Raw genomic sequence first — 66,127 nt, forward strand, 5'->3', positions numbered from 1 at the left:
ACGTGCTTATGGCCACCGCGTGCACCTGAAAACACATGTGCAGTTCAATGTAACAAAGCACGAACTTAATACGAGCTGATGACAACAATTTTAAAACCAACCACTTCGTAAGCCATTTCAACCAAATGTGTATCTTTTCTTGGCCCTCAACAGGCCAAGAAAATCGCGAAAATTCCTGCTGGCTGCCTAAGCTCCTGACTTGGCTTTATTTCAGTTACCTCGGTGTATTTTATGCCTGTCTCAAAATATGCTTCTCTCGACGTTTTTAGTATAATAAAAACCTTTTTTTATCATTAACGCAATAAAATCTATATATGCGCCATGTATGTGCTATCGGAGAGGCCTCTATAGCACGGTAGTGTGCGCTGTCTCAGCCTTTTCGCCATCTGAAAGCCTTTCAGGTTCCTCCTGCGTTAGCGCGTTTTCCATAAATCGTTCAGCGTGCAATTTTGTATAACTTCTGTAGGCTGCTCTCCAGTAATATCAGTCAACACATTAAATAGGTAACAATATGCAGCGTCCAAATACTACCGGTTGTTCTCTCGAACATACGAGGACGCAATAACCGAATGAAATGCAGACAAATAAAAGGGAAAAAAAAGGCAACGCGTGTATGCACCGCTGACACCTAATCCTGTGCCAATTTTATTCGACAGATCTTCCTTGCGGTCACTTGTAGCATATTTGTTCCTTGTCACTGAGGATCTATCGGTTAATATTTCAGTCTCGACGGGCATCTCTGATAGGGAAACCAGCGAGACGGCGCCATTTGCAACTTGGAAACGTATCCGACTTGGGCAACATGTGACGTCAGCAAGCGCCACTTCCTTCGTGCATTTTGATTTATTTGCCGCAATAAGCGGAATACTTCATCCAAAAAAAGAAGAAACCTCTTCCGTACCGGTTATGCTCTCCGCTAGATTTTCCGGCGGCTTCTGACTCCCAGTTTCGAAATTCGCGCGATCTTGCTGCGAATCCGCAGGTCTGTACATAGCATTACACACGTTTATAACCACTCTATACTAATTTTGTATAAATACATGGAGGCGAAATGTTTTTTTTTTTGCATTTCTCAGTCGCGCGATTATGCAGATCTTTGTACCACTTAAATGTCACGATAGCTTGTAAACAGAAAAGAAGCACACCTGAAGGCTGTGTGCATGCACTGGCCTCTTTATACACTGTGACCCCCTTCTATAGAAGCTGTTGCTGAGTGTTCTAAATGCCTTTACTTGCGAAAAAAAATGCTCACGGAGACGAGGTAGCTGCGCCCCGCCGGATGACTAACGCGCACGCATTCAGTGGTAAAGTATTGGATGTCCTGGTTTTTTTTTTATACGAGAGGAACCGAGAGTTCATGACTTTTTTTGTTGGAAACATCTTGGCTGAGTGGAGGGCTGATGATGATACAACGTGACTTAATTTAACTTACTAATTTTTGCCTTGGTTACACTGCCTTGATATTCGCATTTCAAGCTGTCTTTGCACATACGTAGTCGCTTGATCATGTTTAACGTGAGCCGGCAATCGAGTATAAAATGACATAGATCGGCGAAAAAAAAACGCCTTGGTTACACTGCTTTAATATTCATGTATACAGAAGGAATCTTTCCTAGCATATCATTGCTGAGCTAAACGTAACGTCAGTCGACAGTCGCGGAAACATTTACATATTCAGCCGGAAGACTACTTAGAAGAGCGCAAGACAGGTGTTAATAGAGGCGAAGCTTCACTTCACTTTACCTGAGCACGTGAGCTATCATTTGCATTGTCTCACACGCATGAAAACAGAGAAGAGTAGACGAACTAGTCAACGTCTATTGACGTTACGGTGAAGTTTAATGGGGATTTGTGAGTAAAATTTTCACGGTGGCCACAGTGCGTTCACTGCGCGACAATGTTAGCGCAAACTGGTCATTTCACATTGTCGTATTCTACTTCGAAAGGTTATTGCTGACCACAAAAGTTTATTACTTACGTTAGCTTACCAAGCGACAACTCCCATTGCATTTGTAAGATTTATAACAACCTATCATTAAAAACTGATAAAAAAAGATGTTTGTTTCCATGACAAGTGTCGCGCGGTGTACATTTTGCACTAGCACAGTTGCTTTTTTTTAGCGCCTAGAAAAGTGTTAGTAAAACGTTGGTATTAATTTTTGGCTGGCTTTAAGAATCTTAGGTTTGAAGAAAGTCAACAACAGAATAAGTCCGGATGCAGCCGACACTGAAATTTTAGGGGAACAATCATGCCGCGTGTTTTATCATCGCTGAACCAATAATGTACCGGAAAGTTACAGCGAAAACAAGAACAAGAATTACAACAGCAACAAGAACAACAACAACAACGTATTATAGCGTATCAGAGCATCACGAAAATGTCGGCTCTATCATCCTTTTTTTTTATTTAAAGATGGATGTAGTCATTTCATTTCCAAAGAAAGCTATAGTTTTCTGCCAAGCCAGACAACTAGAAGCACAAACCTGGAAGAGCATTGGCCACGGCTTCAGCGGCTGCCAAATCGATGTCAGCGACGACCAGTTGCACACCTTTCTCGGCTAAGACATCGCATATCGCCTTGCCGATGCCTCCTCCGCCTCCGGTGACCACAGCCAAGCGTCCGCACATGGAACGTTCCTGGGACATCGTCGACATTTCCTTTAGGTAGGCGATTTGATGGGTTCCGTGATGTGTGTCCTCCGAACCACTGAAGAGCTCTGTCAACCTGCCGGTTCTATCGCTAGCAACTTGAGCGCTAAGCGACCGATAAGAGGGCCGATAGAAAGGGAGATTATTGGAAGAGGGAGAGGATTGCCTGGACCGGTTTTCCGTGCAGGCTGAGATTACGGCTATAAGGGAAGTAATAGTATTCAAGCAACGGCTACCAGTTGTCAGACAAGCCGATCGCATGTAATGAGGTTGTTTATTTTACCCCTCTATGAAAGATGGGCTTTAGGGATTTGCTTTTAGTCCTTGTTCTTTAGGATGTTTGCTCTAGGGCTTTTTTTTTAGAAAAATAGTTGTGTGATATGTGCTTTAGAGGACATTGTGACCCGCTGCTTTCCGCGCGTGATATTTGGGGTCCTGTGCCCTTTGCTGTTCTCACGCCTCTACGTTCCTCTTTCCACTCTGCTCAGCACGGCACGCTCGTCATTCGTTTAGACTCTAGGTGTTAGGTATGTTTGTCTGTGTGTGGGGGGGGGGGGGGGGGATGTTCGACGGAGAACTCAGCGAGCGCCGTGTAGTCGCGCCGGAGAACTTTAGAATAACCCCGAAGCGGCGGTGGCGTGGAGGGGGGAGGGCACGAGCAAAAGGAAGCAACAGCCCAATAGCCCGACTCCACATATTCACATAGATGACGAGGCGGTGCGAAAGGCGACGGTGATGGGTAGAATCTGATAGGCGCCATCGCTCTTTCATCGGACTATAATTAGTTTTTGCGCAAGGACCCGCCGTATTTCGCCTGAAAGAGGCACTAACCGCTGTCGCTGTAAAACAAAAATAAAGATACAACTCGAGATCGTGGGTTTTGCGACGTTTGCCTGGCATTCATGCGATGCACCAAGTTCAATCTGCGTGAAGCCAACTGTGTTGTAACTAGCGGTAAGGTTGTTTCATGCGCTATTTTTTTTAATGCGTAAGCAATTATTGACCTGGTGCATGCAGTCGTCTTTCGTTTGGACTGTCGTGGTTCGGACTGGGCTGGACTGGTTTCCTGAGGCCGTGGCGCGGCTCCCGCCGTGCTCCTTGGCTCCGTTCGTTCGCTCGTTACGTCCACTTTACGTTTTTTCAAGAGGGACGCTTCCAATGACGCGACGCAGGAAGCGGGAAAGAAGTTGATCGCGCTGCCGTGGCGGTGGCACGACGTGCGTGACATCCTAAAACCAAGGCGCAGCGACAACGGAGTTTGCACGAAATCGCCCACACCTGGGAGGAAAGATTGGCTCTTCGAAGACAAACGTATGCAGACTGTAGGCTGTGGTGGCGGCATCCGAAACAGCCGATACCCAGGAGAGCAGACTGGCTCTCAGAAGACAACAGTATGCGGACCGTTTCGAGGCTGGAATTTGTATCCTTCTCTGAGTTGGAATTCCTGCGCTAAGTGCTAACGCATTGCTTCGGATATCAGCGTAGCGACAGCAGCGATTTCGGCACCATTTTTTATTTCTATTTTCCTTCCTGATATATTATTGTTTTTTTATATGCTTGACCATCACTTAACTTAACTTTGAAGTTGGCTTATACTGGTCTGTTTCTTCTGATTGCAACTAGCAACTCGTCTATAACTTGCGTTTTTCATGTTTGACTACATGCTTACGTGTGACTATGGGAATCTGCCCCAACCAAAACAATAAACTTCTTTTTACTATAGGCGGATGGACATATCTGTATAAAGATCTCATATGCGCGTCTGAACTATCGAAGTGAATTGGCGTATCATGGGGTTTACCACCGTGAAATAGCAGCCATACCAAGCCACAGCACAGATGTCTTTCCATTACTCTGTTTTGTTTTTTTCAGTTACTCTCTTTCGCGATGCACCCAAGCCGAGAGCGGTGCACTCTCGTCATGTGCTCAAAAACAGGCAGCGCTCGTAAATCGAGTCAGGTGGTGTACACCGAATGTATATACACTGTCTCATCTTACGATGGATCATGAAGCCCGTTACACGTTACGTGAAGCAACTAAATGCCCTCTGAGCATCACATGACATAAGCGAACGGGGCAGTCACATGCTGCGTCCAAAGCGTTGGATTGGCTCAACTGACCCGTAGCTTCCGCTGCGCTTCATCGTTAAGTGAAACGGAGAATATACTGGCGCAGCTGGTATAGATGTATACTCGAAGCACGGCATTTTCGCTCGGCTCGTTGAAAGCTGTCGCGGTTTTTTGCACACAGCACCACTTTAAGCAACAACGTTGACGCCCATTGTCGGTTGTTAAACCTATCATTGTTTGATATAGAAGCTTTGCTGGGTGGCAAAACCTTCCAGCGGTTTTTAACGGAGGATATCAGAGCAGAGTTTGAATTTGAAAACATCTCAAAGAATGACTACGAAGTCCCATGGCGGTCCGCTGCGCGGACGCTTGGCCGTTGTGACCGGAGGCGGAGGAGTGATCGGCAAGGCAATTTGGAATGCCTTAGCTGAGAAGGATGCTCAAATGATCGTCGCTGATATCAACTTGGATACGGCTGAGGAAGTCTGTAATGCTCTTCCAGGTTTGTGCCTCTATTCGTCTTGTTTGTGGTATGCTTGGAAACGGTGGAAATGAAGTTACAGACGTTTTGCTTAAAGAAAGAAAGGAACCTAAACGAAGAGCGAAGGTCTGACAAACTATCGAACATTTTGTTTATATTATTTCTAGTATTGCGAATAATATATATTTTTAATACTTAGAATCTCTTCAAATAATGCCTAGAACGATGCACAGTGGCAGTTAATTTGGAGAGTGATCCGAGTTTCAGAAATTTTCAATGAAAGGGGTTTGAAAGGCAGGAGTTGCATAATAATATCATGAAAGCTATAGTGTCGTCTTTAGTTTTGTATTGATATTTTTTTTTAATTTTTCAGTATTATAGTTTAGGAGCAACAGATGATGCCACGGGTATGTCGCAAACAGAACGAGGTGAAAAATTCTAGCCAGAAACAATTCAGGCAGCAGTAATTATGATGGTTTACCTATAATGGTAAGGGTACTTAGTAACATAACGGTTTATAAAATAAGTTGTGTTGAAGTTGATTGAATCATGCTTTGTTTCGAAAATTAATTAACGTCTATTTCCAGTTGCGAGCGATAGTGGGAAGCACGTTGCGATGCAAGTTGATATCTCTGAATCATCATCAGTGCAGACGCTCTTTGCGTCAATTAAGGAGGTCTACAGTAGTCCTGCCAGCATTCTTGTGAACTGTGCCGGCACATTTGCCCTCAGCGCCTCGATTGTCGATACGAGCGAAGATACCTTTGATCGAGTCATCAGCGTCAACCTCAAAGTAAGCTTAAACGTTTGAATACCTAGGAAATTGTAATGAATATTAAAAACGTGAGGTCATAACTCTAAAAGGGCAACGTTTGTTTTCCCCCAACTGCATTAAGAGAGCTTGCTCGTGTGCGAGTGATGCTAACGCGCAACGTGCTGAATTTCTTTTAGAATGGCAAGAGAAACTGCGTCGACATGTATATAATTCAGAGTTGGAGTGGGCTATTTGAGGATTCTTCGTTCGTCTGGCTGTTGGGACGTTCCATTTTTTTCAGGACCTGTTGTTGTTTTCGCAAATTGTGAAGTAGACAATTTTATCATGAAAAACATGGGTTGGAAAAAAAACGAAACGCTAAAATTATCTTGTTTTTAAGCATATATGCCTTCCCTCAGATGTTACAGTATAGCCTTATTTTTCTTTCGACCGCTGATGTCATTGAATCTTCCGGAATCGTATATTAGTATTTAAAACGATACAAAGAGAAAAACAGAACAAAATGTAATTTGTTGGAAAAAAGGGAAAAAAAAGTTTTGCCACAGAATGCATACTCGATACTTTTGGGTGGAACGGTACCCATTGCTAACATGCTTTCTACATTCTGAGTCAGATTTATCTCGAAATCTGAATAGTTAAACCTTTCCTTAGATGCTCGCTTTAGTGAGCAGTCAAGGTCCCCACAAGAAATTAAAGATAAGACATGTTTTAAAGCAATACGTGCCTTTTTTCAGTTCCTGGAACGGTTCATATTAAACGTTTTGCAAAAGTACTGAAATTATTTTTGGGCCGGAACGAAATTTAGAGTTCTAAACAAAATCAAATGAGGAGTTACTTTGGGTTTATCCTAGACGCGTTTTTGAATGCACTAAATATGTCCGAGGTTATTGATGCGCGTTCTTAATATCCACGTGTGAACTTAAGCTCCTCGAGCGTATGGTAAACTACCAGATCCAGGGAGGTATCGAATATTGAAATACGGTAAGGGCAGCGATGTCGCTGCTATGCGCTGAAGTCGGCATGGAGTACACTGTTCTCTAAGTGGTTCTCATATCTACCAGGGAACCTTCCTGATGACCAAAGCTGCTGTTCAAGACATGCTGGCGGGAGGGGTAACTGAAGGAGTCGTGGTCAACGTCTCCAGTCTTGTCGCGAAAACGGGCTGGAAAGGACTTTGCAGCTATGCAGCCTCCAAGGCCGCTATTATTGGCCTTACCAAAACAGCAGCATTGGATCTTGCAGACAAAGGAATTCGGTGCAACGCTGTGCTTCCGGGATTGACCAAGACTTCAGATCAAAGGTTCTTGACAGAAGACCAGAAGCAAGGAATTTCGTCCCGGGTTCCACTTGGTCGCCTCGCCCAGCCGTCTGAGGTCGCTGACGTGGTCGTCTTTCTCTGCTCGCCCGAGAGCTCGTACATGACTGGCACTGCGGTTGAAGTGGCTGGTGGCAGTGCTCTGTGATTAGGGCTCCAAAAGTTGTACCGCTATTGAGGAAGAAATAATTACAAAGAACAATTAATTTCTTAGCTACTTCCATTAAGTTCTATTTTAAAAACTTATTATTTTCCATTTTCTTATTACTTTGATGGAAGCAACCTTCTGAGAGTACCAGTGTGGCAGCGGATGTTTCTTTGAAAGGATTTTGCTAACAAAGTATTAAAAATGAAGCCATGTACGTAACGCGTTACTAGTAACGAGTTACTTCTACGGAATTACTTTTCTCGATAACGAGTAACTAATTTGGCTACTTTTTTATAAAAGGAACGAGTAACGTACTTAGTTCCTTTTAAGGCCAAGTAACAAGTAACGGTTTTTTGTTACTTTCGAGGGGTCACTGTACAACAACGTTTAAACAGCCTGGTTTTAATTTAAACCTGAGTAAGCGTCTATTGCGACAAAGGAAGATGGATAACCCGAAAAACAACTAAACTTCAAGAGGGTATAGCATCGTCCCTCGCTGAATACGTCAGTCGAACTTTACAGCTCGAAATGTCCTTAACCCAACGAACACGATAAGGTTCGTTGGTTGAGTCTTCTAGAATCGTGTACAGACCGAATGTAAACCCGGAGGTTGCCAACCCGAGAAAGCACAGAACTTATTGTCAACTTCGAACTCTAGAAGCAGAAAGAACAAAAGAGAGAAGGGTATCCTATATTTATCAGATCTTCCTACAACACAACACTGGCGTTCCTTCGAGCGCGTTGATAAAAATACTCTTCAGCGGAGCCGGGGATGTATTTTCAAGAAAGCGGGAGAACATAACTGATGAAAACGCCGGAGCGGTAGCTATTGCTTAAATGCAACGACTACTGAAAGGAATCCAAAAACCATGAAACAAAAAGAGCTGTGCATTTGGTCGTCAAAATAACGAGAAAAGCAAATAGTTACTTCCGAGGTTACGTTACGCGTTCCTTTTGAGAATCAATAACGAGTAACGTAATTAGTTACTTTTTGAGTAAGTAACGAGTAACGGTATTTAGCTACTTTTTTGTGTAACGTGTAAATGTATGAAAAAATGTCAGGCATTGCAATCAAACTTCTAGGAGGTTCCTGAGAACTTCTCCATGACAGGTTCACTAGTTTTGAGGTGAAAGCCTTACTTGCACCACTGCGTGAAAAGGCAACGTCGCTGTACCCGAAAGATGGCCATGGAAATACGTCAAGCACGCGCCGCTCAATCGTATGCTCAAGGACGACGCCGTCCTTGGCGTCGTCCTTGAGGCCGTCCTAGAGGTCGTCCTAGGGGTCGTCCTAGACGTCGTCCTCTAGGCGTTGTTCTCGATGTCGTCCTTAAGGTCGTCTTTGATGTCGTCCTAGACGTCGTTCTTAAGGTCGCCCGAAAGGTCTTCCTCGGCGTCGTTCTTGACGTTTTCCTAGAAATCGTCCTGGAGGTCGTCCTGGACGCCGTATTTGGCGTCGATCTCGAGGACTTCGTCCTCAATGTCGTCCTATCCGTCCTCCTAAATTATAATACCTGTAGAAACATTACTCGAAACAAAATTGAAGAGGTTTACAATTCTTTGTAATGACGAACTAGAGCGCAGCACTTGAGGAGGAGGGGGGGAGGGTGCAGGGGGGAGGGTATGCACCTGTATTATACTCCGACGTCGAGCGTAGCAAACGCGCCGTGGAGCAGCATACACCGATATTGATTGGTCGCAGGTATCGAGTTCCTGCTCGCCGGCCAATGAAACGCGCGCGTTCAGCGCTAGGCTGCTTCGCTGCGCTCAACGCCGCAGTATAACAAAGCCTTAAGTGTCCTCCGGCATTTATTTTTTGTGTCTAGATATTTTTAGGGAATTGGTAAACTCATGTTTAGCAGGATATATATGCAAGTCAACAAATTATCATTTTGGTATTGCACTACATTATTTCAAAAACGTTTTCCTACACGTTTGTTGCAATTTTATCTTAAATAAACGTGCGGGTGGAGACAACGTGTGCTTGATTTGCATTTTCATTTTCACTCCAATATGATTGCCCTTCACTAGCACTGGGATGCAAATGCGAGATAGTCTATACTGCTATTGCGGATATTAGAAAAAACGTAAGTAGGCCGTAACGTTTTTTGTTTTTTGTTTTTGGCATAGATGCCGATTTTAGTAAATCTGTTCTAGAGTACAGTTCGAACAAAAGGCAGGTGCACCAGCATGTGGTCGTTTAGAAAATGTAAAATTAGCGGTGCCGGGCCAGAACGCAGGTGCAAGAAAATGCCCGATCGATTGTTGCGGCGGATATTGTAAAAGAAAAAGTATTTGAAAAGCCGGGCAGAAAGGGTGTGATACCAACCAAGTCTTATATGCAACTATGCCTTCTGAATTTCATCTTTATAATATTCCTAAAGTAGCAAATATGGCGTTGGGAAGACAACTACAAAGATATAGCGTATAATGCGCCAATCTATCGTTTGCAGTTTAACCATAATAGTAGCGGTATCTTTAAGAAAGAATTGGCAAAGTTCAATTCAATACCTTCAACAGAAAAACGATTGTCTCCCAATTTGAAGGGTTTTCCGCAACGAACATGGAAATCGTCTCTGAAAATGTTACGTTAACGTATTGGCTTGCTGTGATAGGTGATGATCAATTTGTGAATTGTGCTAGTAAGGAGCGAACGTTAACCTAGAACCTTAGCAATAAAGAGAGTTCTCTGATAGCTTAATGTGACTTGGGGTGCTTTGTGTGGCAGCAGAATTCCGTACAAGATCATGTAGGCAACTTCTTGGGCTGTGGCAGCTGAAGTACCAGCGGTCTCGGCATACACGGTGAGGCGTACGTTTAAATTTCGGAGTCAGCGCCCTCTACAAATGAATCGAAGATTGGGACAGAAATAAGGGCGCGTTTAACGGATTAGAATTGTAGCATGTAAGGATCCCCACTTAGAAGCAGCTCGTTAAGTTCTTCGGCGAGAGCCGAGAAACTAGGAATACATTTTCAAAAGTTGGTACAGAGTATAAGAAAAGCCCGGATGTTTCTCGGGGATTTGGGAAAAGGGAACTCAGAGATAGCTTGAACTTTGCTTGGGTCTGGGCGGATGCCGCCAGAGATGACTAGGTGCCCCAGCAGTAGTTCCCTAATTTCTGGAGCTCCAATTGTGCACTTCTTTAGTTTAGTTGAAAATTTGCGAAGTGAAAACGGTTCGGAACGTGTTGAAGCTAATATGGATGGGCTTGATATGTTGCTGAGAAAATAATGACGTCGCCAAGATAACGAGAAGAAATTAAGGTCCATGTTCGCTCAAAAGTCACGGGAGCGTTACAGAGGCCAAAGGGCATTGCATTGAACTGAAAGACTCCATCCTATTTAAACTAAGAGCACCGACTTGACGCAACAGAAAAAACAATTTCATTAGACGTTTCGCCTCCCATGTGGGAGGCATCTTCAGTAGCTACAAAGCAAATGCAAGGTTCAACCTCAAGTCAACGCTATTTATCAAGAATGTCCGTATAAGCTTCGTGGAAGGGGCCGCGGTTTTTGTTACACACGGATGTGTCCCTGCGAACAAACCACGATTCTAGGAGCTTTCGGGGCCCTTATCTGTCCTCCCTCGCCAAGGTCGTCGCGGCCGGAAAGTAAAAAAAAATGTCCCATTGTCCACGCATGGTCCACCAGTTCAGTCTTCAGTCGCGTCGCGTGGGATGCGTACGTGACGTCACGCTTGTGGTCTTTGAGTCTGGTCTCTCTCCTCCATCAGGTTGCAGGAATGTAGGACGCTGGGCAGTCACTGCAGGGGATCTTGTAGATAACCCCTCTCTGGACGTTCGCCGGGGTTGGGTCCTTTGGTTTGGAAACGGAATTTCCAATAGTTTTGTACGGCTTGAAAACAGTTCGGATGCCAAGGGGCCTCAAAGCACGACTGAGAGGTTCGGAGACTCCTTTGACATGGGGGATGCACACTACATTCTTATCTCTTTCCCTTTCGGACGGTTGCACATTTTGTTTCATTTGTTTGTTTGTTTCATGTTCATCGTGTTTCATCGTTTTACCGCCGATATGTGCATTTTTAGTCATTTTAGATAAAAGTCATGCTAACGATTTTCACCGGGAGTTAAACAGTGTTCACCCCGCGATACAGTTTTCTTGTGAGGCAGAACAGCAGGGCAAGTTGCCCTTAGTAGATGTATCTGTAATGAGGACAGGCGAACCGAACCGTAGGATTGAAACGGGTGTGCACCGCAAACCATGTGAAGCTGCTAATTTTTTGGATATTTTGTCCCATCACCCAGTGCAACACAAGAAATCAGTACTGCGTTCATTTGTACACAGATCAAATACCGTGCCATCTAACGACCTCCATGATGCAAATGAGATGATTCATTTACAGGAAGCTTTAATGAAACGTCACTACCCAAAGCGTTTTGTTGACGAGGTCAAAAACCAAATGAAACAAAATGTGCAACCGTCCGAAAGGGAAAGAGATAAGAATGTAGTGTGCATCTCCTATGTCAAAGGAGTCTCCGAAACTCTCAGTCGCGCTTCGAGGCCCCTTGGCATCCGAACTGTTTTCAAGCCGTACAGAACTATTGGAAATTCCGTTTCCAAACCAAAGGACCCAACCCCGGCGAACATCCAGAGAGGGGTTATCTACAAGATCCCCTGCAGTGACTGCCCAGCGTCCTACATTGGTGCAACCGGAAGGAGGAGAGAGACCAGATTTAAAGAACACAAGCGTGACGTCACGTACGTATCCCACGCGACGCGACTGAAGACTGAACTGGTGGTCCATGCGTGGACAATGGGGCATTCTTTTGACTTTCCGGCCGCGACGACCTTGGCGAGGTAGGACAGATAAGGGCCCCGAAAGCTCCTAGAATCGGGGTTTGTTCGCAGGGACACATCCGTGTGTAACAAAAACCGCGGCCCTTTCCACGAAGCTTATACGGACACTCTTGATAAATCGCGTTGACTTGAGGTTGAACCTTGCATTTGCTTTGTAACTACTGAAGATGCCTCCCGCATGGGAGGCGAAACGTGTAATGAAATTGTTTTTTCTGTTGCGTCAAGTCGGTGCTCTTACTTAATTATGACGTCTCCCAGCTTTTGGAGTATTTTTGCAAGACACCATCCGTCGTTACGAACGCCGTTTTCGGCTTATTACCGTCGCCAGCCGGGATTTGGCAATGTGACTGCTACAGAGAGCTACAGACGTAAAAAAGGAGGAGCTTGACAGTGCGTCCTTCACCTCAGCGATGCGAGGAAGCAGATAAACGTATCTTTAGTTAGCTTGTTAAGACGCTGGAAGTCGACACAAACTTGCCATGAGCCGTCTTTTTTGTTCATATGTACAGTCGGGGACAAAAGTCTCCAGGACACGCGAGCTGCGGCTGAAACGCATTGCTCTGCCATCTGCCGGCGGGTCGTCTGGTTTCGAGATCACACAAAAGCGCATGCGCGTCCTACTCTGTCTGCAAACATGTGTGTTTTCCCGCTCTTCTGTGGCACAGCGCCTAACTCGGAATCGGGCGCGTGGTACCGCCTCGGAGATAGCGCTGGCGGCTTACGAGCGACTGCTACACATTCCGAAACACGAGATATCACCTGGGGCATTGCGCCGCATTTCGCCGTGTCAGCGCACCTTGCTTTATAACCAGTTGATTTTATCGCTCAGTTGAGCTGCCGTGACTTCTTGCTTTATAGGTGCCATGTCAGTAAGCGCTATCTCCGAGGCGGTACCCCGCGCCCGATTCCGAGTTAGGCGCCGCGCCGCAGAAGAGCGGGAAAGCGCACATGTTGGCAGGCACAGTAGGACGCGCATGCGCTTTTCTGTGATCTCGAAACCAGGCGACCCGCCGGCAGATGGCAGAACAATGCGTTTCAGTCGCAGCTCGCGTGTCCTGGAGACTTTTGTCCCCGACTGTACCTCGGGAACCACAAAGGGCTGGATGACGGCTAAGTAACATTCTTCAACACGCCGATGACGTGCTTTTAGATCACTTTACGTTCCGCAGGTGAAATACGGCATGACCGGCCCTTTAATCAACATGCGTGTTTGTGATTGCATATCTTTATGTTCGTACAGTTAGTCTGCCTTAACTGGCGACTTGTCTCTCAGCTGTAAAGGAGCATTTCAGCTATACATGACCGCACGCCGATACGACGTTCGTCCAGATCAAAATGGGCAGGTGTGGGGATGGAACCCAAGATCCCTGGGCTCTGCAGTGCGAGCTTTCGCTCCACGTGCGCCGCGTTTTTTGTTTCTTTCTGATGGGTCATCGTCTATATCTGTGGAAGTATGGACTGGTCACAGTCAATGAAATCGCTAGGAGACTGGAAAGACCTTTCCGTTGGTTTATTATTAAATTACGGTCGATCATCTTCATTTTAGGGTTGGTGAAGTACCCAGTTTGTGAAAGTGGCCATGACTGGGCGTGGCGGGTGTACTTTGACAAAAAGGGAAGGGTAGTATGGTCGTACGTTTGGGATGGTTGCAATACCAGCTTCTCAAGGTAATTTGAGTGACTCCGCAGAGTTGTTGGTGTAGTATAAATTAACTTGACTTTCTATTACGGCGACGGTAGAGTGTGTCATAAGCAAACTCTTTCACATAAAGTTTTGCAATGGTTCAACAAAATCCTGAACCCCTAGATGTGAAAATCTGGCTGGAGCGTTAATAGGGCAACAGTCATTAAAGGGGTAAATATATCGGCAGCGTGCGAAGACCAACATGATCAACTTAGGGGATTTATACGGATGAGAAATGTATAAATGTAGCTCACATTCTGACAAGTCAATAACGGCATCGGGTTTCAATAGGATGTCTCACCCCAGTATCGCAACGGCTACAAAAAAATAACTGTGAAGAAGACAACGAAGCGATGGTAACAAGAGTTACCGATAGCCCCGAGCAGCGGAGAGGTGAATGAACTCTCATTTCCTGTACGTAAATACCGCCGAGGGGCTGTCGTCGTAGGTGCGTTCCAAACCTGCGTCGAATATTAAAGGAGTAAAGAAGACGCACTTTTGTTCATTTAAATGCTTATATACCATATTTGGTCATTATATTAATTCGTGACTATAAGTGTCGGCCAGGACACGCATATGAACCTCATTTACCTATTGGTAGGCGACTTGTATTGTCTCGTTTAGACATAAATACACTATATTTGCGGAGGACGAGCTTGAAAACCTTAAAACGATGGCCATAAAAAGCAACAAGAAATATGTTTGCCATTATTCGGGTCGCTCTATTTACTAGCCCTCGCGCAAAATCTCTTTTGCAATGTAAAAAAATGAAGGACTGTGGGCACTCTCGACATATGCTTAAAGAAAAAAAGGCTGCTATAGTAAATCTAGTCTGGTGGTGCATACCGAGCGTAGGCTGATGTAGTCGGAGTGGGTAAATCAAATGAGCCCTAATATACACGCTTGGCTCGCATGAGGCCTGGCGGCAGTTTTTATACTGCACCGCTCTGAGCGACGATCTTAGACACTTTTGTCGGTCGTGTAACGGCGGAATTGCTTGAGATAGCTCCGCGACCGGGTGGCAGGATCTAGCAGATGTTGCAAGGAAGGACATTAGAGTACAGAGTTAAATTGAAAGCACCCACAAATGACGACGAGGCCCGAGGGATGTTCGTTCTGCGGACGCTTGACCGTAATTACCGGAGGTGGTGGAAATATTGGCAAGGCTATCTGCGACGCATTAGCCGAAAGAGATGTTCACCTCATCGTCCTTGTCATTAACTTGGCAAAGGCTGAAGCCGTAGTCCGTTCTCTTCTAGGTTTGTGGTTCTAATCGTTTTTCTGGTTTTTGAAGCTTGAGTACCGTGACTCTGAAAGCAAACTTCATGCGTAAAGAAAGAAAAGGTATCCAAACTTACACGCAAAGAAGCCTAAAGGGTATACCTTCCCGGAAAGCACACGGGTGATAAAAATGTATGTGCAGTCTACGGAGGGAGGTTGGTGAATGAGGAGGCTGAAAATATCTCGAGGGTTAAAAGACATCAGCGCGGTGACATGTCCTAGCTGATTGCGTCGTACTCAGGTGTCGCAGCGCAGTCGTCTTTTCAAATATATACATATTTAAGCCTTGGCATTCGCCGAGTGGCCTCTGTAAATTGGAGCGATTGGTTCTTCTAAGTACTTTGCGGGAAAATAGATGTTCCAGATGTCTTAAGAGTGTGAAGGGTGGTTTTCACAACGTTTATAACATTGCCTAGCGCAATCCCAAGTGTTAATAAAGTTTAGATTTTGTACTAACGTTTCGTGAAGCGACTATCAAATGGGTTTTAGAGGCTGGAGGTGACCTTAATGATAATAAAGCTAACGTTTTTTATTCCGTGTTTATGCGCTTTTATAATTTCATATTAAAATAATGACGGGCCACAAAAAGTGCAACACGCATCAAGCACACCAAAAATACTCAGAAAGAGACCTAGTCAAGAGTAAGACATTCAGCATGTAGTTTGCACAGCTACTTATTTTCTTAAAGGTGGTAAGAAACTAATCATATTATGAAAATGCATGCTCTAAATTTCGATTGTTGTGAAGTAATTCCTATGAGCTTCTTCTAGATATAAGCTTGGCGTGACGCACAAAATTGCTTTCGTGTTTTCAGCTGGGTAAGATAATGTATGGTCCGTCCGGGATGGCGAGATGAAGGCTCGGGAGACTGCGACAAAGGCATAAATAAAGACGTATTTAAGTCAGGAAGTAAATTTAAAAAAAAAAAAAGCAACGTTAAAAAAAAACTAAAAAAAAAAACGAAACCCATTGGATTGTTTAGAGCACGTTCGGTAGGCAGTATAGTCACCACTGGGGTCGTAGCTCGGGTCGCTGGTGCCCTTCCATGTTGGCCCTTCGATCGTTGATGAGGGAGTAATTAGTGCCGCGATGTCGGAAAGGAGTTGGTGATGTCGGATCCTGGTGCCTCGATCTCGGGACGGAGCCGTTATGTTGATGGTCCCCTTTTTGAAGCAGGAACAAAGCCGGTTACGTTGATGTTTAGCGGCGTTGACGCCGGGACGGAGCCGGTTAGTGCACCACTCGAGCAGCCGACCGTTCAGATTCGAATACCGCCGCTCCCGCGATACCGATCTTCTTGTGCTTCACTTTTCTTTCTTCCTTTTCTTTTCTCGATTCATAATAACGATGCTTTCTCAATGTCCTCGCGAAAATACGTACACTATGAAATCCAAAATACAGCGAGAAAAGTGGAGAATTTATCCGCCAGCAGTGTTTGAAACTGCGGCTACGCAGGCTGCGCCCATCGAAATCACAGTCCACTCGGTCAGGATAACCAGGGACGGCGGTGAGAATCTAGCCTCAAACTTAGTGACTAAGTTCGAAAACGGTTTGTTGCCCCTGGGGTCGAGTATTTGTTAGGAAGGTCTGTATATAAGGTGGGGGAGTAGTACTCAACAGGTCCGTTCTTCTGATCTCGTACGTGATTCGTTGCGTCTGTGTTTGCGTTTTCTTTGCATATTAGATATGCGTCCGGAAACATCCAGACGCACACGCGGGAAACAAAAAGTGCTCATGTTGCGACGATGAAATGAATACCCAGAAGAGTGGATCTGGCGTTGGGGTGGTGGATTTAATATACACAGAAAGAGATCTTCAGTAGTTACCTACGCGTATGCAATATGCGAGCAGGTGCTCCAAAACTGGTATTTGGCACGTCGTAACGCACGCAGGGGCACGTGAATCTAAGGGCAACATATGGAACACGCAGGAAGCGAGAATTGACGAGGCAGCGAAGCGCGCGCCTTCATTTGTTGAGGTCGGGGGGAAACAAAAGCACGTATACTCATTTGGTAGGTAGACAAACGCACGATATTGCGAAAGGAACAGACGAACTTGGACGGCATAGAGACACCAAAGTTTTAGCTTTGTCGTACGCAAGAAACACCATCCTGGTGAGGGTGGTTTTCGCATCCTACACCGAGTTCAATAAAAATGAGTACTTGGACTTATGCTTAGCCGCCGAAGTATTTAACCGCTCACAAATATTAACATGAGATAATGACATAACTCTTTCATAATCCCATCAATTATTAGAGAAAACAAATGTAAATCGACATTTTTCCGAACATGTGCTCCCACCTAGACACAAGACTGGGTTCGAGGCTGTTCAACACCCGAAACGTCAGCTACATTCTGTTTGCCAATTATTTCCCTGTGACCTAGATACTGCTCCTTCTGACTTCGCCTTTGTCCCCATTGTGGGACATCTTCGGCCCGAAGTTTCTACAATGAAAACATCTTCCCTTCCTTCTCGGTCAGAAGGAAGAGAAAGAGAGGGTACCAAATCAACTTACTCTCGTATTGATCAGTTGTATTACGACTTCTTTAGTTTCGCGGTTCCAACAGTATCAGGCACCGGCTGGAACAACAAGGCCTACTGTTTGGAGGGAACAGCGCAAAAAGGACGTAGGACGAGGTCGAAGAAACACACAGACAGGGCGCTGACTTACAAATGAAAGTTTATTGCTCTGAAGAAAGAGAAATAAACACAGGAAGGAGGGGGAGAGAACAAACAAATCAAACCAATAACATGCGGCATCACCCACGCCCACGCTCCGTCACACGAACCTGCCACACTTTCTTACAAAATCCACCTCGTCATTTGCAAGGGCAACCGAAGGAGCGCTCACACACGTCTCAGCTCCGATGGACGCGATAAAAAATGCTTCGTCTATCTCCCTCGCAGTTTTGTTTTTGTGACGAGACAAAATCTTTATGTCACGCAATGACGGCGTGCAGCCACACCTGTCACAATGAACCGCTAGGTTTCCTGATGGCGAGGAACGCAAAGAAAGTGAATGTTCTCTTGCCCTTACGTTAACACAACGCCCGGTTTGACCAATATACACCCTGCCGCAGACAGGGGGATCTGGTACACGACCCCGCTTACACAGGCGACGTGCCGGGTGCGATGTTTGACGTCGCACACAACGGAAGGGCGTCCCTCTCTACTAACAGCAGCACAAAGGTGTAAAAGCTTAGATGGCGCCGAGAAGACGACAGGCACCTGAAACCTACCGGCAACACGCTTAATTCGGTGGGACAAAGCATGGATATACGGAAGTACGACAGGTCTAGTGGATGGCCTTTGTTTTTTCCCAGGACTAGCGTGCCCCCTAAACATCCGAACAAGGGACTCAGCAACACCCCCCACAACCGCGGAAGGGAAGCCCGCAGTGGCAAGCCTATCAACCTGAGTCATAAAACTTGACCCACACCTATGGTGACATGATTTTAACAAAGACGCCCTGAGGCACGACCCAGCAATAGCCCTTTTCACCAATTTTTAGTGTGCCGAGTCATAAGGAAGTAATCCCTTCTTTGATCTAGGATCATAGGCCCAGCACACGTGTGACGTCCCAAGGCGGAGACTAATGTCCAAAAATTGCAAAGCCCCTTCTGTCGGGACCTCGAGCTTAAAACTTAGGCCCTGGGAACATTCACTAAAAATGTCCACAATCTCCTTAACCGTATCAACACAGTCGTTGTCAAGGCTGGGTTTAAGGACAATGAGATAATCATCTACATATCTTAGCCCTTTCAAAGCGCGTCCATCCAGCCTGCCAGCTATGCCTCTATCACACCTCGCCAAATAGATATCACTAAGCACCGGTGCTACACTCGACCCTATACAAATGCCACTCTTTTGCAAAAAGGTATCACCCTCGTAGGTAACGTAGGTTGACTGGATGTAGAAATGCAGCAACTCTAGAAACGAATCACACGACACCTTCGAGGAGCTACTGAACGCCACGACCCCATTGGTATGGATACATTCCTCCACAGCCGTCATGAGCTCTCCGTGGGGAATGGAATAGAGCATATCCTCAACATCGAGTGACACTATGTCACAGGACCCTGGGTTACCCCCCCTCAAATATTCAACCAGGGCCTCTGAATTACGTATCAAAAAAGGGTCATTTAGGGTGAGCGAGGACAGGTGGCGCTGAAGGAACGAAGACACATGCAGCTGCCACGAATCCTTTTGAGTGACAATAGCCCTAAACCGCTTTACCCTGACGAAAGGGCCTTGCCCTTTCGTCAGGGTAAAGAGCACTTCCGTCGCTTCGCTGGAGAAGCACAATGCACAACGTGTCAACCATTCGTGATGCACAATATGACATTCCCATTCAGTGCCTCAGTTGAAGCTATGTTCAGTCGACATCTTCGCAAAGAAACGAGGCAAGATGTCCGAAGAGACATTTTGAGAGAAAGCTGTAGCTCAAAATATTAAAGGTCAATAATTGGGACGGACGGCAACAGTAAACACTCGAATAACCCCCTTCCTTGTGTGTCTGACTTGAGAGCAGTAATTTTGGATGTAACGCCACAAAAGTTAACGGATTACTTTTCGTGGTAACGGCCGCTTAAATTTATAGAAATGCAAGTGTAATTGTAATTAACTAGAATTTAGTCTCGAGTAATTGTAGATATAATTACTTCCTTTATTTTGTAATCAGTTCAAGTTTGATATTATACATATATATATTTAGGTCACGTGCTGGAAAACATATTGTAAAAAAATAGGTGACGAGGCGAAGTCAAACTAAACACAATAAACGTTCAATGGGGTGAACTTGTAGCCAAATTAAAGGGAAATATTAACAGCACGTCGGAGGCGTCGAGTGTTGGCGATACAACAGGGTCGGGCGCAAGCGGTAACTGACTGTATAAGGCCACGCGGCGCTCCCTTTTATAGCACTCTCCTCTCTATAACATTTTGTGCTCGAACATTCCGTACTAGAACATTCTGTTCTACAACTAACCACGACCTTCTCAAATTTTCTGGAAACATCGTCTTAGGAGTAAATAAAAACATCTGACGGTCCCAGGATTCAAACCAGGGACCTCTACGTGACAGTCGGGCGCGGTACCCACTGGGCTATCACGAATTATTTTTTTTATTGCCAGGTATACATGGGATTATACACTGTTCACAAACACGTCAACGAAATTTCGGTGAGCGTGGAGTGCTTATATACATCTTATTGTAGCCAGGTTGTCTAGGACGGGCAACCAATCTGGGCCTTCTCCTGAACCACCTGTACACTTCCCTAATTTTCCGGATACTCTCAGTAAAATATAGACACACAGGTCGTGCGTCAACGTCTGCATGCCGCACTGCCATGCGGCTCCTCCAGATGCCATGGAGTCCTACAACAATATTTAAATTATATGGCACAGAGTCTGTGATATCAACTGGAAGAAACCGTATCCCATGCCCATCAACGGGAGATCTTTTTTCAACGTTCGCTGAAGAACGTCCCAGTAAAACACTACATCCCAGCAGTTGAAGAACACATGCTTGATTGTTTCGGGTTGCTTACACAAAAAACAATTCACAGACCAGGGAACGTACACACCTTTCTCGTGTAACCATGTTTTAACCGGCAGTGTCCCAGTATGTAATCTAAAGAAAAACGTTTTCATATTAGCGGGCACCAGCATTTTTTTAACCCGACAGAGTACATCCTGCCCAGGGAGAGTGCTATACAACATTCGATAAATGGGAGATGAAAAAGACATTTCTATTAAATCTTTCGTTAGACGTTTTCGTGACACATTGCATAAATATTTTAACGAAAAGCGAGCAGCTAAAAATCTGTAAGCACCAACAACTTCTCTTAGATAGGCCCTTAACGGCCCAGACTCTCCGTCACAGGACGAAACAATAAAATTAGGTAAGGCGTCACACAAATGAATCTGGAAAACAGTACGCGAAAAGGGACTGGTTTGATCACGCTGGAAGATAAAACGGTTAACAACTTGTCGAATAAAGAGATGAGCCAAAGAGAGGCCACCAGATCAGACACGTCGAAATAGGTTCGCCCGGCTGGTACGTTCCCAAGAGGAGGCCCAAATGAAAACCGCGAAAACACGATGACACCTTTGAATGGAAATACGAGAACAGTGCAGTACTTGAAGTAGGTACCATACCTTTGGAACAAAAAATAGGTTACACACCGTGGCGCGTGCGAACATTGACATATGACGGCAACCACTCTGCGTTGCTTTATCATGTAACTTATCAGTTTGTTCACGCAACAAATGGGCATTATCACGGTAACCCTCTAGTGGGACGCCTAGATAACGGGTTGGCAAGGCTTTCCATTTGATATTTCCGTACACTCTCGGCTTGGATGGCCACTCGCCATGCCAGAAACCCTAACACCTTGGCCAATTCACTCAACACCCAGTTTGCAGACAGAAGGCCTTTGTGAATTCGATTAAGGCTGATCGGTGGGCGAGCGGGCTAAAGCGCACACCCAGCTCGACGCGCGTGAAGCGAAAGCTCGCGCTGCAGAACCCAGGGATCCTGGGTTCGAGCCCCGCCCCTGCCCGTTTCGATCTGGATGAGCATCGTACCGGCGTGCGGTCGTGTATCACTACTGCGTGGTGCACGTTAAAGACCCCAGGCTAGCGGTTGTACTGCACTGGCTAAATTGCCCACCTACAGCGTGTGAGTCGTCGCAACTTTAAATGGCTGACCAACTACACGCTGTATAAATATCCCCATAACCCCCGAAAAAATTATTTCGATTACTTTTTTAGCACTCTCTGTATCAGTGCGAAATATCGCGGTATCATCCGCGTAAGCCCGTATTCGGACTTCACAAGTGTTTGAAGCAAAACTGCGAACACTCTGTCCATGAATAATCCGCAAACAAAAGGGTTCTATATACAGAGCAAATAATAGTGGTGATAGCGGGCATCCCTGCCTTACCCAAGATCTGACAGGGATCGTTCGCTTACACGTTTATTGACAATCAAGCTCGTTGTACAGTTTCGGTACGCCATCCGCACTCCTTCTAAAATTACAGTCCCCTATATGTTCTAAAGATGACATCATGAGACACGCAATCGAAGGCTTTTTCTAAACCTAACTGTAACATCGCAACCCTCCTTATCTCTGAGTCGCAGCACTCCAAAATACTGCAAGCGACATGAATGTTAGTTAAAATACTTCGACCTCGTATGCCTCACGTCTGGTGCAGCCCCAAAACATTCGTGATCACGCATTGCAATCGTCTAGCGAGGACTTTCATTAGTATTTTGTAGTCTATGTTAGTAAGCGTTATAGGACGATACAATTCTACACTACGAAGTTTAACGGGATCATCACACTTAGGGATCAATACCGTATGCGTACGCAGAAACGAATGCGGTACAAAGTTTTGGTCATATTCTTCAGTAAAAACATCTAACAAAATAACTGCAACCTCATGCTTAAACGTCTTATAAAAAAGTGCGGTCAGCCCATTTGGGCCTGGCGATTTCCCAGGTTTTAAATCTTCTATCGCAGTTGTTATCTCCGACAGGCTTATCGGTTCTTCTAAAAAAAACCTTTTAAATTACTATCTATTGTCGGCAGTAAAGAAAAGAACTCGCTTTCAAACGCCGCCTTTTGTGAGGCATGACGACTGAAAACATCCGTGTAGTGTTCAACCAAAGCCTTTTCTATGAAGTTTTTCTCGTCAGACAGAACGTCATGGTGTTCGATTTCCACTAGTTCATTGCCGCGCGCGTATTTCTTTTCCGCTGCAACCATCCTTTTTGTGGGAGCTTCTCCTACCAAGAATCTTTCGGAACGGGCTCGTATAGCGGTTTCTCTATATCTTTCCTGATCTACGATTTCGAGTTGGGCTTTTAAGTCATTAATATCATTCATAAAAAGGCCGGGAGTTCGGCATTCTTCCCGTAAAGGCGTCTTCAGGTTATCACGCAACATATTTTCGTTTTTCTTTCCCTGGAACTTCAAAGAACACGCCTTCAAAATTGCTCTGATGTTTACCTTCTGCTTGAAGGTCTCCCACCTTCTCGATGACACACCTTCCCTTCATCTCTGCTTCCTGCCAGTTCTCCTTGACTAAGTTCCGAAAGGACTCATCTCGCATGGGATTCGAGTCAAGTTTCCACTGTTCCCACGAAAAAGGTGGCCTGTTTTTCTTGGCACATAATCGAAAACTAACAAGGCAGTGATCGCTAAAGGAGACGTAATCGACCGAGTAATGACCACAAAGGGGAACCAGATCCGACGAAATATATATTCTGTCTCATTTGGCGTGACAAGTACCTTGGAAATGGGTGTACACCAGACCCTTTGCACGAGGCACGCAACACGCAATATCTCCAAACTTACAGTGCCCAATAAAGTTCTTTAAAGCCATAACACTGGCGTCTCTGTAGCGCCCTTTATTAGAGTGGTCCTCACTTTTGCAAACACAATTAAAGTCTCATAGAACTATAACAAGTTGATCGCACTGGAAAAACCCACAAATACTTTCCAAAAAAACCATTCTGCGCTTATCGGGCGTATTGGGAGCATAAACACAAGTTACCCGCCACTCAAGACTACAAGCGGTGAAATCACACATTGCAAACCGCCCGGACGGGCATGACGTAGCACTGTGGACGACAACACCAACAGCTTTCTTAAGAAACAAGCAGCAACCTGCCGACAAACCAACAGCGTGACTCACGCAGACTTCATAGCGCGACAGAAACGACCGCAACATATACTGTCGGTTTAACCCTCACTCTCTACTTTGGTCTCTTGAATGGCCACGATATCCGACTCATCCTCGGTAAAAAGTCGGTGCTGCTGTTGCCTACGCCTAGTGCGATTCCCGGCATGTTCAGCGTAGCGACACGTAATGAATCTTGAAGAGACACCACCATTGAACATGTTTCAAACCTCGAGCATAGCGCTCACCTGTGTGTCTGGAAGGGAGCTGCCGCAGCACCAGATAGTCACTGCTCGTCGTCTCGGGGTATCGAGCGAACGAGGCGCCACGGGGTATAGCCGACGACCCGCCACGGCCACCTCTTCGGCACCCGCTCTTGCTCGCCGCCTCTTGTAGCCCCGACTCTGCGCGAGGGCCAGTTGTGTCGGTCGTCACTGTCGTCTCGTTGAACGGCCGCTCGGCAGCCTTGGCCTCGAGGTCCATTTCTCCCGCGTCTTCACCCTTGGAGGCTTTTGTCGTGACGCTCGCGGCCGGTGTCTCCTGCGCCGTCACCTTCACTTCGCTTGCAGGTTCGCCGCTAAGTCCGTTTCCCAGTGCCGTATGAGTGGTCGACGCCTAATTTTGCGCGACACATGGCGCCGTGCTGGCCTTCGCTCCCGTTGTCTGAAGCTCTGTTGGTGACGGAGCTATCGTCGTGGGTGACGCTTCCCCCTCCGCCTCGGCCTCGTCCATGACGTGGCTCATACCCGTGTCGTCAGCGGTATGGCTTGCGACGGCTCGGGCGTACGACCGCACGCAGTCCCTTGCGTCGTGCCCGAAGGCTCGACATTCCTCGCACCTAGGCCCCCTGCACTCACGCCGTATGTGTCCTGAGCGACGACAGCGAAGGCACACCGGCGTGAGCCCGGAAATGGCCACAAGTACTGTGCCTCCTAGGAACCGGAGCTGGTGAGGAAGGGACTCCAGCGTCATGCCATCCCGAAGCACCAGGCGCACGATGACTTTCGTGGTGTCCACGTCCGACAGGCCCTCGACCTTCCACTTTTCGCGGGTGACTTTCCTGACTTCTAGGCTTCGAGGGCTCGGCGGATAGTTTCCACGGGCACGTCAAACGCCACCGAGTGAACTTTGACTTTTAATTCCCGCTTGTTGTGGTCGATGACCAAACACAAGCGGTCCTTCACTTGCAGGTGCCCTGTCACCAGGGGCTTCTCCTTGGCTGCAGTAGTATGCAGCTTTAGGAGCCACACGTTTCCCCTTTGAAAGGCGCCCAGGCCCTCCACTTCTTCCCGGACATTCGACTGGTTCAGCAGCCGAACAAAACCTTCTACTCGATACGGACGTCCCTGAGTGTCAGCGTGCAGCACAAGGCTGCGGTTCATAGCTTCGCCGGAGGGAATCGAGGGCAAAATAACCGCGCAGTCATTCGGCAAACTGCCAAAGCCAGCATCATCATGGCTAGGAACCGCCGTTATCGTAGTCGCTGAAGAGCGCTCCATCGTACGTCCGTTCGGTATCGCGTCCGGCGGTGGAATCCACTGGGCTATCAGTAAGCAAGCGGCAAAATCGTGTGTTTGATAGTAACTCGAACAAATTTATTTTATGAAAAGCAGTGGCTCAATCATTTCCACGAGGCGTAATTCTTTTTTCTTCAGTGCTCCTTTCTTTTAGAGTAGCATATAAAATTAGTATATATGTGATTCCCTTCGTTAACTCAATGAATCCCTCAGCGCCTTTATTTTTCGAATACTTTCATATCTTAATAAAACTGTGTTTGTTCTTGAGAGGAAAGTTGTGGTTACAATTCATCTTTGCAAGGAATTAAACTTACGTGCAATCACAGACAGAAATATATATAATCAGGTCACCTGTGAGGTCCAAAAGAAAAAAAAAAAAAAACGAGATTAGCCGCTACCAAACTTAGCCCAAGATTTGAAATATTATATTCAATAGTTTTTCTGTGACCGTCATAGCGGTTCTGTAACTCCTGCTCTTTCGGGAAGATTCGAAGCTGTGCACATGGCCCATCATTCGAAAACCGCTTTTAGCCTAGTTTCCGACCTTTCACAACGGACCCCCAGTTAATATTTCGGACCTTTCACAATTTCTGCTCACGACCGTGAAAACTTGCTTAGAAAAAGAAAGAATAAAAAGGGATTCCTAATCTAGTAGGTTTTCTTGAAAATGTCGAAACGCCAGATGCTGACGACGCTTGTTTACGCAAGTTGGACAGCTTTCTCGATCAGCAGGTGCAGCTAGATGGCATTTGTTTTTATTTCTTTCTTGTTTTTAAAGAGGAGTCGTAGTTTGTTGTATAGCGCGTATGTGCGCAGGAGGAAGTAAAACCGAAGATACATAACCGTCAAATATGAAAAAGCGCAGTGAAATCACGCTTTAGTAAAATGCATGACAACAAATACGCGCATATTTGACTCCACTGGAGGGAAATAAACCGTGTAGGACTCCAACTTTTTGAGTTAAAAAATACAAGGGTTGTTCGACATTGACAGGGCTTCTCGTTTATAAGATATCGCCGAATAAGAGTAGCATAATAAAACTAGCGGATGGCATTGACGTGCAACTTTTTGAATATCGCGCGCCCGCAATAACATATTTGACGCATCCACAGCAGCTGTGGTCATCATGGCGGCGAGCAACCTGGTTGTCTCTAGAGGAGCGGTGCATAGTAACATTTCTGGATCAGCAGGAAGTTAAAACAGCTGAATGTTTGAGAAACTTGCAAGCACAGACTCTCAGAAGTAGGGGGTGTAGGGGGTACACCCCTTGTCCCACATGTAACACCCCAAAACAACAATTTGACGTTCAGTCCACCGACGTTGAACCGAAGATACCAAATTTTACGAGCGACTTGATAGTTGAGCGATACAACTTATTAAAAAAACTAATGCACGCATTAAAGGCAATCAAGTGAGGCAATGAAGGTTTTTTTTTTTTTTTTTTTTTTTGCGGTGCTGCAAAACCTCGGTGTTTTCTTTTGTTGTCTTTGATACGTACATTGGCTACTTTGTACCTTATATCCAGCACCTATCAGGCCGCTCATGAAATATGGTATCACCAGCTCGACGCCAGTGGACTGAACGTCGAAATGTAGTTTTGGGGTGTTATAGGGGGGGCAAGGGGTGCACCCCCCTACCCCCCCATTTTTGAGAGTGAGCAGTTTGGCGAAGAACGACATGCAATGATGAATAAACCGCATGGATCGTCAAAATGCAGTCAAGCTGCCCACTTTTTTTGTACGCCAAAAGAATTAGAGGAGCCGAAACGATGGCAACTCTGCGCTGCTTGAACAAGCCCGGTACTTGCGCTCGGCTCGTTTGAAAGTCGTAGCGGTTCTTTGCACACTGCACCACTTTAAGCAACCACGTCGACATCCCATTGTCGGTCTTTTAATGTCATGATTGTTTGATAAAGCACCGTCAGTGGGTGGGAAAACCTTCCAGCGGTTTTTTTAACGAAGGATATCAGGGCACAGCTTGAATTTAAAGACATCTCAAAGAAGGACTACAAAGTCCGAGGGCGGTCCGCTGCGCGGACGCTTGGCCGTTGTGAGGGGAGGCGGAGGAGCGATCGGCAAGGTAATTTGCGATGTCTTAGGTGCGAAAGCTGCTCAAGTGATCGTTACTGATATCAACTCGGCTACGGCTGAAGAAGCCTGTAATGCTCTTCTAGGTTTGTGTCTCTATTTGTCTTGTTTGGGATCCGGTTGAAAAACACTGGAAATGAAGTTACAGACTTTTTGTTTAAAAAAAAGAGAAGAAACCTAAACAAAGAGTGATGTAATGACAAACTTTAAGACATTTTGTTTTTATTATTTGTAGTATTGCGAATAATATATATTTTTAATACTTAGAATCTCCTCAAATAATGCCTAGAATGATGCTAGAATGAATGGCAATTATTTTTGAGAGTGGTCAGAATTTTAAAAATTTCAAATGAAAGGGGTTTGGAAGGCAGGAGTTGCATAATAATATCGAGAAAGCTAGTGTCGTTCCTATTTTTATTGGTATATTTTTATTTTATAATACTATAGTTAAGAGCAACAGGTGAAGCTACACGTTTGTCACAGACCGAACGTTAGAAAATTCTAGCCAGGAACAAATTCTGGCAGTAGTAATTATGATGGTTTACCTGTGATGCTAAGGGCATTTAGGAACTTAAATCCATTAGTAGCATAAAGGTGTATACATGAAGTTGTTTTGAAGATGTTTATTTGAGCTTCCGGCTTGATTCATGTTTTGTTTGAAAACCAAATTCTGCGTCTATTCCAGTTGCAAGCGATAGTGGGAAGCAGGTTGCTATGCAAGTTGATATCGCGGAATCATCATCAGTGCAGACGCTCTTTGCTTCAATTAAGGATGTCTACAGTACACCTGCCAGCATTCTTGTGAACTGTGCCGGGACATTAGCCCTTAACGCCTCGATTGTCGATACAAGTGAAGACATATTGCATTGAGTTATCAGCGTCAACCTCATAGTAAGCCGAAACGTTCGAATGTCTTGGAAATTATAGTGAATATTAAAAGCGTGAGATCCTAATCTAAAAAGACACGATTGTTTTCGCCAACTGCATTAAGTGAGTTTGCTCGTGTACGAATTATCTTGGCGCGCCACACGCTGAATTTCTTTTAGAATGGCAAGAGCGACCACTTGGACACGATTATAATAGAGTGTAGGTCTTGTTTTCGGGAAGATCCTTTTTTTTTTTTGAGAACCTGTTTTTTTTTTTTTGCAAATGTTGAACTAGACAACTTTATTATGAAGAACATAGGTAGGAGAAAAACGCAAAAAGCGAAACGGTCAAATTCTTTTCAAGATATTCTGGCAGGCTAGCTGGTTATACATACTAGATTACAAATAGCTCTAAGACAAGGACAGACGGAGCGACTGTCCTTTCCCCTTCTTCGTCTGTCCTTGTCTTGCCGCTACTTGTAATTTAGTACAAATTCTTTTGTTTTTAAGGACATGCCTTTAATCATGAGTTACTGGCCCGTATCTTTTTTTTTAACTGCTGATGGTATTGAATCTTCCAAAATCATATATATATTGTTGAAAAAAGTATTTTGTTGAAGAAAAAAGAAAGAAAAAAATGTTTTGCAACACAATGTATACTCGATACTTTCGGGTGGAACGGTACCAATAACCTAACATTCTTGCTACGTTCTGAATCAGATTTATCTAGAAATATAAAAAGTTAAACCTTTCCTTAGACGCTCACTTTAGTAGGCAGTCAAGTTCCCCACAAGAAATTAAAGATAAAACATGTTTTAAAGCAATACGTGCCTTTTTTCAGTTCTTGGAACGGTTCATATTAAACATTTTGCAAAAGTACTGCAATTATTTTTGGGCCGGAACGAAATTTAGAGTTCTAAACAAAATCAAATAAAGAGTTCCTTTGGATTCGCCCTAGACGCGTTTTTGAATGCACTAAATATGTCCGAGGCTATTGATGCGCGTTCTTAATATCCACGTGTGAACTTAAGCTCCTCGAGCGTATGTTAAACCATCAAATCCAGGGTGGTATCGAATATTGAAGTACGGTATAAGCAGCGATAGCACTGAAGAAAATGCGTCTAGCTATTCATGGAATGCATTAAAAGTTGGCATAGAGCACTCTGTTCTCTAAGTGGTTCTCATGTCCACCAGGGAACTTTTCTGATGACCTGAGCCGCTGTTCACGACACGCCGGCCGGAGGGGTAACTGAAGGAGTCGTGGTCAACGTCTCCAATCTTGTCGCCAAAACGAGCTGGAAAGGAGTTTGCAGCTATGCAGCCTCCAAGGCCGGTGTTATTGGCCTCACCAAAACAGCGCCTTTGGATCTTGCCGACAAATAAATTTGGTGCAACGCTGTGCTTCCGGGATTAACCCAGACTTTAGATCAAAGGTTCTTGACAGAAGAGCAGAGGCAAGGAATTTCGTCCCGGGTTCCACTTGGTCGCCTCGCCCAGCCGTCTGAGGCCGCAGACGTGGTCGTCTTTCTCTGCTAGCCGGAGAGCTCGTACATGAAAGGTACTGCGGTTGAAGTGGCTGGCGGCTGCGCTTTGTGATTAGGGCACCAAAAGCTGTTCCTGTACTGAAAAAAAAAAATATTACTAAGGAAAAGTAATTTCCCAGCTACTTCCTTGAAATTCTATTTTAAATATCTGTTATTGTTGTCCAATTTTACAGCGGACCTGTTAAGGGCCAGTTTCGCCAGTATCGTGTTCATCAGCAAACGAATGATGACACGAAACTCTGGACAGCTACCGCCATCTATGAGCGACGGCGACAACCAGACAGCCGGATTGCCAGTTGTCTGGTTGCTGCCATCGCTCATAGATGAAGCAACCTTTTTAGCCTTTCCACTTTGGCTTGCCGACTTTCGGCAGGCCCTTACTTCATCCCCACCGTAGTGCAGGTTCCCTGGTCTTCCTTCTTCAACAAAGTGGAAAGGCTGGAAGTTTTTTTTTATTACTTTCATTAAAGCAACCTTTTGAGACTATCAGTGTGGCAGCGGATTTTTCTTTGAAAGGATTTTGCTAACAAAGTATTAGAAAAATGCAGACATGTACGCAACGCGTTACTAGTAACGAGTTTCTTCTACTTAGTCACTTTTTCGATAACAAGTAACGTATTTAGTAACTTTTTTTATAAAAGGAACGCGTAACGTACTTAGTTACTAACTTAAGGCCAAGTAAGGAGTAACGGTATTTTATTACTTCTGAGGAGCAACATGAACAACAACGTTTTAGCAGCCTCGTTTTAATGCTAACCTGAGCATGCTTGTATTGCGAGAAAGGCAGATGGGCAACCCGAAAAACAACTAAACCGTAAGATAGCAACGTTCATCGCTGAACACGTCAGTCGAACTCTACAGCTCGGAACGTCCTTCCCCTACCGAACACAATAAGGTTCGTTGGTTGAGCCTTCTAGACAGACCGAATGCCACCTCGGAGGTTGCCAACGCGAGAGAGCACAGAACTTATTGTCAACTTTGAACTCTAGAAGCAGAAAAACCAAAATAGAGGAGGGTATCCTATATTCACCAGTGCTTCCTGCAGGACAATGATGCCGTTCTTTCGAGCGCGTTGGTAGAAATACTCTTCAGTGGAGCCGGAGGCATGTTTTCAAGAAAGCGGGAGAACATAACTGATGAAAACCTTGAGCGGCAGCTACTGCTGAAGTGCAACGACTACTGAAAAGAACACAATAAAGTCTGAAACAAAAGCAGTTGTGCATTGGGTCGTCAAAGTAACGAAAAAAGCAACTAGTTGCTTCTGAGGTAACGTAACGCGGTTCCTTTTGAGAATCAGTAACGAGTAGCGTATTTAGTTCCTTTTTGAGTGAGTAACGAGTAACCTATTTAGTTAATTTTTTGTGTAACGTGTACATGTCTAGAAAAATGTCAGCCAGTGCACTCACACTTCTAAGGGGTTCCTTAGAACTTCTTTTTGACAGTTTCACTCGTTTTAAGGCGAAAGCCTTACTTGCCGCATTTCTCGAAAAACCGGCGTGGCTGTGATCGAAAGATGGCCAATAAAATACGTCATCAAGTACACGCCGCTCGATCGTATGCTCAAGGACGACGCCGTCCTTGGCGTCGTCCTCGAGGTCGTCCTAGAGGTCGTCCTTGACGTTCTTCTTGAAGTCGCCCGAAAGGTCGTCCTTGGCGTTGTCCTAGACGCCGTCCTTGACGCCGTCTTCGACGTCGTCCTGGAGGTCGTCCTAGACGCCATACTTAGCGTCAATCTTTAGGACTTCGTCCTCGACGTGGACCTATACAGCGTCTTAAAATTTAATACGTGTAGAGACCTTACTCGAAACAAAATTAGACGTTTACAATTCTCCGTAGTGCCAAAATAGAGCGCAGCTCTTGTGGAGGAGGGCGGGAGGGTACAGAGGGGAAGGTATGTACACATCGGGGCACTGTTAGCACGAACACGACATCGGCGCATTTTCGCATTTTACTTTTAAATAGTGTTAGCGAGCACGAACTTTTATCGCTTACATTATAGGACTAAACGAGCTCTTTCCGTAGCAATAATAACTTGGATGTCATCCGTCATCCCTTAGTTTCAAAGAGAAAAACTGGAAAAACTGGCGATTGTTTGTTCGCGCTAACAGTGTCGCGCTCTGTACCTCCTCCCCTCGTCTCCCTCCCGCTAAATTTTGCGGAAAATCTTCCCCGCGATACGCCTTTCCAAAAAACCCTCGACCCCAGGGGCCACAAACCGTTTTCGAGCCCAGTCACTGAGTTTGAGGATAGACTCTCACCGGCGTCCCTCCCAACCCTAACCGAGTGGACTGTGATTTCAATAGGCGCAGTTTCAAACGCTGCTGGCGGCTAAATTCTCGTCTTTTCCCGCTGTATTTTGTGTTTCATGGTTTATGTATTTTCCGGAGGACATTGAGAAAGCATTGTGCCACATTTAAAAAAACAAAAAAAGCAACAACAAAAAATTAACTGTAAACAATTTTTCTTGGGTACTCGCGCGACGGAACGAATGCGACTAGAATGTATAGTTCTAGTTATTTGTTTTTTTTCATACGATAAGCTTCGACGGCGCCGCGGGATTCGCCGCATGTGAAACGACAAAGCGCTTTGCTGTCAAAAATAAATTGCAACAGAAGAGGGCCGAGAGGCATGCATTCTTCACGCTCACAAATAACGTGTTTACCGATGGACAGGACACGGACATACAATTGAGGAAGTGGTAACATTCGAACAATATATCGTACGTACCACACGATGCGGCGTTATCCGAAAAGAATTTATTTGAGAAAGATCTCAAATAACACAGTCACAGTCGACGACAGTCGCATCTTAACGATCGGACGGAATCCTAGAAGACTTCATCTTGGGGCACGTTTTGGGGAGAGCTTTCTTTTTTCACAACTACACCGAGACAAAGAAACAAACGTGACTGACCCGTTTCTCACCCCAACCCGGGGTGAGAAACGGGTCAGTTTTCGGAGATGACTGAGGATTCTACGCGGATTATCTCTGGGAGGGGAAAGAACAATGTTCGCAAAATCGCGTCGAGGGCCGTTCGACGTCCTTCACCTCCTTCGTTTCCCGTGAATGTCGAGCAGAAAAACTTGAATGGCAGGCACTTACAGGCCTTATTTTTCACAGTGGAAGCTAACACAAAAAGGGTACGCAGCGTGCATATAAAAACATTAAGTGGAAACTTTCAAGAGGGGCGAGAAAACTTCTAATGAAAAACCGCAAAAAAGCAGGTAGAGAACCGCGCTGAGTGGGTCTTCACAGTCCCAGGGAGTGGTAGAAAATTTCTAGCTAATAGAGGGCGCGAGAGTCGCGCCAGCCACATCAGCATCAGCAACATGGCGGGGGCCTAGGAGCGTTTTTTGGAAAGGTGTATTGAAGCGGAAAAATTTCTTGCTAAATTTTGTGGGGACATTTTCTCTCTAAATTTAGCGGAAAAGTTAGTTCTGCGCAAAATTTAGGGAAAAAATTACCCCGCTAACTTCATCGAAAAAATTTCCCCGCCAAATTTAGCAGAAACATATTACCGTTAAATTATAGAGCGAAATATTTTCCGCTACCTTTAGCAAGGACACGTCCCATAATGCATCGCGTCGGCGCCGACGCGCCGACGCCGACGCCGCTCAAGCTGGAAACGGCGCGTAGAGCTGTGCTCTAAAATTTCCTCCTCGCGACTATAATGCTTTCGCCTTCCTACACGTACGCAGTCTTAATGGCTGTATTACACTCCGACGTCGAGCGTAGCAAAAGCGGCGTGGCGCAACAGACACCAATACTGATTGGTCGCAGGTATCGACTTGCTGCTCACCAATCAATGAAACGCGCGCGTTCTGCGCCACGCTGCCTTCGCTGCGCTCACCGTCGAAATACAACATTGGCTTAAGTGTTCTCCTTTTCTTGTGTGTGTTGAGATATTTTTAGGGTGATGTTAGACCCACGTTTCGTAGGATATATGTGCAATGCAACAAATTATAATTTTGGTATTGCACTGCGTTATTTCGAAAACGTTTTCGTACACCTTTGTTGCAAGTTTATCTTTAATTAACGTGCGGGTCGAGACAAGATGTTTGGTTTGTATTTCTTGGTCACTCAAGTATGTTTGCTGATCACCAGCACTTGGACGCATACTGCTATTGAAGATATTAGGAAAACGTCACTAGGCCGTCACGTTTTCTTGGCATAGAGGCCGATTTTTAGAAACTCTGTTCCAGACTATACAGTTCGAACACAATGCAGGTTTTCCAGAATGTGAACGTTCTAGAAAATTTAACAATAGCGATGCCTCGCAAGACCGCAAGTGCAAAAAAATGCCCGATGGAGTGTTACGGCAGATATCCTAAAAAAAAAAAAAAAAGATAAGTATTTGAAAGGCCCCGCAGAAAGGATGTGATACCAACAAAGTTGTATATATGCAACTATCCCTTCTGAATTTCATCTGTTGATTAATCATAAAGTAGCAAAAGACAACTACAAAGATATAGTGTGCTGCCACTTAAACACAAGTCTGGGTTCGAGGCTGTTCGACACCCGAAACATCAGCTACATCTTGTTTGCTCCTTGATCCACTGTGACCTATAGATACCGCTTTCCCTAACTTCGCCTTTGTCCCCATCGTGGAATATCTTAGGCCCCGAAGTTCCTAGATTAAAGTCATGTTCCCCCTCTTCTCAACCAGGATGAAGAGAAAAAGAGGGTACCTTCATTTGTTGAGGTCGGGGGGAAACAAAAGCACGTAGACTCATTTGGTAGGTAACCAAACGCACGAGTTGCGGAAGGAGCAGACGAACTTGGACGGCATAGAGACACCAAAGTTGTAGCTTTGTCGTACGCAAGAAACACCATCCTGGTGAGGGTGGTTTTCGCATCCGAAACTGGATTAAAAAAAATGAGTACTTGGACTTATGCTTAGCCGCCGAAATACTTAACCGCTCACACATATTAACATGAGCTAATGACATAGCTCTTTTATATTCCCATCAACTATTAGAAAACACAAATGTGAAATCGACATTTTTCCAAACATGTGCTCCCACCTAGACACAAGACTGGGTTCGAGGCTGTTCGACACCTAAAACGTCAGCTACATTCTGTTTGCCAATTATTTCCCTGTGACCTAAATACTGCTCTCTCTAACTTCGCCTTTGTCGCCATCGTGGGACATCTTCGGGCCCGAAGTTTCTACAACGAAACCATCTTCCCTTCCTTCTCGGTCAGAAAGAAGAAAAACAGTGGGTACCAAATCAATTTTCTCTCGTATCGATCAGTTGTATTACGACTTCCTTAGTTTCACGGTTCCAACAGTATCAGGCACCGCCTGCAGTGACAAAGCCTTGCTCTTTTGTCGTGGTAAAGAACACTTTCGTCGCTTCGCTGAAAAAGCACAATGCACAACGTGTCAATCATTCGTGATGCACAATATGACATTCCCATCCAGTGCCTCAGTTGAAAGTTTGTTCAGACGACATCTTCTCAAAGAGACGAGGCAAGATGTCCAAGGGACATCTTTGAGAGAAATCTGTAGCTCAAAATATTCAAAGTCAATAATTGGGACTGACGGCAACAATAAACACTCGAATAACCCACTTCCTTGTGTGTCTGACTTGAGGGCAGTAAATTTGCAAGTAACGCCACGAAAGTTAACGTAAAACTTTTCGTGGTAACGGTCACTTACTTTAATAGAAGGGTAATTGGAATTGGAATTAATTAGAACTTAGCCTCGAGTAATTGTAGATGTAATTACTTTCTTTTTTTGGTAATCGGTTCAAGCTTGATATTATGCATATATATATTTAGGTCACGTGATAGAAAACATATTGTCACAAAAGATCAATGACGAGGCGAAGTAAGACTGAACAAAATAAACGTTTAATGAAGCCAACCTTTGGCCAAACTAAAAGGGAAATAATAACAGCACATCGTAGGCGTCGAGTGTCGGCGATACAACAGGGTCGATCCCAAGCGATAACTGACTATAAGGCCACGCGGGGTTCCTTTTATAGCACTCTGCTTTCTTGAACTAACATTCCGTACTAGAGCATTCTGTTGTAGAAATAACAACGACCTTCTCGAATTTTCTAGAAGCATCGTCCTAGGAGTAACTAAAAACATCTGCCGGTCCCAAGATTCGAACCAGGAACCTCTACTACGTGACAGTCGAGCGCGGTGTCCATTGGGCTATCAGTAAGCAAGCGGCAAAATAGGGTGTTTGATACAGTGTTGTACGGAACGGCGTTCCAAGGAACGGCGTTCCTGGAACGCGTTCCTTTTAGGAGGAACGAAGGAACGCCGCCGTTCCATTTTGCATCGCTGGAACTGGAACGGGAACGCGTTACATTTTTACTGGAACGGAAAGAGGAACGGTGTTCCTTTTTTTCGTCCAGTGGGGTAAATTTTATTTTGTTTCGAACCGGGAATTTTGAAAGTACCAAAACAATATCTCTACGAAGTGCAGGATCTCGTTACCTTTTTGGCTACTGATAATGTGGATTCTTTTGTGTGGTCCTCGCTTGCTAACACTATCGGGTGCAGGAGAGCTGGTTGACATTGATTCTTTTTTCAGTGCCCGAAACTGCGGTACAAAAAGCAAGGCTTTTAGTCGTAGAAAAAGACAAAGAAAGAGGGTTGTTTCAAGCTCAGCTTCTTTCTTTGGTTCCACGAATCATCATGCACCCAGAAAGCTGAGGCCGCCTACAGCCACTTGTGAGCTTCCATAACGAGACCTACAGTTACAAGATCACAGACTGCCAGACATCGAACGCACCCTTGTGTCCCGAACATTGGTCACATAAAAGATTAAATAAAAATATATATATTTCTTCTTTTGTCCCCCTCACCTCCAAAATGAACAACAAAGCCAACCTTACAAAGTATTTGTGGTTTTCAAGACTGACCTTTCAAAACGCTTCTGGTCAAGAGATCCAACGAGTCAAAAGATCCAACGAGTCAAAAGGTCCAATACTGGATCTTTTGACTCGTTGGACCTCTTGACTCGGAATCCTTCCAAAAGCCCTACCCTCTCCTCGACTTGCTCGTCTTGCGGACAGCAACATCGAGAAGCAACTGTTTTTAAGTTCGAACAAGGGACTTCGCTCAATTGAAACGTGTGAGGTTGCTGTAAAACTCTCGTACAATGTTGGGTAAAAGTACATTCATCTCGTCTGAATCGTCCACTACAAACATGAATTTGGTTAAAAGCTTTGACTTGAATATATCAACAAAAAAAACCCTGCTTCCGCTTGTTTTCTTCTCCTGTTGCCCTTCCATAACGACATACAAACTCGTATGTTGACTACTAATGGGACCGATAAAAACAAAAACAAAAAACTCTGCTTGAAGAAACAAAATATAGTAATTAGCAAAATACAAATGTAACGTATATATGTAACGATACGTTCCATTTTTTTAACTGTAACGGGAACGAGTTCCTTTTTCAGAGATGTAACTTGTAACGGGAACGCGTTCCAAAAATCAGAAGGAACGAGGAACGAGCTTTCGTTCCTTTTTTTGAGGAACGCGTACAACACTGGTTTGATATTAACTCGAACACATTTATTTTTACGAAAAGCCGTAAAGGGTAGACCAATGCGATGTGTGCAGGTGAGTCTTAGAGCCAGGGGGACAAACTATAGGCCCTAGGGGTATAATTGTCACGATAAGTCGGCTAATCAACTTAAACGTGCTCCTACTTCTGCCGCATGAGTTGCCACTCGTGCGGCAGCAGCAAGTCTAACCGGTGCGATAATGCGCCCACGCGGAGTTTCCGACTCCTATCATTCGCACTTCCTCACCCTATCCTTGTGCCTGTTGCGAGAGTGTGAACTTTAGCGCACTACTGCGCTTCCCACGAGCTCAAAGCGTTTCTAGTAATTATTGATATAGTGGTTTTCAATGACGCGCAGTAAGTTTTGAATTAGGAACATATGTTTATGTTCACTAATTAGAAATTTAATTGGCGAAATTGGGGTAAAATTTTAGCCTACTCTGACGATTCGACCCCTATTGTTTGTCCCCTTGTCTCACCTGCACAAACAGTATTAGTGTACCTTTCATGACGTTTTACTTTAATGAAGCTGTTTGAATTAAGTTCGAACAGTCAGTGTATACTTTTATGTTAGGCTTTGAATATTTCTACGTCCACGTTAAAATTATTTTAAGCATTTTTTTGACGTCCGTTACCCCGCTTCCTAAGGACCCGAAAATGTTTTTAAAGTTATTTTGAAGTGCCTTATCGACACATCTTTTTTTGATATTTTGACGTTTTGAACTTGGAATTTTAAAGAGCTTTGGACCTTCGGACTCCAGACTTAAAACCGTCAAAGAAAATATAATCTTGCTTGAAGATGCTGTTGCGCTTCAACATGCATTTTCCGAAAAAAAAAAAAAATGCCGTGTAGTTGACTGCAGTTTTTATGACATTGTAAATAACGGATCACGGCAAAAAAAATATTCTCATTGTACGTTTGCTTTATGGCTGCATGTAACGTTTACTTGGATGTGCTAAACACTACAGAATGTGGGACCGTTGCTTTTCGTGATTTATTTCACGTGGCTTATATAGACAAAGGAGCTGAATCTTGTGTCATCAACAATCCAGTTTGTTTTTTGTTCGCACCAGCCAATAAACATCAAGGTGAGCGTTTACAACCTTTTATTTAACATTCGTATTGTTTCGTAGTTAATCCACTCCATATGCACGAACAAAATATAATCTAAACAAAACGACGAACTTACGAATCCCGGTAATAAACAGGGCGGGAGTCAGATACAACGCGAGGCTTTGCAACCATATGAGGACACGCTTGCACGGAAGTTGAGGCACGGAGGCAGAAAAAGCGTGCCAAGCTCCCAGAGTCACGTAGTGTATGCATGTTTATTTGTCACGTGCAATAGAGGGATACCCAGCCTGCCTTTGTTGTGGATTCAATATTTTAAGAGAGACGCGTGCCGAAATGACGTGCGAAAACTCAAAACATCGCCGCCGGGCGTGTCGCGTCTAAAAGGATCGAATGTCAAGCCAGTCGAGCACACACATGCTGCAAAAGACATTTCGAGTGCAAAGTGGGGTCGAAACTTCTCAGACGCGGGACACAGTGACACATGACTCCGTTAACGCGTCAATACAACAGCGACCGTACCTTGCGAAAATAAACAACGCAAAGGCTATAATTGCGAAGGCTCCATTTGGCAGGGGACGTGAAAACAATAAAGCCGCGATTTTAACGTTTTACGGGGATGGCGTGAGAGACGTTGAAATAATTGTAGATATAATTGGACGGTGGACGTCGAAATATAGTCACTACCTAAATGTAATACCAGATTGGTTATGTCAGATAGAGTTCTAGGCCATTTTTTTTTCGACCCACTGCATGACGTGTAGAAAGAAACTTGCAGTGCAGAAATGTATGTGGTTACAAAAAAAAAATACTTTAAAAATTTACCGTTTTGTTCCGAAATCTTTTTCCTAGATTGAGCCTGATGTAAATTTAAAAAAAAATTGCTTCATTAAAAAAAACAGACGAAACTGGTGACAGAGCAAACTTATTTTGCAGTTCTAAAACCGAAGAACAAAGAGAAGAAAAAGAAATCTACATGCCACGCAAAAAAGAAATGGGAATAATAAAAATTATGAGCCATTCCACCCTTTGATGGTGGATGACAAGCGAAGCTGTTTAGCAGACGACAAAGACCCGCCCCGAGGAGCCGGAGGAAACAAGACACGCGCGACGGCATCGCCACCCCGGGAGAGCGGAAGGAAAGGAAACTAGGCACGCAAGCGCTTGGAACGACGACAATGAAAGGGCCTCGCGAACGTAGACATCACCGACGCGGGTCGCACAGTGCAAATCTTTGAAAAACTTTTATTATCTACATTAGCGTCTTCCGATCTTGAAGATGATGTCTAGTGATTACTAATCTACTGAATAGACCTATGCTAAATTACTCAAGCATCAAGGAGAATGCAGGAATTGTGTTCTACGCGTCGCGCGTGCCTGCGTCTGCGGTAGTAACTGTTCTAAAGCAAAAGCGGGAGCACGAGCGGACATTCCATCGCCCGGGAGAAGTGTGTTTCGGCGTCTCGCCGCAGCGGGGCGCCCGTCATGGGGCTCTCCTATCATCCGTTGTCTGCCGCTCTACTTTTTCAATTTCGGCGGCTGTTTCGTGTGGCGATCTGCCAGGCTTTGTCAGTATTAGCCCCGAGAGCGAACACAAGCGTCGCTGCGGTCCCCGCGCCCTGATTGGGTGAGGTGTACCGTGACGTCAGGGCGAGTACCCCGCTCCGCGATCTCGCATCGGGTCGCTTCCCAGCACCGGTTCCCTGGTTTGGCGTTGTGTGCCGCAAGCTCTTCGAGGAGCCGGACTTTGTTTACCCGGTGTACAAGACGTTGAGTTAGGCCGATATTAACGTGCTTCCGTACATTTTAGAAGCCTGCTTGTCCCTTTTACCTTTAAAATTGGGTTACAAATCCCGAAAACTATCGGAGGAGGCAATTACGCCGATGAACCTCCCCGTCCGTCCACACGACGCAAGGCAATCTTGAGAGGGGTCGGTGAAGCGGTGACGCAAGTGTTTCAGACGCTGGAATTCTGTTCCTTGCAAGTTCATGATTTAGGACGATATTACATCCCGCTTTCAAGGCATCTGAAGCGGCCTTTATATCATGGGCCTTTCGGTGGTCGGCAAATTAGCTCGCGACCCCGACTCTGTGCTGCCACTCTGCATGCGCTGGTTCGCCGATGTTTTAAAGGCCCTGCGTCTGATGATCTTTGAAGTGCTCATGGAACAGGGTTGTTTTACATAAATGTAGCTTCTTCCTGAATTATTATATAGTTTATACGCGTATGCAGGCATATTTCTTAGAGAATTCACAATTACTGGAAATTAGCTTGTATGGTAGCAGCAAAAACGGCCGAATTTCCCCCAGTTGCCTCTATTATATGTAGCAAACTGCCCAAAATATGCACAGCAATAGTGCCGTCATTTGGAATGTTTATACTTTTTCCTGACATTCTTTATTGCAGCCTTTGGTATTCGGAAAATACACCGTTTAGTCTGAATTGTCATTTCCATTTAAGAGTCACTGCCGCAGGTCCCCAAAAGCTTCCTCAGCCTCCAAACTCCCTGCAACTGGACTCTCTGACAACAGAGGAATACAGGAGTAAAAGCAAGCATTCGAACGTCTGTCCAGTGGTAGATGCAGCACTGGTAGCAGAAAATGTGGAACCTGTGAAGGGCGACAGTCTGCGTGAGAAAAGCTTCTGGTACTTTAGCTTCAGGACAATTCGATTTAAGTAACATCTCAATTTTAGGGCTTAATGGTCTAATAACGAGCTAGACACCTTAACTTACGTTTGTTATATATTACTTGAGGATTGATATAAACAAGTCCACAGATACCACCTGTGTAGTCCATTGAAGTACTATCCGAATCCAGCAAAGGTCGAGTGCGAGCAATGTATATAATAAATGTTCCTTGTTAGTTTTTTTACTTTTGCCCCTGCACTTGGGCTGTCTTACTTGTGATTCTCTCCCCATGGCCGAGACTGTATTTAGCACGTTGCTCGAGCAGCATGCAGCTTTTCTGCTTCGGCGATCTTGTTTAAAGACAGAGATACAAAAAAAAATAGTCTACATAATTTGCCAATTCATTCGGACCATCAGCAGCGTTCATTGTGCGAGATGTATATCTGTAGTGATGCCCCTGCAATTGTGGCCATATTCCTTTATTTTCACATACCAGCTGTGGTTCATGCGTTGCCTGGCCTGTCAGCCATGCTTAAAATGTTCGTTGAAGTTTCGCCTGTAGCTACAGGCCATACCTCAATAAAGGCATATATAAAAATTTACACTTCCTACGAAAAACACGCCGAAAAAAATTAAATAGAAACGAGCGCGCCGACAGCTAGCGTCGTCACGGCCTCCACAGGGCGAGCGGGGCGAGTCGGGGAAAAATTCTCTTCTCGTCGTGACGTCACCCCGGTTCGCCGTAAGAGGGCGCCAGGCGAACTTCTCGGGGCTAATAGAGGAGGCTATGGTTTTAGTCACTGCGCTCGTAAAATCCACGGAACACTAGTTATAAACGGGTTTCGTGTAAAAACGTTTCGGGAGGACGACTTTTGTTAAGTGATGGAAGTGATTGCCAAGCAGAGGCCTAGACGCTTGCACAAGGCGGTAAATTTTTTTTTTCAGTGCCATTTTCTCTTAGTGTAGCATGTAACATATATATTGCTGTGCTTCCCTTTGGTAAGTCAATCAATTCGTCAGCGCCATTATTTTCTGAATGCTTTTATATCTTAATTGAACTGTCTTGGTTTTTTTAGAGGAAAGTTGCGGTTGCAATCCATCTTTGCAAATATTTAGTCTTACGCGCAATCAGAAAAAATAAAAACATAATCATGTGGCCTGTGAGGTCCAAAAAAAACGAGATTAGCCACTACCAAACTTAATCTAATATATTAAATATTATATTTAATAGTTCTTCGGAGACCGACGGAACGGTTCTCTCTCCCGTGCTCTTTCGGGAAGATTCGAAGCTGTGCACGTGGCCCACAATTCGAAAACAGCTTTTGACCTAGTTCCTGACCTTTCACAATGAACCCTGCAGTTAACGTTTGGAACGTTTCACAATGTGTGCTCACCAACATGGAAGCGCGCTTAAAAAGAAAAGAAAAATAGAAGCGCTTCCTAAGTTTGTGGGTTTCCTAGAAAATGACGGAACGACAAATGCAGGCGCCGCTTGTTTCCACAGGATAGAAAGGTGTCTGGTTTAGCAGGTGCAGAAAAATGTCATTTGTTTTCTTTATCTTTTTTCTTTTTTTGAAAGAGGAGTCGTAGAGTGTTGTACAGCGCGTTCGCTGCGCAGGAGAAAATGAAACGGAAGCTAACCTTCAAACTTGAAAAGCGCAGGAAGAGTACGCTCTAGAGAATCGCGTCCCAACCAATACGCGTATATTTGACTCTACTGGAGGGCAATAAATTGTTCATGAACCCAACAATTTTAGTTAAAAAATACAGGGTCGTTCGAGGTTAACAAAACCTTTCGTTTATTAGAAATCGCTGAAATAGTGTAGCACAATAAAACTTGCGGATGGCGTTAGCGAGACCATTTTTGTATATCGCGCGCCTGGAACTACGTATTTGACGCATCCTCAGCGGTTCTCGTCATCATGGTGGCGAGCAACCTGATCGTAGCTGAGTTGCAGCGGTGCAGAATAAAATTTCTGGCTAGACAGAAAGGTAAACCCGCTGAAAGTCTGAAAAGCTTGCAAGCACAGACTCTCATAAACAGGGGGTGTAGGGGGCTAAACACCTGGTCCCTTATGTAACATCCCAAAACAACAATTCGACGTTCAGTCCACCGACGTTGAACCGATGATACCAAATTTTACGAGCGACTTGATAGTTGAGCGATACAACTTATTAAAATAGCTAATGGACGCATTAAAGGCAATCAAGGTAGACAATCAAGGTTTTTTTGGCCGCGCTGCAAGACGTCAGTGTTTGCTTTTGTAATCTTTGATACGCACATCGGCTATTTAGCATTTATACTCATCAGCTACTAAGCCGCTCATAAAATATGGTATCGCCAGCTCGACTTCAGTGGATTGAAAGTCGAAATATAGTTTTGGGGTGCTACATAGGGACAGCAAGCGTACGCCCCTAGACCCCCTATTTCTGGGAGTGAGCAGCCTGGTGAATCACGACCTCCGATGATAAGTAAACCGCATGGATCTTCAGAATGCAGTCAAGGTGCCTAGTTCCTTCTAACTGCCTGTCTTTTTTTTTTTTTTTACTTGCCTTTTTTTTTATTTATTTTTAATGCGATAGTGTTTAGCAGCTTGTATCACGGATAATCCGGCGTCGGTGTCGGTGCCGGTGTCGGGGTTGGTGAGACAGAAAAATCCTGATTGGTTAAGAAGCAATTCATTTGCCTTAAAGAAACAAAATTAAAGAAATTTAGACCGAGCGAAATCGACCAATTATCGCTATGGTCTGTTACACTGTCGGAGCGGCAGACAAGCTTGAATGGCTTAGGACCGAGCGACGGTTCCTATTGAGCTATCGCGTTCCACTCTTAAACGCCAAGCTTAAGCGTTCTCCTGTATTTTGTTTCTTTTTGCCCGACGAACAAACGTTTTGATCAAACTACAACGATCCTCATAGTTTTCTGCTTCTTCAGCTATTGTAGCAGTTTTTTCTCGTAAATAAAAATCCAAAAATTGTCGCTTCATAAAGCTGCAGAAAGAGTTGCGCAAATAGAACCACTCGATGCCCAATGTTTTAAGAAGAGCAGTGGACACTAGGGTTAACGAAAATACAGTTAGTGCACAGACGAGCTGGTAGAAATTAACCATGATTATATCACCCCGGAACCGAAAAGCAAATAATTCATTTGAAGCGGTAGAAAAAGACAAAAAGGAGACACACGACGTTTCAGGTTGCCTCTTTGTGGACCGTCTTTTTTTTTTTTAACCTTTTTAACACCATTAAATTATTTCTTTTTGTGACCCAGCTACGGGTAGGGATATTACCAGGACATTGGCTGAAGCTTTGATATGGAGACGCCAATGTTTAAAGCATAACACTGACAGGCAACTTTTTTGTGACTTCAGTAAATAGTACCCCAGGCAGCACACCGTATTGCGTCAATATTGACGTTGGATCGGAGAAATCGGGCGAACATCATTCTGATACTGCCGATATTGGCGCTCGGTCGTAAGTATCGGGCCAGTATTACTGTGATGTGACCGATGCCGGCGGAACATCACTGCATCCAGCGCCATTTCCCGGTAATTTGTCGGGTCTGAACCGGCTATATCGGCCGGTTTTAGGATTCCTTGACCGTGTCTAAAGCGATGCCAATGATTTGTCGGGTCTGAACCGGCAATATCGGCCGGTATTCGGAATTCTTTACCATTTCGAAACCGATACTGAATCGGTCAATCGCGCCGGCCAATCGCGGCGGCCGCCGCTGTTGCCACGGGCCGCGCCGAGGGCGCGCCGGGCAACCAGCGGCTGGAATGGGGTTTTTCCGTAGAAACAAACGGAAAATATTCTTTTTGTAATAACTTTTATTTAAGATTAATACAAAAAGGGGGGGGGGGGGCGCGTAATGCTTTTTTTAATATTTAGTTTACAAGGTTTTGCGGCACAATTAATATTGTTTTTATGCATCCATGTCTCAGCGGGGATTTTAGGTAGCGCGTCCAGACCTAGGCGCATCCTAATTTCGGCAGTAATTCGCGGCGCGTCCGCTTGGGAATCGGAGGGTGCACCCTTGAAGCCCCTTCCACCGTATCTGTTTCGGCGACAAATGGCCGAATTAAAGCCAAAATAGAAGTCACGTGCAGTTCCTCAAGTGGCCGGTGCGGGCGAAAAGACGGCTCTGCGATCGCTATTAGTTTTGTTCTCGAGTACGGATCGGTGCTACTTTTTCAGAGCAGGCTCTATGACAGTTTCCCAACTGAGTGGTTCAGGTACCGTTGGCTTGGCCCGAAAGTTTGCTGACACCGCAGGGACCGCCGCTATGTTAAAGGGATGCTGAACCGAAATCTGGATTCCACAAGGCAGACGGCAAAAGCGTGCAGCGGGAGGCTACAAACGTCAAAACATCACTCGTACAGCGATATCTCGAACGGATGACCACATTTAAAAAAAAGAAGTAGGCGCATTTGACAGAAGTGTTCACGTCATGTTTCTCCAAGAAGGAGAAGGAACGGCCTCGCGTCTTCTCCGCGTCGCCGCCTTGAGGGAGCGAAGCAAAGAGAGGAGAAAGCTAGGTATCTTCACGTCACGCGTCTCGTCGGCCTGGTTCAATCTCGATTTCTATTTCCAGAAACACGGCCGTCCATTCCAGATATCGCGTTACGAGTAGGGATTGTAGCGTCCCGCCTACATCTCTTCCATTACTTTTTCTGAAATCCAAATTTCGGTCCACCATCCCTTTAACCGTTATTCGCCCATCTCTGCCCAGTACTCGAATAATATCGCCGATTCTGGTCCATTTTTACAACGATCGTTAAACGATATTCGCCCAATACCGGGCCGTGGTGCAAAACATGAAACTTTCTCGATAGTGTGAGCAATATTTCCCCGACGCTGGCCCAGTGTCGGCATGCTGTCTGGGACGTCTGTAGTGACTAACATAATGACATCACTGCTATACAAAAGTCTACAATTTTTTTTTCGCTTTTTTTTTGCAGTTGTTATGTTCCACTAAACTGCGAAACGTCTATGTTTTTAAAATGAGGTATTTCAATTACCGAGTAGTGCCATCGGACGTGCCTTCATACGCCTATTGTTCTAGTTTTAAACTCCTTCTATGCACTTTTTAGTTCGCATTTGTACCTGTCATTAGTTGATTGCCTAAAATGTGCATCTTATTATCGCTCCGCAACCAGTGAGATGGGGGACGAGCCGTGAAGAATACCAAACAACGAATAAAAGAATAAGACGCGTGAACATGTATGGTCAGTGCCCTACGTTACTAAAGTTGTCAATTACTCTAAATACGTTGAGGTAGGCGCATTTGGTCCGGCACAAAATATATATATTAAGACGTGGAGATGGGGAGGCGCGCCCAGATGGGAAGCAAGACTGGAGTGTCCAAGTCGTTGGTCCTTTGACAAATATGCATGTTCGCTTTCAAACGAGTGAGCCTAAAGTTAAAATATACGGCCGGTTTCCAAATCAACGTCGCAGTTGAGTTCGCATTTTGGTGAATCACAGTTTTCATTTGGGTTATTCTCAGCTTAATGCCGAGCCGTTTACCGCAGATTAGCTGCCTCGTAAGCTCTGCGGCAGTCGCGGAATTTTAATCTCCAAGTATTTCTAGAGAAGTGCTGATTTGGTCTACACCTTATTTTTTTTTAACATTTGAAGGGTCACCTGACGTAAGTCAATTTGGTGACGACATGAAGACAGGGTTAGATTTTAAAAAAGTGGGGTTGGACAAACATCGAGCTGCGACTTTAATACAGGATTACTGACAATAACTGTGTACTTCAAGTATAGTATGAGTTATATAAGGTGATCCGCATACATTGAGAAACAAGGAAGTATTAACGGGACATTATTAGGTTATTTTGCTTGACCATTTTACGCGCAACGTCTGATTTATTTTTCGAGGATGAAAACGTTGGTGGTAAGAAAAAGGTTATGTTGCAGGATGTATACGTTTCCGACCTTATCCGAAGGAATCAACATTGTTCAAGTCAGAATAACGTCTGTGAATAGCCATTATGGACAGCTACTATCTTACATGGGCATGTTTTGCTAGACAACCTACGCGCCAAAATTGAAAACAAATTGGCAGTTTGACTTATCACATTCGGGCAAGACGACATGCTTTAGAATATTTGGGGACAATCAATCTTCATCGAAGATTGTCTACGTGTCTACGCCATATTATTGTAGAACATCACTTGCCAGGCCTCGCAAGCAAGCATCCCGATGTACGCTTGAAGCGAAAAATAGGGACTTTAGCCAAAAATGTAATAAACGTTTACCCGACGTTTCGGGACCAATTCGGTCCTTTGTTCACTGGTAAGTGACGAAAAGAAAAGAACACGCGTCGCCCAAATGCACATACGGATGTAGGGGTTCTGCTCACGTCACGCAGTCCCGAGACGTAACTGCTGGGCAGGGAGCCCGAAGAACGATTCACGTTCCCCTTTGTGTGCTGGATAAACCAGGACTCAACCAAGAGCCGCTTTCGCCAATTCCTCTCCTAGGCCAGCACGGTGCTTCCCTCGAAGTCGACTGTGTGGCCGGCTGCTTCTGCGTGCTCCGCGAGGGCGCTTGCCTGCACATCCTTCTTCCGGACATCATATTTGTGTCGCTTAAGCCTCCCTGCGAAATTCTTACTTTCGCGAACGTATGATTCCGGGCAATCTTTGCATGGTATGCGGTAGACCAAGCCTTGGGCCCTCTCTTTGGGGGGCCGATCCTTGGAGAGGGGGAGGTCATGACCGATTGTCGACACGGGCTTATGAGTCACCGCAATCCCGTTGCGACCGAGGACGCGGCAAAGGGTCTCGCTGGTGCGGCTAATGTAGGGGACGCAGACGCGATCGGAAGGGGGACTGCTGCGCCCTAGGGGTGGATGTCTTGATTTCTCGAGTATCCTAAGAGTATGCGACGACAGCTGGAACATCGAGTACCTGAGGTGTTCCAGGCCCTGGATGCTTTGGCCAGGGACGCCGCTTCCACGTGCTCTCGGACCAAAGTACAGGTGCATGCAAAGAAGCTGGATGCACTTCAGCCGGGCAGCTCAGCCTCCAGCCTCCGCGGAGTCGACATAAGGTTCGTCTGAAATCTTTCATCGAGAAAGCTCTCCGCTTCAGAGACATCAGCACTGGCAAGAGGCCGGGGTTTTAACTTAACCACTCGCAAGCTCCCCTTTCCCGCTATGATTGCATCCATCGAAGGCGGTCTTCGTGGGTTGGACCCACCTACTCGCGAGGAGGCTCGGTTGAAAGCATTCGGCGTCATATCTCAGGCAGTTCAGCGGAAACCTCTCAACATTTCGGCCGAGGAAAACCAGGCCTTGCGTCGCCTCAAGAAGGACAAAGACATTGTAGTGTTGCGGGCAGACAAGGGAAACGCCACCGTCGTCATGGACGGGGTGAAGTACGACCAAAAGCTGCTTGAGCTCCTTGGCAGCAGTGCCTACACTTCCTTGCCAAGAGATCCCACGAGAAAAGTGCAAGAAACGCTCAACAAAACACTGGCAATCATCTTCCCGAAATACCCTAACTTCCGCAGCCTTTACGCGAGGCTCATCTGTAGGAACGGATCAATCCCGGCGTTGTACGATCTCCCCAAGATACCCAAGGCCGGTGTACCACTTCGACCTATTGTGGACTCCACAACGTCACCTTTGCGCGCCGTCTCCAACTACCTCCACAGGCTTCTCTCATCCCTCACCGGAAAGACTCCAGCCGTACGTGCAGAACTCTAGTAACTTCATAGAGCTTGTTTCCTATTTAGAGCTCCGTGACGACGAGAGCCTTGTCTCTTTTGACGTGATGTCTTCGTTCACCAGCATCCCGGTGGCACTGGCGGTATCTGTTGCAAGAAGTGCCCTCTCGGCAGACGAAAAACTCCCGGATAGAACGTGCCTATCGGTTGACGAGATCTGCCGACTACTAGAACTCTGCCTGAACAGCACATACTTCTCATTTAACGGGAAGTGCTAGAAGCAAACCAGCGGCACAGCCATGGGTGCAGCCATATCTATGACAATGGCAAAACCTCACGATGGAGGCCATCGAACGCAAGGCTCTCGCCACTTTCGAGCCTAAACCCAGAACGTTCCTGTCTTACGTGGACGACTGTTTATGTGTCGTTAAAACCAGCAAGGTGGATCGTCTTCTGAAGCACCTAAACTCGGTGGATGAGTCGCTGCAATTCACGGTCGAACGCGAAGACAATGGTTCCCTTCCCTTTCTGGATGTTCTGGTAACCAGGAGTGGCAGTGGGCTAAGCTTCTATGTTTACAGGAAGACAACTCATACTGGCAGATACTTGGGGTTTGATTCCCACCACCCCTGATGTCATAAAGCGTCGGTGGCCTCTACACACTTCAGGCGCGCGTTCGCCAACTGCTCCACAAAGAAAAGCCTCCATGAGGAAATCAAGGTCGGTACATCGGATCTCCGCAAGAACGGCTACCCTAAATGGTTTATTCTTCGGATACTCGAGAAATTAAGGCATCCACCCCTAGGGCGCAGCAGTCCACCTTCCGATCGCGTCTGTGTCCCATACATTAGCCGCACAAGCGACACCCTTTCCCGCGTCCTCGGTCGCTACGGGATTGCGGTGACTCATAAGCCCGTGTCGACAATCGGTCACCGCCTTCCTCTCCCGAAGGATCGGCCCCCCAAAGAAAGGGCCCAAGGCTTGGTCTACCGCATACCACGAAAAGATTGTCCGGCCTCATACGTTGGCGAAAGTAAGAACTTCATAGAGAGGCTTACGGCGACACAAATATGATGTCCGGAAGAAGGATGTTCAGGCAAGCGCCCTCGCGGAGCACGCAGAAGCAGCCGGCCACACAGTCGACTTCGAGGTAAGCACCGTGCTGGCTTTGGAGAGGAATTGGCGAAAGCGGCTCTTAGTTCACTCCTGGTTTATCCAGCTCATAAAGGGGGAACGTGAATAGTTCTTCGGGCTTCCTGCCCAGCAGCTACGGCTCGGGACTGCGTGACGTGGGCAAAACCCCCTACATCCGTATGTGCATTTAGGCGATAAGTGTCCTTTTATTTTCGTCACCCACCGGTGAACAAGGGACCGAACTGGTCAAGAAACGTCGTGTAAATGTTTATTAAACTTTTGGTTAGAGTCCCTATTCTTCGCTTCATGTCTGTTCCTAACCAGGCAGAGGGCTGGCGAACGTTTACCTTCAAGTCGATGTACGCTTGGACAAAATGGATTGAACGCACTTTGAACTGACCGCACAAATCGGTTTGTTAACTTATCTCGCTAGGATTTATGACAGGGGTGTTCGAAGGGGGTGTATTCCCTAACTGAGAGTATAAATACATGAAAACTCTGGAGTCAAAAGGAAGAAAATAAAAACTGTCTTTTTTCTGTAAAAAATCCTTGCTAAGCCTTTTTTTTCTCTCTATACATTGTCAGAAAATCGCGCTGGGCTATTTTGGCAAAGCTTACGACTGAAAAAGTAGTGACATGAAAAACAAATAGTTGGCTTACCTATTCTTTAATTCATTTGGCACAAAAAAGCACCACAATAAGACAAAATACGATTTTAGCCTACATGCAAAGTATAGGAATAACGTGATTTTTTTATTTCTCGTGATTTACCCAGAAGAGTTAATTCTTCCGTAATGTATGTATGTATGTATGTATGTATTTATGCGGCGCTTGCTCTTTGCAACGAGCGTCTGCAAAACAGACACGCTCCCCCCCCCCCCCCCCCCCCTTCCCCCCAGAAAAAAAAGAAGAAGAAATTGGAGTATTGTTGCTGCTGGAGTCACCGCACTGGCGCTCCTCCCTTCAGGCACCACTGCAGTAAATCCTAGAGCGATACGTTAAGAAACTGATTTATGCAGTAGTTTAAAGTGAGTTCAATCTATGTTGCCAACGCTGTATAACAGCATATAATTTTTTTTTCGTGGAACAAATATTATTATTATAGTTAATTATTATTTTTGTTGTTTATATATAATATCTGACCTTATATTTTGTTGTGGTGATAAGGGGTTGACGGCTGTTACGCGAAATTTTCCACCTTCAGTGTTTTTGTTTTGCTTTGCTAACCAAACCTTAAAGGGCTGGAAAATGCAAGCGTTATTCATGATATCAAAAGTTTAATGCTGAGCTATGTCAAAACAGCGTGCAGTTACATAAACTTTCTTCCTTTGACGACACTTCTCTCCCGCTTGAAATAAGGCGCATATGTTTGACCTTTGTATTTATAATCAAACAAACATAAAGGGTATATCCGTTGTCAGAGAAAAGACATGTTTTATTCTGCTGTCGACCTTTCTCCAACCCAAGCATGCCCTTCATTCCACCAACTCTTTGGGCTACCTCGAACAGTCAACTAAATTTTCTGCTACTTTATGTGAATTGAAATTCTAACATATGGACTATAGCTCGCCGCGAAAAGACTACGGATGGGGAACTTTTAACATACTAGTAAACACGAGTTTGGTTTTACCCTTGTGAGCACCCTGCTTCATTGCCGCAACAAAGTTTGGTGTAGTTGGCTAGGATATACATGACAACGACGTTAGCCTATTTCCGCATTTTGTTTCCAGGTTAACGCCGAATTTCAAAATGAGCAGTGTTAGCTCGATCCTCACATACGCGACTTCCCCTGTACTACAGTAGTCTTAATGTAGTGCTTTCAACCTTGAAATCAAATAAAAAGAATTAAACATCGCGTATTCGTACAGTGTCGGCGTATGTAAACTCTTATATTATATCACACGTCAATAGCTATAAACTTTACGTTACTCCCGTTTTATGAAACCTATTTGCTTCTGCGGTACGACCTTTAGTGTTCCATTGGGGCAAAAGCAAGCATGTTTGCATAGCAGGTTGGCCTTTGAATGAATATCACCGCACGTGTTATGCTGTTCTAATGTTTACTGCAGGGCAAAGTGCATCTGAGTCATTAAACCGCGATCTGAGCCTCGGTCATAATTGTCTGCAGTCAGGGAAACATACATCTTTCTCACTGTCCTCATTAGCCTACCCGCTCTCTCGCCACGAATAAAAACACAGGACTAAGGTGTCCAATGTATGCCGCGATACTGCTCTCCAATATTTTTTAAACAGTCCAAGCTACTACAACATTTGGTTTTGAATAATTGCTATAATGGCATATTTGAATTATTCTTTAGATCAGAACCGGTAAACAAAGAAGCGCTACCACTGTTATAGTAAACGAAATTTGCTTACACCATGTGAATTTATTTTTATAGTGAACGCTCTGAACTCCGGTATCTACTTTATTGTTTCAATGTACAGTGACGCCTACATATACGAAAAACTTCCAACTTTTCTCAGATTATGGTGTCTGCTCTCGCTAGTGGGAGGAGTTCAGTCACACAAGATCAGAAGAGTGGCATAACTCTACTGCCGCAACAAGGTTTGCTTCCATATTTTCAGATAATGCTTCCACATCTTCAAACACTCATCCCATGGTTATGTCGATAAAATGCCGCAGTCTCAAAAATAAAGTAAACGAATTCTTTTGCTTAGTAGAGGCCATACAGCCTTACGTAGTTATAGCCAACCGGCAACGGCCAGGCGGCGCCAGCAGCGTGAGAGCGCACGGTTATACCCTCTCTCGGTGTAACTTGGAGAAGGGTGAACGATAAGCCTCACATTGCGTGCCGAAGGCTTCGAAATGCGCGACGTGTACGAGCGCAACGCACAGATATTTGAGCATGACGCAGCGAAAAGCCTGATACTTCTCCGGAGTTGAGGCGCGCTCCGGTGATACTCAGTCACGTTCCGATTGGCCCGCCAGGGCCGTAGCTTCCGCTCTACTGGCACGTTACGCGATCACGGCTTCCTGGAATACCCAGTATTTCTTGCTTCAGACACTAGGCTAAGCGGCGCCACCAGAGTAAAAGCTCACGTTTGAACAATACAGCCGCCACTCCTAGGGATACCCAATACTTCTTGTTTCAGTCGCTAGATGGCGCCAAACCAAACAGCATTGCAGGTTGCCTATTGGCGCTGAGTCATGGCTCGATGACTGTGCTTAAGAGCGAAGTATTTGTTTAAGGCTTTGCAGTCTATTGTAAAGATCGCAATGCGCATGGCGTTTTTTTTTTTTTATTGATAGACTCAACGTGGGCATAGAACATAGAACATAGCTTTATTTTTCATTTCAACAATACAAAAATACAGATAACGAGCCGGTATAAGCCTCAAGGGCTTCTGTACCTAGCTCGGCAGGTGGCAAAATCACAGTGTACTTTAAAATGAAAGGGTCTAGTTACCCTCCGAAACACAATTCAGAAAAATACTGACAAGGAATACACACACATATATGCACACCCCTATATATAAAGGACATACTGTTACTTGGCACGTAATACAGGAGGTCAGAAAATGTCACATCACTTATCTAGGTTTCGGAGTGCTTTTTTAAGTTTATTTTTAGATCTTATAGAAAGCAATGATTCTGGCAAGTTGTTAAAAACATGTGGTACATAATACATTCGAGTACGCTCGCCATATTTTGTTCTGATTCGCGGTACATTCATACGAAGTGAAGGTCTCATAGGTCGCGGCTGCAGATATGGAGTTTTAAACATAGAATTCCAGAAGTGCCGGAGAACGACTGTTTCTTTAAAAAGCCCCTCAAAAGACGGTAGTTGAAGTTCACGAAATATACATGTATCAAGTAAGATATCTGGCTTACCAAACGCAAGACTTTTCAAAATACCATTTAATAAAAAATTCGCCCTACCGCGCCAAAAAAGGGAGCAACCAGAAAAAATTGTGATGGCGTAACGTAAATAACTGTATGCCAAAGCTTGTGTTATCATCTTTCTAACAGAAAAGGGCAAGAACATTTTGACATTGTAAAGACCACAAGACACGCTTTTTAGTCGCTTACATAAGTATGATATATGAATACTCCTCGACAAGTCGCTGTCAAAATAAATTCCCAGGTATTTTAGCGTTTTCATATACTGCAGAGATTCACAACTACAAGAAATAAAGGTGGAAGTATGCAGCGCTACAGTATCCGATAGTTATACCTGCTTGAGCGGGTGCCTAAAACAAACAAGTTTTGTTTTTGACGCATTCACTTTGATTAAGTTAGAAAAAAAAAAACAATCCATTGCGTAAATAATATCTTTCTGAAGTTTCCGAACGGCAACGTGGTAATCTGCGTCACATGACATCAAAACTGTGTCGTCTGCATATTGATATATTTTACACTCTGATATAACATCAGGAAGATCATTTACAAAACGGTTAAATAACACAGGCGATAAAACGGACCACTGCGGAACCCCCACAGTCAAAGGTTTTATTACTTTTGCGATTGTTAAAAGCTACAACTTGGGATCGTCCTGAAAGATACCCGTTTAAAATCAAGAAGAATGGACCCCTTAAACCGAGTTTGTATAACTTAGAACATAGTATTTCCTGATTTATGCTACCGAATGCTTTCGATACATCCAGAAACACTGCACATGTGTACTATCGCGGACAATATGAGCTGAAACAGCGCTCCGCCCTGTGCACGGTACTACGTGCGCCGCCTGTCGCATCCCCCCCTAAACACGGAGCATCCTGAGGCCGAGATAAATTCTCTCTTGCGCTCACTGCGCCGCTGCGCTCTTCCGTCCGTCTGCTAGCAAAAATACTGGTCGACGGAACCACCATCACGATGCGTGTGCCGTGTAGCCGGATGTTCACGTTTTCAATTGACGTGTATTTCAGTGCAGTTCAAGAAAGCGCCGAAGTGGAAAATGCGTTGTCACGCTCGTATCTCCTGAGGAGCGCTGCCTGACGAAGCTGCCGTGGCCCCGAAAACGATCCGATCTGAATATCATCGAAAACATATAGAGACGCATCAAGGTAGCCATGTCACGGCGTCCCCTCCACCGCGCCACTGCCCACAAATTGTGGAAAGCAATGGGCGGTGAATGGGGAGTGGCTTCGGGCTAAGCCAGACTTCGTGGCCGCGATCTATGTTTTCTTATTAGACAATATGAGAGTTGTGGTCGCGGGAGTCAGGGGAGAATTACGCGGTATTAAATGATTTTGTAAGTTTTACTACGCCTCAGGACCCCCTGAACCGGAATTCTACCGATTGAAACAAAGCTTGACGGCAAGGTTGCGACACACAGTTTGACGCCGTTAACCACGCATACTTTTGTGTGGTACCTCCTTGATCCCAATTTTCTTATATAGTAAAGTTGAACTTCCACGCCAACTATTAATCTTTTGTTTCTGACATAATCCTCTTCAAATATTCTTTCGATTAAGTTTAAATCTCCTCCTCCCAGCAAATATATTACTGTTTGTCGCACTTTATTAACACTAGGAATTTGTAAAAAAAAAAAAAAACAGCAACAACAACTGGTGTCTTGTCAGCATCTTGCTTTGTTTGAAACAAACACGTGGGCCCAGTAATACAAAAATAATATTTTTGAACCTCTTCAAACCAATCAAGGTTACAAAACCTTCTCAGTAGCATGTATGCTTCTTATTTTTTTTTTAAACATATATGATCATTAAAAAAGAAAAAAAAAAGTAAATACCTTGGAGTTAGACTAAATCCGGCTTACAGATTTTGGCCTATATTTTACGATGTCCTACCTTGTGCATGCCCTATAATCAAACAAGAACAACCTAGACCACGTCTTCTAATGTGACTTTCAAGAACGATAATCGCAGCTGAAATTTAGGACATTTCAATATTTTTTTCTTCACCAGTCAGCGTTTTTTGTATGGGATTCTGCGCGATAGATATCAATTCCAGAAGAGAAATAAATTCCAAAAGAGGGACGACAAGTGCAATCTTTTGTTCCCCCCGCTGCCCTACCAGACACATGCCCGCTGTCGCACCCGCCGTCTCGATTTCAGACGGCCGGAAGAGCGCAGTGGCGCAGCGAGCGCAAGTGAGAATTTATCTCGCACTCAGGGTGCGCCATGTGTGCGGAGCAAGGCGACAGGCGGCGCAGGTAGTACCGTGTGCCTGCCGGAGCGCTGTTTCAGCTCATATTGTCCGCGATAGTACATATTATCGAAACCTGCATGCAAGCAATCGGAAAATTTTTCTAACAAAGATTGAGTTCCCTTTCAGAAACGAAACCGTACTGGTGATCGGATAGCAAAGCAAACCGTACTGAAAACCCACTCATTACCTTTAACAAGTGTTTTTCTATTGACCGATAGTTTTTAAAGCCTCTCGTTAACCCTCCCTTATACAGTGGTTTCACAATAGCAATTTTCATTCCTGCTGGCCAGCTTCCTGTCTCAATCACATTATTCAGCGCTTCTAGAAGTACATGTTTCAGTTTTTCGAAATTTCTTCGTAGATCGCGTACCCGCATTTTGTCGTAGCCGGGTGATTTTCTTTCCTTGAATGAAAATAAATAGTCACGCAGCTCATAATCAGATATCAAAGGAAGAAAAGCGGAAGCCTCAGTATGTGCAAGCAGTGTAGGAGTAGCATCGTCACTATCGTGGTCTGCCCCGGAGATACGAGCAAAGAAAGTGTTGAAGTCATCAATTGTTTTTTGGGTAACCGGTGCAAATGACTTATCTATCATATCGTCAATCGAAAGACGTTTCGTTCTCCCTCGAATACGATTAGCCAACTCCCACGTTTTCGCGGTATCAATTCGATTGCTTTCAAATTCTTTTTTGAAATATCTATGTTTAGAGGAACGAAGTAGGGCGCATGCTCTATTTCTTGCTATTTTGAACTCGTTTTACAACGATAAATTTCTTGGTGAATGTTCACACCGTTTCCAGAGGAAGTCTTTATAATTTATGGAAGCTAAGACTTCTGGCGTAAGCCATTCTTGGTCAGGTTGACGTTTTTTTATTATCACCTTTTTTGTACATAGGGATGAAAATTCCGAGAACAATTCAACTAACCTGTCGTACAGTTTTGGTGCCTCTACCGTACTTAACAGACCATTCCAGTCATAGTTATCTATTAATTTATCGAACTGTACTTGATCAGTTATTGTGATTTCTTTCAACGATTTATCCGAGTCCTTCACTTTGATTTTAGAACTTATCTGGCAAGCTATAAAGTAATGATCTGATAATTTTTCGGATACCACTGCGGCTTTCGCCTTCCAGTTCCTTAATCTTGATTTCATTTTTTGTCGTTCCCTCTAGCACAGCGTTGTCCTTTACTGACAGCCCATCCACTTTAGTTTCCATTTCCAACATGTAAGCTTCTAGTCTCTCTACTGTAGGTTTCAAAGTTAATAGTTCGTCGACCTTAGCAGGCAATGACAGGAGGGTGTCTACGCTTGGCTTGATTGCCAACAGAACATCAAGTTTTTCCCAAAAGACTGAAGCTGAGTTGAGACCCCTGTTTGGCAATGCAACGGTGTGTTCTGCGAAGAAGTCGCTGCACTTTGAGATCCGCCTCTGTTATCCTGCGTACGGCAGGTCTTACAACGCCATTTCTCTCGCTTTGACTGTCCCATGCCTGCAAAGGAAGTTTGCGCAACTCCCACACAAGACAGGCCCAAGTGATACCCATTCTGGCATACTGAGCAGGTCAAACATTTCTTGTCACCAACAATCTCTGTGAGACATGCTATACAGTCTTTCACTGCAGACATGGTATACGCGCAACACTGCAGTCGGTGGCAGGGAGAAAAAATAGATTTAAACAGATTTTGAAACAAAGTCTCACCTGGCGAAAAAATACAAGCGACTGGGTGAGTGAACTTGCTCAGAGCGGTTTCGCCACCGACTGCGACGATGGCTTCGACGAAGCCGCCTTCTAACCTCTTCTGATGAGTGGCGCGACGAGCATGAAGCTGATGTCACTTGCGGTGCGATGGCCGGGGGGCGTGGCGGGAATCAACAACACGTCTATATGCTGACGCCGTTGAACAGCGTCACGGTAGAAACATATGCGGTCCCCGGGAGCGCAGCATCGTCACCATGCAGATTCTGGCGAAAAAATACAAGCGACTGGGTGAGTGAACTTGCTCACAGCGGTTTCGCCACCGACTGCGACGATGGCTTTGACGAAGCCGCCTTCTAACCTCTTCTGATGAGTGGCGCGACGAGCATGAAGCTGATGTCACTTGCGGTGCGATGGCCGGGGGGCGTGGCGGGAATCAACAACACGTCTATATGCTGACGCCGTTGAACAGCGTCACGGTAGAAACATATGCGGTCCCCGGGAGCGCAGCAACGTCACCATGCAGATTCTGGCGAAAAAATACAAGCGACTGGGTGAGTGAACTTGCTCACAGCGGTTTCGGTACCGATCAAATGGCACTGAATATATTTGGTGTCGAGTTAATTTGTCCAGGGGAGGCACCGTTTTATTGGGCACTTACAACCGTCTTCCAACAATGAATAACGCATTCATGAACTTGGTCATACACTGTCCACCATCTCTCATAGCTCTTTCAGTGATCTTCCGAAAATCAATTGATCAGGCACTATCTATTTTTGTGACGACAGTTCTAGCTTGTTTAAATCTTTTAATGACCTCGTTTGCATTTGCTCTAAATTTGCGCTAAATTAAGCTGGGAAAATGGCGTCACGTCACTTCACCTGACGTCACGTCACATATACACCTTGGGAAAATTGAGGGCACGTGAGGTGTACGTCAACGGAGTTTCCCCGCTAAATTGAGCAGGAAAATTCAAGTATTATGGCCGAAACATTATTTCAGTTTGCCCGCTAAATTTAGCGGGAGATCGACGTCACGTGACCCATACATAAATTCAGTTACCCGCTAAATTCACGTCTTGTGACCTAGACACGAATTCAATTTCCCCGCTAAATTTAACGGGGAAAATTTACGTCACGTGACTTGGCGCCACGTTACCTAACGTTTCATACCGTATTTCCGCTGAATTTAGAGGGGAAATGTACGCCATCTATAACACACTAATTCCTTTACCCATTCACTACAATGCATTTAATGCGTTATAAAAATGCGAAGGTAAAAGTCGCTGCCAATTTTTATCTTAACAATTTCTAATGCGCAGTTACGAGAAATATCATCAAGTGCCATGTGCATTTTGTCCCTGAATTGTTCGCATTATAACAGGGGTACCTCCGAGTTCATCGAGGCTACTATTCGAGACATGCTGTCACGAGGGCTGACAGTAAAGTTACCATCAACATTGCGAGTTAGCAAGGGACTCTGCAGCTGCCTCAACAAGAAAGCCACTATTATTGGCTTTAATAAAACGGTGATTTAATTGGGAACTTGCCGTCCGGAACCGTTGGTGCATTGACGGGCTTCCAGGGTACCCTGACATTACGGATACAACTCTCTTTAACTAAGGAAGAAAAGCCGAGACTTTTGGTCCCGACTGGGTACGCAAAAATAAGTGACGTAAAGTTGCTGATGTGGTCGCTTTTCGTTGCTTGCTTGAGAGCTGGTGGCTGAGCTTGGGGACTACAGCTTCGGTAGAGCAATAGACAATACTAGGGCGGCAGTACTAACTTTATATTCTTCTGGGTTGAAATTGTTTCTTTATTGTCGGGGGAAATGTTTTGTGAGTGAAGAGAGCGCGTGCATAGCTTAGATTGGAGGTCTAAGTGGGCGAGCGCGCGGGCGTCCATAGGTTTCACTTTAATCCCGTGTTTGTTTTTACTTGCTTGAAATATTTAATCGTGCGGTATTTCTCAACATGTATAGGATACGGGATTGACCCTCAATTAAAGAGACTATGCAATAATATCGCACAGTCTCTTTATGCGCGCACCTGACTCTCAATGATGACGTCCATGTAATCTCACGACGTTAGGGGGCGGTTCATAACTAGAGTTCCGTGTTTTCTGATAAATCCGAAAAACTCCGAAAAACACCAGCCGGAAAACTTTGGATAATTCGGATCTATCCGATAAACTCTGAATTTTTATGTGCCTAATGCCACTCTCTCCTCTCCCCCTCCCCTCTCCCGCCCAATAAAAAAAGAAAAAAAAAAGAAGAGAACAAGTGAAACACGTTTCTTTACCATTTGTTCAGCACAGAGTCAATGGTCCTGGGAAAATGCCACTATAATTATCTTTCATATCTCGGATTGTTGTCAAAAGGGATTTTCCCGCTTGTCTCGTCAAGGTGGATTGAGAGCAACAGGTCATTGTACGTTCGGGTTACAATAAAAGCCACTCTTTTGGTTTCCAGTTTGGGCCCTGCGGTTTGTGATTTAGAAAAAAAAGAGAGGATAATGTTTTGTAAGAGTGAAAGCTATGGACGATAACGATTGTATGAAATAGAGAAGAGTAGATGAAACTTCTCTATTACATCCTTAACCACTCCATCTCGCGCGGCCGCGGGATAGATTGATGGGATGACTACGAGCTTCCCAGCGACTACCTCGGGGAGCTTACTGATTTTAAGGTATAGACGTTTATCGGAGCAACACTTGCGTGCAATGTTTGTCGTGGGACAAATTATTATTGGCAATGGCGATGGCACACACGCCAAATTCAAATGAAGAAGTTTTAACGGATTCAAGCATGCTTTATTTTTATCTGGCATACCTTTACATCCGGTTATTATTAATTTATTAATTTTTAATAGGAAACACTGCGAAATTAAACTCCGAATATTGAAGAATTGGGAATTAAACGAATATAAACTCCGATAAACTCTGAATCTTGAGCAAAAGAATGAACTCCGAAAAACACCCCCTGAATTTGACGAAATATAAACTCCGAAAACACGGAACCCTATTCAGAACGCATCACCGAAAAGCGCAGCAAATGCATGTCGTCGTGGCAACAAACAAAAAAAGTGGTTCTGTCTATTTTCATATAGCCTAAAACTTAGTCTGCTTCTAAGGGCGACTTGTCTCCAAGCTGTAGATGAGCAATTTAGCTAGTGCAGTACGCCCGCTAGCCTGGGGTCTTTAACGTGCACCACGCAGTAGTGATACACGACCGCACGCCGGTACGATGCTCATCTAGATCGAAACGGGCACGGATGGGAACTGAACCCAGACGCAGCCAACAGAGAGCTTAGCGGCCGCTATAAACCTCTTCCCTTCGCGATTACTTCCATCATCACAAGCTGATCTTCGCAATCAAAAAGGACTAAAATCTCAAGGTGCTACACGCAACCACGGAAGAAGCGGAACCAATGAAAACTTCTCAGTAAAGCTTATACACCATTCAATTTAGCGCTCTCAGGGCGGCGCCATTTCGTTAGACCGCAGCGCACTCTCCCAACTTTCGGGAAGTTCAGGAGGTTCGGCGGTGTAAAATGAGAAAGAGGGCACGCGCCCGACTCTGCTAGCAGACGACGAACCGGGAGGTCGTCGTTCTCCATCTTTGGGCTGTATCGGCGGGCTAGCCCGAACGGGAGAGCGCCTTTAGAGCGCGACACTAGAGCGCCGACGTTAGAGCGCGCGACACGAGGGCGTTGCGACAGTAGCGCGCTTGACATTAGAGCGCACGTCACGAGAGCGCATGAACAGTTGAGCGCGCGACACGAGAGCGCACGGCCAGTTGAGCGCGCGACACGAGAGCGCACGACCAATTGAGCGCGCGACGCGAGAGCGTACCCCAGTTGAGTGAACACCGCAAAATGTGTGATGTACCCGCGGCTCCACAGACAAAACAAAATTGTGCGACTCATCGGATTGAAGCATTGGTGATTTTTTATTGATTGAATGTGCCTTTAATAAAAAATAAAAATACAACGGGTATGACTAAAAAATTTCTAACCGATTGTTTACTGAGCTCGGAGAGAAAAGGGGGCAGGGGAGTGGGCTGGGGCATATTGGTACCGGCAAAGTTTGCAGTTGAGGGGAGCGGCGAGTCTAAGATTTCTTCACAGTGCTGTGGTGCGCCTCTCCGATATACTATAAATAGTTTACTTTTTGCTATATTTGGTCTATTCTTGACAGACATTTGGGCTCCGATCTAATTGGTGGCTATTTAGACGTCCCTTGCATAAGTTTAAATGGCATTCTGACGTCGATGTCCGTAAAGAAGAAAGCTCACCGCCAAAAATGTATCAGTAAAACACTCGTCGAAGGAAAGCTCAGCGCAATTTTATCGGATGCAGATCTTTCCAGTCTTCTGACGGATACAGGAAAACCTCCCCTGCAAATCTGAGATAAACAAACTCAAAGAACTAATGAAGCTGGGTCAGCTGTATTAACGAGAAAAGAGTCAAAGTACAGGCTAGCTGGTGGAAGTCAACCACTTCGTCGTTTACCCTGAGACTGGGGTTTTTTTTTGAAGAGCAGAAGTAACAGAAAAAACAGACAGGTCTCAAACTCAGCTATACGTTTATTTCAACAACTTCCTCTTATATAGTTCGTTTTCGTCGTCAACAACGAATCACATACGACTTGTCCTTTGCACCGTGACTTTACAGGTTCCACTATATTACAAAAGAAGCGGACACTCCCAACGTTTCCAAGTGAAAATGTTCTAGCAGAAGATATGCCTCACAAAGCCCCAAGCAACTCTTTTGTGTCCTCACAATAAACAGGACAACAGCCCACAACAATATCCCACTCAAAACTGGTCACCTCCAAAATTGTAGAAAACAGACAATACACACCAGTACACACCACAGACAATACACACCAAAGAAGCCTTCCAGGATGACTAATAAAAAAACAAAAAAAGCACCTAAAATTGTAAAAATTGCTTGCAGCGGTTCCCTATTTGCATGGAAGGTTGACTAATGCAATTTCCCAACGATCTAATCCTAATTGTTTCTCTTACCACCCTTTTAACATCGTTCCTTTCCTTAACAACTACATCCGTTCCAGACCAATCCGTTGTGCAGTTTCTACACTCCTCCAGATGCTTAGCCAACTCCGAATTTGCTGCATTATTTTTAACATTCCTTTTGTGTTCTGTTAAACGATCGTTTAAACACCGAGAGGTTTGGCCTACATACTTAAAACCACACGCCAAAGGAACCTCATACACTACGCCTACGCTACACGGCACCGACTTTTCCCTATGCGCCTTCTGACAGCCCCTCTGAGCCGTTTCAAAAGGTGTCAATCTAACCTAAAATCCGTGCTGAATACGACATCCACGCCATATTTTTTGGCGTAGGCGTAGGCGTGGTGTATGAGGTTCCTTTGGCGTGTGGTTTTAAGTATGTAGGCCAAACCTCTCGGCGTTTAAACGATCGTTTAACAGAACACAAAAGGAATGTTAAAAATAATGCAGCAAATTCGGAGTTGGCTAAGCATCTGGAGGAGTGTAGAAACTGCACAACGGATTGGTCTGGAACGGATGTAGTTGTTAAGGAAAGGAACGATGTTAAAAGGGTGGTAAGAGAAACAATTAGGATTAGATCGTTGGGAAATTGCATTAGTCAACCTTCCATGGAAATAGGGAACCGCTGCAAGCAATTTTTACAATTTTGAGTGCTTTTTTTTTTTTTTTTTTTTTATTAGTCATCCTGAAAGGCTTTTTTGGTGTGTATTGTCTGTGGTGTGTACTGGTGTGTATTGTCTGTTTTCTGCAATTTTGGAGGTGACCAGTTTTGAGTGGGATGTTGTGGGCTGTTGTCCTGTTTATTGTGAGGACACAAAAGAGTTGCTTGGGGCTTTGTGAGGCATATCTTCTGCTAGAACCTTTTCACTTGGAAACGTTGGGAGTGTCCGCTTCTTTTGTAATATAGTGGAACCTGTAAAGTCACGGTGCAAAGGACAAGTCGTATGTGATTGGTTGTTGACGACGAAAACGAACTATATAAGAGGAAGTTGTTGAAATAAACGTATAGCTGAGTTTGAGACCTGTCTGTTTTTTCTGTTACTTCTGCTCTTCAAAAAAAAAAAACCCAGTCTCAGGGTAAACGACGAAATGGTTGACTTCCACCAGCTAGCCTGTACTTTGACTCTTTTCTCGTTAATCGTACCTGAAGCAGGCTTTTTACCATTTTCTTTTACCGGTTCTTTCGAACCAACGTTTTCGTCGTCGCCGGCCTTTCTAATCAGCCAAGCGTACGTGGCACTGGACAAGATGGGACATCGGATGGCGGAGTTGGAAGCCGACGTTGCGTTCTTCGGGATGTGTCTGCGGAAAAAGTATGTGGACCCGCTATTCTTCAAACAACTGGCCGCCTCCGGGATACCGTGGAAGGACAAGAAGAAGGTCATCAAAGCCTACAGGTCTGGAACAGGTCAACGGGTTCAAGACATCCGCAGCGCCTGTGACAGACTCTGGAATCTTCTTCTCGGAAAGAACTTCAGGAGGCATGGAGACTACCATCTTTGGAGCGCCGTCATGAGGACACATTTCGACCGTGCGTGGTATGTCAAAAGGAGGCATGTTTTGGACAGTTTCAAGTTGTGGAACTCTCGGGGGGCAGAGGTAAATAAGTGTGTACAGGGGACAGGAAATTGTAAACAACAGCATTGTATAATTAACCTGGAAAATGTAGTGGTGTCAAAGGAATTGGAGGAGTTCTTGGGTAGAGGTCCGAAGTACTGTGTAAACGTTAAGCCGTCTAGACTTGACGTGTTTTCTGACATACAGTCAATCGCCAGGGTTATGGATAGTGAGGAGAAACTTGCGTTTGTCGAAAATGCTGTAGGGCGCATGGAAAAATTAATGGGAAACGCGTATCCCATCGATAGGAGGAATTTCAAGGATGTGAGAGCGGTGAAACAAGAGTTAGAAAGGAGTTCGTTAAAACTGTTGCAGACAGATAAAACAGGAAGGTTTGCAGTTTTGCCTGTACAGGCCTTTCAGAAGAAGTCGGAGGAAGCGTTGGGATCACTGTTTAATGAATGGAAGGGCAATATCGGGAAGCTGAGGAAAAGCATTTGCAAGGTTTTTCAGGAGGAAAGCATGGAAGAGGTAGCGAAAAGCGTTTTGAAACCGTTGCGTTCAACGCTCACCCTTAAGTTCTTTTTGAAGGATCACAAGATTGAAATGCCCCTACGTACCGTTGTTAACGAGAATGGGACGTGGCAGAAGGTGGTCTCATGCTTCTTACAGCGGGGTTTGAAGTTAGCTAATTTGGAGAAGTCAATTGCCTTAAAGAACTCTAGTGAGTTGATTGAGGTAATGGAAAAGTTTCACGGAAGGAAGTGCGCGGTATTCTCTATGGACATCAAGGACCTATATTACTCTTTAGAGAAAAGCAGACTAATGAATAGAGTGAGGATCGCCTTGGAAGGGAACCTTATTAAGTTTCAATCAGGAACAGGAATAGCGGTGGATAGTTTTCTTTCGGTGCTAGACCTTTATTTACAAAATTGCGACCTTCGTATTGGAATACGAAGGTCGCAATTTTGTGCAAAAAGAGGGAGTCTGTATAGGTTCGTCTGTAGCGCCCTTGTTAGCGGAAATTTACTTAAACACGGTGGACCAGCAAGTGTATGACAAGGTAGAAGAGTTGTCTCCAAAGTGTTTTGTGAAAAGATTTGTGGATGATATCTTAGTTTGCTATGTTCAGGAAGGATTAATGGACCAAGTTTTAGAACAAGTAGTAAGGTCAGCGGCGCCAGAGTTGAGATTCACGTTAGAGAGGCCAAGGGGCGAGGTCCTGCAATTTCTGGACCTGCGTTTACATTTGGAACGAGGTCTTTGTTGGGAGTATGGGAAGGAAAACCCAAAACCGGTTCTGTCAAAGAATAGCTGTCACTCGAAAAAATGTAAAAGCCGGGGTTGTCAGATCTTTGATTAGTAATGCTTTGGTGAGATCATGCATGCATTTCGGACCGGAGGCACTAAAAAAACAGTGGGAAAGACTGGTAATGGCAGGATATGGGGAAGAGTACATCAAAAGGCAGATTGCCCTACAGTGCAGGGAGAAAAAGGGGAAGACGCAAGAAATCAGGAATAGGTACGCAGTGGTTACGTATTTTCACGAGGTGTCCCACAATCTTAGAGCATGTGCAAAAAAATATGGCGTGGATGTCGTATTCAGCACGGATTTTAGGTTAGATAGATTGACACCTTTTGAAACGGCTCAGAGGGGCTGTCAGAAGGCGCATAGGGAAAAGTTGGTGCCGTGTAGCGTAGGCGTGGTGTATGAGGTTCCTTTGGCGTGTAGGCCAAA

The 66,127-nt window shown here is 45.0% G+C and overlaps 2 protein-coding genes and 1 pseudogene across 2 annotated transcripts in view; 2 read left to right on the top strand and 1 right to left on the bottom strand.

Annotated features, from left to right (window-relative positions):
- Window positions 1-2,728, bottom strand: part of LOC120842689 (estradiol 17-beta-dehydrogenase 8) — a 6,012-nt gene extending 3,284 nt beyond the window's left edge. Inside the window, exons 1-2 of the mRNA XM_040213843.3 lie at window positions 2,485-2,728; window positions 1-25 (exon numbers count right to left, since the gene is read on the bottom strand). The exon at window positions 1-25 is cut by the window's left edge and continues 181 nt beyond it. Of these exons, the coding sequence (XP_040069777.1) occupies window positions 1-25; window positions 2,485-2,656 (197 nt within the window). The 5' untranslated portion in view covers window positions 2,657-2,728. The remainder of the gene's footprint in view (window positions 26-2,484) is intronic.
- Window positions 2,729-5,049: 2,321 nt separating this feature from the next.
- On the top strand, window positions 5,050-7,457 carry LOC120842690 (estradiol 17-beta-dehydrogenase 8-like). The gene is made up of 3 exons (XM_040213844.1): window positions 5,050-5,221; window positions 5,788-5,993; window positions 7,037-7,457. The coding sequence occupies exons 1-3, from the start codon at window positions 5,050-5,052 to the stop codon at window positions 7,436-7,438; spliced, it is 780 nt and encodes a 259-aa protein (XP_040069778.1). The 3' UTR covers window positions 7,439-7,457.
- An 18,634-nt stretch (window positions 7,458-26,091) lies between these two features.
- LOC120842710 lies at window positions 26,092-29,973 on the top strand (annotated as a pseudogene).
- The last annotated feature ends 36,154 nt before the right edge of the window (window positions 29,974-66,127 follow it).

Source organism: Ixodes scapularis, unplaced genomic scaffold (genome assembly GCF_016920785.2).
Source record: "Ixodes scapularis isolate PalLabHiFi unplaced genomic scaffold, ASM1692078v2 PGA_scaffold5__190_contigs__length_132052651, whole genome shotgun sequence".
In the NCBI taxonomy this organism is placed as follows: domain Eukaryota; kingdom Metazoa; phylum Arthropoda; class Arachnida; order Ixodida; family Ixodidae; genus Ixodes; species Ixodes scapularis.

Coding starts and splice junctions, on each gene's coding strand:
- LOC120842690 (XM_040213844.1), top strand. CDS start 5,050: ATGACTACGAAGTCCCATGGCGGTCCGCTGCGCGGACGCTTGGCCGTT. Junction 5,222..5,787: donor AGTCTGTAATGCTCTTCCAG/GTTTGTGCCTCT, acceptor GTCTATTTCCAG/TTGCGAGCGATAGTGGGAAG. Junction 5,994..7,036: donor TCATCAGCGTCAACCTCAAA/GTAAGCTTAAAC, acceptor CATATCTACCAG/GGAACCTTCCTGATGACCAA.